Source organism: Microtus pennsylvanicus, chromosome 4 (assembly GCF_037038515.1).
Source record: "Microtus pennsylvanicus isolate mMicPen1 chromosome 4, mMicPen1.hap1, whole genome shotgun sequence".
NCBI lineage: Eukaryota > Metazoa > Chordata > Mammalia > Rodentia > Cricetidae > Microtus > Microtus pennsylvanicus.
The window spans coordinates 84089898-84161635 of record NC_134582.1 but is presented as its reverse complement, the minus strand read 5'-3'; the positions used below and the strand labels follow the sequence as shown (position 1 = coordinate 84161635).

General features: G+C 43.2%; 1 protein-coding gene across 2 annotated transcripts; it reads left to right on the top strand.

Moving 5' to 3' along the window:
• The first annotated feature begins 11659 nt into the window (after positions 1 to 11659).
• Ptpdc1 (protein tyrosine phosphatase domain containing 1) lies at positions 11660 to 69456 on the top strand. 2 transcript variants are annotated; one of them, XM_075969678.1, is made up of 11 exons: positions 11660 to 11793; positions 30204 to 30297; positions 49843 to 50014; positions 53122 to 53202; positions 53418 to 53536; positions 55431 to 55568; positions 58210 to 59459; positions 62604 to 62789; positions 66017 to 66127; positions 67508 to 67646; positions 68185 to 69456. In XM_075969678.1, the coding sequence occupies exons 2-10, from the start codon at positions 30213 to 30215 to the stop codon at positions 67625 to 67627; spliced, it is 2262 nt and encodes a 753-aa protein (XP_075825793.1). In that variant the 5' UTR covers positions 11660 to 11793; positions 30204 to 30212; the 3' UTR covers positions 67628 to 67646; positions 68185 to 69456. The 2 variants fall into 2 exon arrangements, with proteins under 2 accessions (XP_075825793.1, XP_075825792.1); XM_075969677.1 differs by lacking the exons at positions 11660 to 11793; positions 30204 to 30297 and adding an exon at positions 49097 to 49412.
• The last annotated feature ends 2282 nt before the right edge of the window (positions 69457 to 71738 follow it).

The following is a 71738-nucleotide window of genomic DNA, read 5'->3' as shown; positions in this document are numbered from 1 at the left end:
AGGCATACACACAGACAGAATATTGTATACATAATAAATAAATAAAATATTTTTTAAAATTATATTTGTGGAGCATGGAGGTGTAGGCCTTGTATGAGAGGTCCTAGGTTCAATCCCAGCAAATCGAAATACACACACCAAAGCACATACATAAATGAAATTAGGGATACCCACAGCAGTGCTTAGGAAGAAGCTTAGTGCATTGGATGACTTTCTAGGAAAAGATAAAAACATCTGAAACCAATGCTCCATGCTTTTATGAGCAGATTAGGAAAAAAAGAGAGAGGGAGAAAGAGAAAATGAAGTCTAAACAAAGTAAAGGAAGGAAACGAGAAAGAACAGAGCAAAGGGCTGGGGATGGAGTCAGCGGGAGAGTCCTTGCAGAGACCCAGGCTTGAGCCTGAGCCCTGGAGGAGGGGAATGAAGAGAGCAAAGCAACAAAACCTCAGAAGAGTGGACTCTAGTGCTGTAGTTATCCATTTGTGGACAGTGAAACAAGTCAGGCTTCAATTCTCCCTCAGTCAACTATAAGGAGCAGTACCACACGTCCAAAGGCCCGCGTGGGGGAGACAAGACAGCTGAGTGGTGGCTGGTATGGCAAAAGCCTAACTCACCTGCTTAAGCTACTTTGCCTTCCAGGATCGCCAGGCTGGCTTCCTGCACAGCACTAGAGTTGAGATCGCTGGTTTAATTGCCAGCTTGTTATCAATGGGGAATTGGTCTAGTTGCCGTAAGTGAAGATGCAGCCAGAAAATGGGCAGTGTCATTCCTTGGTTTGGGGCTTTGGACTGTATAAAAGTGGAGAAAGGTAGCTGAAATCTAAACGTGCATGTTTTTATTTCTTTTTGCTCTTGGCTGTGGATATGACTAGTTGATTTGGGGTTCTTGCCTTGACTTCCTGCGATGATACATAATGACCTGGAACTGAGAGCTAAAATTCAACCCTTTCTCCTCAAGACTGCTTTCCTTCATAAAGCTTGCATCTTTCCACAGCAATAAAAATGAAACTATGACATTATTTGATGAGAGATTGTTGCTACACCCACCCAACATTATGAGTAAGTTGGTAGACAGTGCCGTTTGGTGATAGGAAGCTTTGGTCACATGGCCACCTCACGTTTTATATTTAAGGCGTGCAGCCCCTATGGAGATCCAGCAGCAAGTCAAAAGAGTTTCCAAAAACTACGTGCTCCATAAGCCCATGATGAGGAGGGTCTATGTGTTACTTTCATTGGTTAGTAAAGAAACTGCCTTGGCCCTGATAGGACAGAAAATTAGGTAGGCAGAGTAGACAGAACAGAATGTTGGGAGAAAGAAGCACATTCAAGCAGTCACCATAGCTCTCCTCTCCGAGATGGAAGCAGGCTTAGAATCCTTCCCGGTAAACCACGACCTTGTGGTGTTACACAGAATAATAGAAATGGGTTAATCAAGATATGAGAGTTAGCCAAGAAGAGGCTAGATATAATGGGCCAAGCAGTGTTTAAAAGAATACAGTTTCTGTGTTGTTATTTCGGGGCATAAGCTAGCCAGGCAGCCGGGAGCCGGGTGGGATGAAAAGCAGGCCTGCCCGCAGCTCCTACTACAAGCCCAGGACAGTGACTGTCCTGTGAGTGTCCTGCTGAGTGTCTGAGGCTCACAATGGTTCCACTTGGCACCAACACATCAACCCCCACCATTTCTGCTGCATCACAGGCCCAGGGACAGGTGTGAGCTCTATTTTTGCTCTCCACGAGACCTCTTGCTGCCAGCTCAATCAGGGTTTCTGTTCTGAACGGCCCACACCCCCAGAGCCTGGAACACCAAGAAAGAGTTCTGCCCTGACTGCTCTTATCCAGGTCTTTCATCTGGCTATTTCAAAGTGTCCTTTCCACATTAATTAAGTGATGAATTAATCAACAAAGTCGTTGTCTAATTGGCTTTCATTTCTGGAAGCTCTTTCATAAATGTCAGGAAAAAATGACATTTTCAACATTTAAAAATACATTCTGCAGCCCCAAGTGCTGAACTACAGAAGGTGGCTTCCTGCTAGGCTAGATCAGAGTGAAGGGGTAGGGATGTGAGAGACAGAGGGATGGTTTCTGGACTTGTGGCAGAATGCCACTGTTTGGAGTGGGCACCGTCTGCTCTCTGATTTGGTTCCAATAGGTACAAAGATACCAAGGTTCTCCTCTTTGACATCCAGCCGACTGATCATGGAGGTCAGTTTCCCTGATCCTTATCTATGAAGTGGATGTACATCTAGCATTTTGGAAGAAACTAAATAATTATGAAGTAAAAACACATTATAAACTGCAAAGTGCAATATGATCCTTTCAGGATGGACATTTAACTCAGGCTAGGGAACAACTTCCTGGAAGAACCGGTAACTCTGGGACATCGTAAAGGGTGTACGAAGGAAAGGGGAGTCTAGACAAAAGAGGAGCCTGGCAAGGGCAAGAGAGGCCATGGTTTGTCTGGCAAAGTGACCAAAGTTTGCAGGACTAGGTTTAGGGACTGAGGGAAGTGGGGCTGGGAAGAGCTCATGAGCAAGACCATGAAGCCCCTGGATACCATTCTAAGGGATTTAGATTTGTTATGGAAAATAAGAAAAACCTTTGGAGGGTGTGTGGCATGATCAGCTTCATATTTAGAAAGTTTGCTTGTGTGTGAGATTAGACTAGATGCAATCAAGACCAGGCAGAGGGCTTGCACAGGCTGGTATAGTGACCTCAGCAGGGGCAGAGACAGGGCAGTTGGAACAAAACTGGGGAAGACCATGTTAACTCAAATGGCTCTGATGTGCAAGTCAGGTGGTCAGAAAGCAGAGAGGAAAACGACCCACAGGGTTTTAATGGCGTTAAGGGATCACCAGCAGTGGCTAAATGTACTCAGTTAGAAGAGGCAGTCTGGGGTTAAGGGACTGAGCTCCAGAATGTTAAAACAGTTTACACTCTGCCTTGGGAGGTACCTGTGGGATAGGTAGAAGCATCTAACAGGTTTGAATATAGAGTTCTGGAGTGCTAGAGACCTCAGGTGGATAAATATAAAAGTATTATATTATTGAGATCATTGATTTATCACTAGTGTGAAAGATACTCTATGTCCAAGGGCCAGGGAGATGGCTTAATCAGTGAACTGCTTGTCACACAAACATGCGGCCTGAGTTCAGATCCCCAGAACACATAAGAAGTATCTGTCATCCCAGCAACACTGGGATTTCCAGGTTTTGAATAGCTTCTGTTCTTTACTGTTTTCCCATGGCTGAGTAGGGATCAAGAGAGTTAACGTGGTCCAGCGGCCTTCATGACTTGGTGATGGAGACCTTAGCCTGCCTCTCTGCGTGGCTTTCTTCCTTGTGTCCACTCTTGTCTTCCATTTGGGGCTCCTTCCTGTGCCAAAAAGTACCCAGCTTTGTCTTTCTAATTGCTTCTTTATTATGACCACAAAATGTTGATATGCAAATTAACATCAAGGACAGAAAAGAGGTTGGCCCTTTCCCTTCTCTTGGGTCTTTCTTAGTCTATGTCTCTATGATATAAAGGTTGAACACGATTAGGGTTAGACTCCTTAGTCTAGCTTGGATTTGCATTGGATTCTCAAAGATATGAATGGGGGACCAGAGACTTTAATAAAGCTAGCTTTTTCTAATTAAAAGACAAAGCAAGGAATATTCTTTAAGTACCTACTTACCAGGCTCTTTCTTATCTATTTATTTTTGGTTTTTCAAGACAGGGCTTCTCTGTGTAGCTTTGGAGCCTGTCCTGGAGCTCGCTTTGTAGACCAGGTTGGCCTCAAATTCATTGAGAGCCACCTGACTCTGCCTCCCAATACTGGGATTAAAGGCATGTGCCACCACTGCCCAGTTACCAGGCTCGTTTTTAGAAGAGGAAATATGCCAGAAGCAATTACGCCTTTATAAAAGAGAAACTAAGGAGATTTACAAGGTTAACAGAAAACAATGCATTTCCTTTTAAACAAAACCATATCAGCTTATTAACCAAGATAATATAGTTATGAAAAAGAAAGTATAAATTTTGACATATGTTGTTCAAAATATGGGTCCCTAAGGATGCAGGGGATCAATGGTATTGACTGAATACTTCGCACTGCTGAGATAGCCTCTAAGGCCTGTTGGTGTAACATGTGCACTGGCAGACACAAGCCACAAGATGGTGCTGTTCTCAGAAAAGAATGCAGTTGATTTAAGAAGGAAATCATACAGCTCTGTGTTGTTCGGATAGAATATCTTTCTTTGAGGAACTCGGTCCTGGATTTCTCAAGTTCTTAAGAACATCCTACATTAATGTCGTTATTCCTTTGGGATCTTTCTCGCTCTTTCCTCCATCCATCCCCGTTCTAACCCACGATTACTTTATCACCTGGAATACCATTTCCCCCGAGAATCTCACCTCCCTGGATTAGGTTTATTCTCACAGTGTCCACTGCCAAAACACCTAGTCCTCAGCTATTATGTATACATATATATATGATATACACATACATAACATGTATATAGAGATACAGAGCCTCACTATTATGGCTCTGGCTGTCCTGGAACTCACTATGTAGACCAGGCTGACCTCAAACTCACAGAGATTCACCTGCCTCTGCCTCCCAAGTGCTGGGATCACGTGCATGTGCTACCACACCCAACCACTATGCTGTACTTTTTTTTTTTTTAAAGATTTATTTATTATGTACACAGTGTTCAGCCTCCATGTATGCCTGCAGGCCAGAAGAGGGCGCCAGATCTCATTACAGATGGCTGTGAGCCACCATGTGGGTTGCTGGGAATTGAACTCAGGACCTCTGGAAGAGCAGTCAGTGCTCTTAACCTCTGAGCCATCTCTCCAGCCCCACTATGCTGTACTTAAGAAACTTTTTTCATTAAAATATTTATATTTTATCTTATGCATATGGCTGTTTAACCTACATGTGTGTTTGTGCACAGCACTCTGCATGTCCTGTGCTCTCAGAGGTTACAAGAGGGTGTCAGATCCCCTGAAACTGGAGTTTCAGACAATTGTGAGCCACCAAGTGGGTGCTGGGAATCAAACCCAGGTCCTCTGGAAGAGTAGCCAGTGCTTTTAATCACTGAACCATCTGTCCAGCCCCTACTCACAGAATTTCTGGCTTCTCAACTCATAAAGAGCCACATTGGTAGTTTTTGTAGTTCAAATCTACCAACCAGCCCGAGTGTGATAACCTCTGATGATGTTTGCTCCCTCCTCTGGGCTTCAGAAGTCACTCTGCAACCCCTGTTTATAAGGACGCAGACCCTGCACCCACTCTAGCAGAGGCCTCAGTACGCCTAGGAGCCTCCTTCCCCACCTCACTGTCCCTTCCCTGGGAGAGCTGTTGATGTCCCTCAGGGAGTTAGGAATCAGAAATTCTTCATTCTCAACCTCCATAGCAGGGCGTCCTGAAAGATCTGGAACTACCGAACGAGAGTCTGTGAGGCCGTCTGCTGACACTATTCGGTTATATACCATCATTTGCATATTAATTTCAGGTGCATATTTTCTTTCAATCTCTGTAATTCTTTGAGATGTTCATATGATGCATGGTGATTATATTCACCTCACTTGCCCTATCCCTCCTCTCTGATCCGCTCCCACTTTCCTCTCTCCACCCAACTTCATGCTCTTCTTCTTTTTTTTTTTTAACACGTTAGCAAATCCAATCTGTGATGCCCATATACACTTGGATATGGAGACACCCACTGGAGCTTGGCCAACCAATCAGAGGTCAAGCCGTAAGACGGACTGCCCCTCCCCAGAAGCTGTCAGCTGTCGTAAGTCTTCAGTAAGATGTAGGGGCTCATGAACCCCGTCCTTCTCCATGCTGGCAGGTTCGCAGGCTTGAACTTGTGCAGGTGAGCACAGTTGTGAGTTCTATCACGTCCTGAAGACACTCCAGCTCTGCTCCTCCCCAGCCTCCTCTTCTGCTATGGTCCTGCGACTAAAACATGACGCCATTAAGAATCTTAGAACTGGGGAGATAGCTGAGCTGGTACAGTGCTTGCCTGCCAGCCTGAGGAACCTCAGTTCCATCCCTAGGGCTCTCATTAAAAGCAAGCAAACAAAAACAACCTGGTGGCGCACGCTGGTGAAACCAGCACTGGAGAAGTGGGGACAGGTGCAGCCCTGGGGCTCACTGGCCAGCCAGCCTGGTCTAATTGGCCGGCGAGAGATCTTGTCTTAAAACAACAGCAACAACATGGCAGATGGTGTCTGGGGAACAGTCGCTGAGGTTATCCTCTACCCTCCCCATGTGTGAGCACACACACGTGTGTACACACACACACACACACACATATACACACACAGACACATCTCAGTATCAACTGAGCTAGAAAGGACCTTGTGAAAACTAGAACCAGAGAAAGAGAAAGACTTGCTCCAGTCCTAAGATTTAACAAGAAAAGCAAGGAGTATTTATTGGTTTTCTGAGACTGCGTAAATTATTTCAAATTTAGAGGCTTAGAACAGTGATCACTCATTAGCGCATGGTTCTTCCATCAAGGTCTGACTTAGGCAAATCAAAATGTCAGGGAGGCTGTTTCCACCTGGAGGCTTCCAAGCTCATGCTGACTGCAGGATTCGCTTCCTTCCACTTGGAGGTTGAAGGTCCTGTTTTCTTGCTGGGTTTTAGGCAAGTATTGCTCTCAACTCCTCAGGGCCAGGGCAAAAACAGCAACAGACTCTCTTTTGTTCTTTGAACCCCTGATCCAGCCAGAGATCTCCCTACCTTTGAAAGTTTCAGATGATTATGTCAGGCTTGCCCTGATAATTTCTTCCTCCTTCCCTCCCTTCATTCCTTTCCTTCTTTCTTTTCAAAATATATCTTTACTTATTTTTTATATTTATTTATTTATTATGTATACAATATTCTGTCTGTGTGTATGTCTGCAGGCCAGAAGAGGGCACCAGACCTCATTACAGATGGTTGTGAGCCACCATGTGGTTGCTGAGAATTGAACTCAGGACCTTTGGAAGAGCAGGCGATGCTCTTAACCACTGAGCCATCTCTCCAGCCTATCTTTACTTATTTTTATTGTGTGAATGTTTTGCCTGTTTTGTCTATTTGCTGCTTGTGAGTCTGGTCCCTGTAGAGGTCAGTAAAGGGCACCAGATCCCCTGAACAGGACCTTACAAGTGAGTGTGAGCCACTATACGGGTGCTGGGGATCAAGTGTGGGTTCTCTGCAAGAGCAGTCAGGTCTCTTAACCACTGAGCCATCTCTCCAGTCCTCTAGTCTCCCTCTCCTCTTCTCTCCTCTCCCTCTCCCTCTCCCTCTCCCTCTCCCTCTCCCTCTCCCTCTCCCTCTCCCTCTCTCTCGGTTTTCCGAGACAGGGTTTCCAGGGTTTCTCTGCAGCTTTGGAGCCAGTCCTAGAACCACCTCTTGTAGACCAGGCTGGTCTCGAACTCACAGAGATCCACCTGCCTCTGCCTCCCGAGTGCTGGGATTAAAGGCGTGCACCACCACTGCCCGGCTTAGTTTCTCTTTCTTAACATTAATTGTGCCCTGTCACATTTACTGCCGTAGAAATGATAATGAAGTCAGTCAGATTCATAGTTCTGAGGATTATGTAGGATGTAAATGTGGAAGTGGTGGGTGGGACATCTCAGGAGACGGAACCCTGCCTACCACCCGAGGGCTCTGTGGATGTAGCATCAGCTTTATCAGAGAGCAGCTGGACGACTCATTAATCCCCGAGCTGATGTCTCATTTGTAGGATAAGAATAAATATCTCACGGGGTTTTGTAAGTGTCAACGAGAAGATGGGTAGGAACAGGATAAAATGCAGAAACAGCCGCACGGCTGAGGAAAAGAACAGCACTTCTGTCTGCTGCCTTTTTTCTCGGGGGTCGGAACTGACGGCAGTCAAGGAGGTTAATGCGCTCCCTCTGGCTCATGCCAGCTCACACGCTCTGTGGGTCTGGGTCTCGTCCACTTCAGAAGATAAACATCCACTTGAAAGGCCCTGAGTGTACTAATGATGATACAGTAACTAAAGATCTGCTAGGTGATCTGTGGACGTTTAAGAGGCCATAATGGAATATTGAGAATCGACTTGAACACCGTATTCACTCAGTTCAGGGTTTTAATCCTTCATTTCCCCCCTTATTAACCATGCCACTTTGGGTCCTTCTGTCGCTCTAAGCTTCTGCTCACGTGTAAAATGGACATGATAAGCATGGTGCTGCGTACAGTTCCAGCTGCTCCAGAAGCTGAGGCCGGGGGTCAAGTAAGCCCATGAGCTACATATTAGCCTAGGCAACACTGATGGGATGGGAGACAGAGAAGGGAGGGAGGAAGGGTGAGGATGAAAAGTTAACTAGAGAGAGCGCGGCAATTAAGAGATCTTGCTCTTGTAGAAGAGCAGACTGGAGTTTGGTTGCCAGGGCCCATGCCAGGCAGCCGCCAACTCCAGCTCAGGATCTGCGGCCCTCTTCCAGTGTACATATGAGTATATACACCCTGGCAGGCACACAGTAAGCCTTTTTTAGACAGGGTTCTCTTGTAGCCCCAGCTGTCCTAGAACTCACTCCGTAGACCAGGCTGGCCTCGAACTCAGAGTTCTACTTGCCTCTGCATCCTGTGTGCTGGGATTAAAACCATGTGCCACTACTGCCTGGCAAGAAAAATGTTTTAGGGGGCTGGAGAGATGGCTCAGAGGTTAAGAGCATCGCCTGCTCTTCCAAAGGTCCTGAGTTCAATTCCCAGCAACCACATGGTGGCTCACAACCATCTGTAATAAGGTCTGGTGCCCTCTTCTGGCCTGCAGGCATACACACAGATAGACTATTGTATACATAACAAATCAATAAATAAATATTTTTAAAAAAAGAATTTTCAGATATTTACTTTCTGGGTCTTTATAAACCTCCATCTAGGATGTTTCGATTTGTAAGAAAATTGCTGCTACACACAGCACATTTAAACACTTCTCATCTCCTATCCCACTGTTTTCTCTTATCCTTAGCAAATAACGTGATTGTCCGAACTGGTCATTTACCCATCTGTTGGCCGGGAGCACAGGGCATCATACTGCCACATAAGCCTGCACACAAAGATCCTCCCAAAAGCAAGGGAGAGAGAGAATGGATGCTAGTGGCCACAGAGTACAAACTCCGCAGGAGGACAATGTACAAACGCTGTGACAGCATACTGCCTGCCCCCTCGGTTTGCTCTCCTGTGCTTTTCCTTACATCCATGAGTCAGATATGCTATCCTTGTTAATACCTCAGGGGTATTGGACTACCATCTTCTTCCTAACTAGATCCTTTTAAATCTGCATGGAGATTTAGCTGTTATTGTTCCCTAGCAAGTCTTCTCCGACAAGTGTCTCTTCTTCCTCTCTCAAATAGATCCCTTCTCGTCTACACAACCCATATACAAATAATCTCTACATGTTCATATTATCTGTATACTTGTTGGTCTTCTCAAAGGCTAATTGTTGATTTTCTAATGTATCATAAGTATGTAACAGGCATTGTTTATTAAAGCATAAAACTAGTCCTGCTTCTTTTTTATTGTTTTTATTGAGCTATACTTATTTTCCCACTCCACTTCCTTCCTTCCCTCTCCCCTTTTACCCTCCCTGTCTCCCACACCCCTGTTTCTTCTTTAAAAACCCTAAACATAGGCACTATTTGTGACCTTGGATAGTAATAAGAAACACCAAGTCAATTTCAATTCTCACTTTCCATTTGACCAAAAATGTTTGTTTTTCCAAATACTGCATTGATAATTAAATGTGAAAAATCTTTTTTGTATTGTATGTTTATATAAGACCTGTTTCCTAGGCTACAAAGTGATACATTTATTTCCCTTATGCTGTTTGTTGATATTTTGTTTTGTTTTTCAAGACAGGGCTTCTCTGTGTAGTCTGGCTGTCCTAGAACTCACTCTGTAGACTGTAGTAATATGGACGGCGGGGTTGCGTCCCCAATACCCCAGCCGCCTGCTCGGCTAGCTTATGCCCCGAAATAACAACACACAAACTGTATTCATTTAAACACTGCTTTGGCCAATTCCTATCTAGCCTCTTCTAGGCTAATTCTCACATATTAATTTAGCCCATTTCTAATCATCTGTGTAGCGCCCCTAGGTGTGCTTACCGGGAAGATTCTAACCTACGTCCATCCTGGGTCGGAGCTTCATAGTGTGCATCTGCCTGGGAGCTGGGAGCATGGCGTCTCTCTCTGAGGTGTCTGCTCCCGAGAGGAGAGCTGTCAAGTCTGACCTCACTTCCTCTTCCTCTCAGCGTTTTGTTCTGTTTACTCCTCCCACCTATCTTCTAACCAATGAAATGGGCCAAGGCAGTTCCTTTATTAGCCAATGACCTTCCTCCATCAGTAGACCAGGCTGGCCTTGAACTGATGGGGATCTGCCTGTCTCTGCCTCCCAAGTGCTGGGACTAAAGGTGTGTTGCACTATCGCCTGGCGTTGTTGATTCTTGTTAACTTTAGACAGAGTGAACTTTGTTAACTGTATATACAGAATTATATTCCTTACGTTTATGTGTTTGCAATACTGTACAACTAATTCAAAGCAGACCAGTCATTTCGGACGCCTAAATCCCTCTACATTCTAGTTTATTACCATTCACATCCATCAGCGTCATGTGCTCCACAAACCCAGTGATGGCATGAAATAGGAAAATGTATGTAAAATGTCCCCAGCACAGGGCACCACGGAGCAAACACTTGCCAACAAACTGGTCTGCGCTGGAAAGACTTTTTTTCTACTGAGCTGTACGAGTTAATAGGACTTCTTGCAGAATTTGACACCAAAGATGGAGCAGAAGCTGCCAGATGCCTATTCAGATTCATCCCTCCCTCTTTGGGTATGGGATTTCCTTGAGCATAGTAAAGGGCCCAGCGAAGATATTTCTCAATTACACGAGGCCGTGATACTGAGTCGGAGTATATGAGATCTCTAATATGGTTAGGTTATTGGGTGGGCTTTTAGCAAGGTCCTTCTTTATTAAAACAAAGGCATCGTGTTTTATTTCCCTCACCTTTCCCCCCACCCCAATTTCCATCCACTCCTCAGAGAGGATAAGGGAAGACTAATTTTTTAAGGGTGACAAAGTAGAACGTTTGGATCCTTGGGTAGAGCCAATTCTCCTCTCTCTCTCATTCAACTTCCCCTATTAGTAGAGTACTAGAGCAGATATTTAAACTGTCATTATGCAAGACAATACTTCCACTATATTTATTTTGCACATTAAACACATCAGATGCATAATACAGGCTCTTCGCTGGGAGCTGCGAGGGAGCACGTGGCTCTGTCTGCGAAGCCCCAGGGCTGTCCTCGTTCCTCCTTCCTCACCTGCGACTTTGCATGGCGCTATGGGGAGTCGCTGCCCCTATTTTGCAGGCTGGCAGCTGCTCCCCCTTAAGGCCCTCCGCGCACAGGCCTAGGCGGACCGCGAGACCACACGGACCCAGACGGGCCTCCCAGCCGCGCGCGCCGGTTCGAAAGCCCTCGGAGCCATCCCGCGCGTCACGGGCCGCCTCGAGCCGCCATTGGCTGGCGAGTGTCACGTGCACAGAGTGGCTCCGGCTATTGGCTGGCGGGCCGGGCGCGCGCAAGGCAGCGCCGGCGACGCGGCGTCATCGGATGCCAGGCCGCCGAGTGGCCCGTGCGCGCGCCGGAGGGAGACGTTGTGTGGCGCGCCCGGCGGGGAGTCTGTCCCGCTTCTGGCGGCGCGGCGGGGAGGCCGGGCACGGCCTTAGACGTGCGAGACCGACCGGCCGGCTCCTGGGCTCCGAAGCCGGAGAGCGAGCGCGCCAAGAGGTTCGGAACCTGCAGCCAGTTAGGCGCCCGCCGAGCGGCCCCCAGACGGTTGTCCTAAGGCGGCGGGTGATGGAGGGAGGCGTGTAGTAGGCGCATCCCTAGGGGAGGGGCGGGGTCCAGGGAGCCCCTCCGTCCAGCTCAGAGGGGCGACGCTCCGAGGTCTCGTGAGCAGCGGGATGCCTGGGTGTTTTAGTTGAAAATCTCTTGATTAGCAAATATCCATAACTAATTTTTTCATTAAAAAAAATACACCAAGCAAGACAGTCACAAGCTGGTATCAGATGACCACTTTGTGATCCTTAATTCAGACCTAATTCTGCTAGTAAATGAGTCACTTGACCTTGTCCAAGTCACTTTTCTCTCTGACGTGCATTCTCAACATTGATAATGATGCCCCTGTTCGTGTGTGTGTGTGTGTGTGTGTGTGTGTGTGTGTGTGTGTGTGGTGTGAGTGCGTGAAATCTTATATAACCCAGGGTTTGTGGGCTTTCAGAGGACCACAGCATAGCACCTGTGGTATTAAATTTTAATGGAAAAGAAAATATAATAAAGAAAGGCTGGGGGGATTGAGAAACAGTACTTTAGGGACATAGCTGATCAAATATTCCGCAAGTGCTGTCTATGCTAATGATCACGAACTATCATTTATTGACTTAGAGCTGAAAGAACCTGAGAAGCCATTATCGTGGGCATTTTAGAATTTTGTGTCCATGTAGACATCCACGTATACCCACTCCTCACCCCCACCCTTCACTCAGCACAATCTTTAACAACAAAGTCATTCTAGTTTTTTTTTTTTCGTTTTTCCCTGAGAGAATGGAAGGCTTGGGTAACTTGCCACAATCCAAGCTAGTAACTAAAAGAAATGGGATTTAAACACGAATGTATGTCCCCAAACCGCTCACCCAGAATCATGTGGTTTCTAGATCCCCTGTGAGGCTGTAGCCAAGTACCTGTGACCTTTTAAAAAGCATGGATACCCAGGCATTGCTGAAAACCTAGGACCAGCATGGAATTTGCCTGAAATCTCATAGACAATTCCCGCTTGGTAACCCATAGTCCATTTTAGCAATAACTAATTACTCACCCGATCCCAATGCTTTCACATGGTTGTGTTCTGGAGACTCAAATTTCCCATCTCAAGCACTGCTTCTGTTTTCTCTTCAAGAGGATGGGTTTCTTCAGAAGAAAATCCTTCATTGGTGAAATCCAAGGGTTATGGTAGAGCACTGTTGAATAGCTCTCCTTTTGAAGAAAATCCTGACAATTTGAATTTGCTTTCTCACTTTTTACATGATCTCCCTTGAGTGCTACTCAATATATTTCTAAAAACAAACAACAAAAAACAAACAAAAAACCAGGCTCAAGGTGCTTATTGTAAAGTCACTGTGATTCACAGACCCTACGAAGAAGAGTTTGAAAACCACAGTTTACCCATAAGACCATGAGTCTAACAAGATGACGTCATGGTCTTTATATTGCTTTATCTTTGTTAGTGACGTCTCTCATACCACATAAGTTATTCAGGTCCAAAAAATTTAGAAAATTCTCAGAGATGAACTTGAACATCACAATTCCAAATGTGGAAAACAAATTGAAAATTATTCTGAGGATAAACTTCAAATCACTGTTCTCTTAAAAGCACATTTCAACCCTTTTTCCAAACCCAAACCTGCCCCCATGTCCAAAGTTCTCTGCCCCTCCCCCTCAGTTCTAAAGGAAGCAGTATGGAGGGAGGCTATTGCGAAGAGTGCTAGAGAGAGTTTGGGAGTGCAGATTACTCTTTGAAGGACTGATTTCAAACCCTTTGTGCAAGTACTCAGAGCACTGTGACCCAGGTGAATGGTATCTCAGAAAATGGTAGTTATGTTAGGTAAGGACTTTCTGAGTGGTACGTCTACACAGCCAGGTTCTGGCTGCTACAAAACACCGTCTCTGGTTTGGATTTTTCTGAAAATGGGTAAGCATGAGTCTCTAGACCAGCCTTCCCGTCTGAATGCTATAATGTTTATATAGCAAGGGGAGCTGACCACCACAGATGAAGAGAAAACCCACAATCACAGGGAGGAAATGATGTCATCTTTTAATGTCTGAGTTATTTCTGTTAATTATAGTTCAAGTAACATTGTTCTGCGTACACCTGTTCCACCTTGTGATTAGGACATTATCCCCGTCAACCAACTTGCCTCACATATATATATAAATTCAGAACATTCTTTCATCAAGAAATTTTGAGTACTTACTGCATACTAGATATGATAATGGTGTAAGTGTACCTACTGCAGAATTCCATAGTAAATTCCTGTGTATTTAAGAAGGACTCTGATGTTGTCTGCTTGTGGAAACAATTTGCATTTCAATTCATAGCTTTGCAAAGCCAGCCCTTGGTAGTTTTATTTATTTATTTATTTATATTTATTTTTAATACCTGGTTCTAGAGACTTTAGGGATTAATTGCCTGTTTTTTTTTTTTTTTAAATTGTGTTGTGGCTCTGTATTTTATTTTGTTTCCAATACTGCTTCCTAAGAAGTATGAAGTTTAATATAATCATGTTTTGTAAATAAGATGTTTTTCTTCAAAGATAAAATATATAGTTAAACTTAGAAAACATCAGTAATCAGAAAAGATCATAAAAAAATCTATAACCCATTCTTAATCTTTTGGTAGTACCTTTGCTTCCCAAGTGCCTCCTGAGTACTACTACCACCTGACCCACTCTTTCATCTATGTTATATGTAGAATTGAGAACATACTCTGTATTATATGTATTATATTAAACTGTGTTATTGTTATTGTGGTATGTATGTAGAAGTGTGGGTCCACACGTCATGGTGCACGTGTGAGATTAGAAAACAGCGTCTAGGAGTTGTTTCTCTCCTTCCCTGCTGGGATCCAGGGGTGGAACTTAGATTAGCAGGCTTCAGGGACAACCACTCTTATACCACTGCGCCATCTTGCCAGCCTGTGTGTTATGTTTTGTGACATATTTTTAGTCTGATGATACATGGTAAATAAGTATGTTCTTTGCTCACATGACTCCAGTGTTTTGTTGCTAGAACTGGGACTAGAAGAATCCTGTTAATAAGTTACTGCACAGGACAAATTCAGAAGCCTAAACTGCTGACCCAGGACCAAAAGCCTCTGCTGTTTTTCTTTCACTAATTTTTGTTCCATTTCCACTTTTCTAATCCCAGGACAGCGCGAGTCTGTTGGCAGTGTCCCTGAAGGAAGACTTAGAAGTGTAGTCAGCACCGGAGTGTTCTTGCAGATGTAGTTGGTTCTGCTAGACATTCTTGAAATGGAAGCATCCTGTTTATTTAAAAGGTGCTCCTATAGCTAAAGCTAGGAAGAGGTGGGCTTTATAAGTAGAAAAAGAAAAGCAAGGAGTGGAACCCAGATTGGTCGTTAGAGGTAGCTGCAGATTTAAGGTGGGATTTTCTGTGTATGTCATTTCAGACAAACCAAATGCCTTCTGATTAGCTGCTGTTAACCTCCTGTTTGGAAGACTGGTTCTTTACAAGTTTTTTTTTTTTTTTTTTTTTTTGGTAACCTAACCATTTGGGCTGGGCCTGGCCTAGTGGGCCTAGTACAAGAGCACACTCTAAAACATTGATTTCTTGCAGTTTTTAATCTACCACTCTCATTATGCGAATTGGATGTGTATACGTAGAATATATTATTATTTTCTTCAACCACACTTCCACGCTAAGAACCAAATCCAGGGCCTGGGGTTGTTAGACAAGTACTCTGTCAGTGAGCCATACTCCCAGCCACTAAATATTTTAACCTATCTAATGGATGGTTTTTGAATATCTACAGATATCCAGGCCATCATGAGCTTTTGAAGAAAGGGGACTAAACTAACTTTAATAAATTATTTCAATCATCTTAACAAAATAATAAAACTAAACAAATGATACCGTATAAAATGTAGAAACATAAGGAAAGGAGCTTTTTCCCCCCTCGTGTGTGTGTGTGTGTGTGTGTGTGTGTGTGTGTGTGATTTCCTGAGTGGTTTATTTATTTATTTTTGTTTGTTTTTTTGTTTTTTGTTTTTCAAGACAGGGTTTCTCTGTGGCTTTGGAGACTGTCCTGGAACTAGCTCTGTAGACCAGGCTGGTCTCGAACTCACAGAGATCCGCCTGCCTCTGCCTCCCGAGTGCTGGGATTAAAGGCGTACACCACCACCGCCCGGCCCTGAGTGGTTTATTAAGCATAGGTGTTGAGCATGGGGTAGTGTTAGACTGCCCCATTTCCATAGTAACCAACAGGCTTGGTTACAAGCTACAAGTTGTTCCTTCATCTTTGTGAATTAGTAATCTACATTTAAAAGGAGAACTGGCTTTTTCAAACATTAAGTATTTTTGTATCAGAGTCGTGACTTAAAAAACACAAAAGTTAAATTCACAGGTTAAAAACAGCAATCCTAGGGGCTGGAGAGATGGCTCAGTGGTTAAGAGCATTGCCTGCTCTTCCAAAGGTCCTGAGTTCAATTCCCGGCAACCACATGGTGGCTCACAACCATCTGTAATGAAGTCTGGTGCCCTCTTCTGGGCTGCAGACATATACACAGACAGACTATTGTATATATAATAAATAAATAAATATTAAAAAAAAACAGCAATCCTGACCGCTGCCCTGAGATGTCAGGTCTGAACCTCATCTGAATTATTTAAGCAGGCAGCACCCTTCTGGAGAGTAAAGGTAGGGGAGCCTGCCTGCTTCTATATAGGTATCCTCCATAGTGTCTTTGGCATTTGAGGGTTCAGTCCCAGACTGGGTACCATGACTTAGGAGGTGACACAGGGCAGGGCCAACCCCCACAGCCAGCGCAAATGAAGAAAAATGGCCCTACCTGCCATTTCCAAGCTTTGGCAGCTCTCAGGTGTTTCCAGCCCCAGCTGTGGCCAGATTGCAGGTCTTGGGCCTGAGTTTATGGTTACTGCAGACCGGCTGCTGCTCAGCTCCAAGCCCTTGTTCTCAGTCCTCAGTGACCTCAGTCTGGGGGTAGCAGGGAAGGAGGGTTAGCTCAGACCTCAGGATCAGTTGTTGCCCCTCAGCACACAGAAGAAGCCAGAGAGGTACAGACAGCATGGATGTGGTCTCCCTGGACAAAAGGCAGGCAGGGCACAAGTGAGGACTGTGTCCGGCTGCTAAAGCATGGACTGCTGCATGACAAGGCCCTTTCCTGTGCACATTTATGTTTACCTTCTATTGTACATTGATTTTTCATATTTTAGCATAATAGTATGCCTTAGTAATATAGTATTCTGCACTATAATATAATATAATACATATACTAAATACCAGCACATACCTTTCCCAACTCGTCTTACATGAGGTTTCCTATATGCTGATTTCCTAATTAGATAATTTATCATTACTGTTGTCATTTCCTGAATGCTTCTCCTTTTTCTGGTTCTTTGAGTCAGTGGCCTATTTGAATGCTACCTTCTCTACGTCCTATTGAACACTATTAATGGCTGCTGTGTCTTTCTGTCCAGTAGCTGAGTAAGTTTCAGTCATGAGAGTCTAGCTTGTAAAAGTCCTATCACGCCACCATCTTAGTCTGCCTGACTGTGCTAGGCAAGGACTGTACAGAGGCGCCGACTGTAGTTCAGTATTTGTTTTCCTGTGTGCAGAGGCTTTTTAAAAACAGACGCCAAGGGCCTCAGGGGAGGGTCTTGCTTCTGTGCTTTCCGTGCTTGTTCCTGATGCACAGGGGAAAAGTATTCTCATTTAGAGCCTTCTCTCTTACCTGATGCAAATGATTATGGGATTCAAACTATGGAAAGCAGAATGCTACTTACAATTTGTGGAATTTCAAAGGGTAATGCCCATAATGATTTAAATTGGTATAAACATATGAAGGATAATTCTACTTTTAGCCCATACCTCCCATTTCTGTATTCTTAGTGATTATTATTAAATCGTGTAGACCTTCTTGACAGATAAACTCCTCAAGTTAATGAACACAAAAATAAAATTGAACTATTTTTCTCTATATTAAAATTTAGACTTCTAAACGTTTACTTTTAGAAAATTAACTTTTCTAGGTGATATCAAATTGCAGGATAAAATATTCTTCAATTGTGTGAATTAAGATGAAAGATTGAGGAGATGGCTTTATTGTTGTAAGATTTTTTTATTCTTTTGACTTTTTTGGGGGGGTACCACCCAGCTCCCAAATAAATCACTCCTTTGGAGTCTTATTCTTTCTTAAAGTCTCCCAGCCTTAGCTTGGCTTGTTTCTAGCCAGTTTTTCTTAACTTAAATTAGCCCGTCTACCTTTTGCTTCTGTGTTTTTTCCTTTTCTTACTTCTGTGTATCTTACTTTCACTCTTACTCCGTGGCTGGCTGGCCTCTAATGTTCTCCTCTCCTTGTTCCCTTGCTCCTCTTTCTTTAGATTTCTCCTTCTGTTTATCCTCTCTAGCTGCCAGCCCTACCATCCTTGCTCCTGCTTTGCTTTTGGTCATTCAGCGCCTTATTAGACCATCAGGTGTTTTAAGGCAAAGAATCACAGCTTTACAGAGCCAAACAAATGCAGCATAAACAAAAGTCTCACATCTTAAAATTGTATTCCCCAACACTTTGTAGGTAAAGGACTTTAGTAATCTTGGTGCTCCTACAGCAGGAGGGGAGGTGGAGACAAACAAATCATGGTAGCTCACAGATTGGCTAATCTGGCATAATTTAGCAGTAAACAAAAGACTGTCTCAAACAAGGTAGAAGGCAAGGAACTTTACTTGAGTTCATCTTCTGACTTCCACTCATGATTTTTGTGGTGCCTATTAAGTATTTATAAGATTTATCAAGTATTTATAAGATTGAATTGGTTTATGTGTGCCTGTATTGTGGTCTTTTCTCTCTGAACATGTCCTAGTTTGTGTATGCCCCTTTTGATCTGTGGTTGTGTATGTGCTGTTCTCATACTTTGGAAAAATATGCCTGCACAATGACATAATTTTATGTTATCTAAAGTTGAAAAAGTGCAGAATGGCCTGCCTGCATTCCTGTGTGTGAGGGGTTGCGGCTGCTGTCCAGGGATGGCGGTGTTGCACTGTGTTCTGTCCCCGGCCTGTGCAGCCCAGCCATCAGGAGTGCTCTCATTGGGCCTCTGTTCCTTTGACATTCTTGTCTGCTAGAGTTTTGAGCCCTTCTCTTCTTTGTAGCACTACAAGATGATCTGGGATCATCCTCTGCTCTAGCCCTAAAACGAGTCATCTCAACAAGGGTCCCTTTGTTGGAGAATGGTATTAGGAACCAGGTTTGCTCTGATGTGCTCATCACGGTTTCACTGCTTTCAGGTAACTGTCTGCAGAGTTATAAAATACATGTATACGTACTAACTTGTATAAATGTAGATGCCTGTATAGTACTGATCGCCTCTTATTTGTGGTCTTGATTTCCATGCCTTCAGTTATCTAGTTAACCATAGTTTGAAAGTATGAAGTGGAAAATTCCAGAAATAAAATATTTGTAAGCTTTAAATTGCATGCCATTCTGAGTGATAAGCAGTCTTGCACCCTTCCACTCTCTCCTGCCCTGGACATGAGTCATCCCTTTGTCCAGTGTACCCATGCTGTGAATGCTACCCACTCATTAGTCACTATTCATAGGCTGTCACAATGCTTGTGTTCACTTATATAGCAATACTTGCGTACTTTGTGTAGCAGTCTAATGACTGTACCACAGTTCCTGTGTCCTTTACCTCACTTCATTCAATCATGTAGGCATTGTATCATCTCACATAGTAGATTGAATATAAGAAGATATTTTGAGACAGCTACTTAACTAAATATACTTAGCAGCATATCGTTAAATTATATTTTATTAGCTATTGCTAATCTTTTATTCTGCCTATTTTTTTTACAGTAGTCTATAGTAAATGTGTATGTATTAAAAAGAGCAGTGGGCATCGGTAGTTGTTACTGTGCATGGTTTCAGGCATTCACTGAGGAGCCTTGAGACACGTCCTTACAGTAAGGTGGGACTGTTCGATTAAGCTTACCAGGAATTCCCCACAGTGGGCCAGACTAATGCCAACATAGTCCACTTCTTCCTGTTTACCTGGAACTTCCTAGTCCATAGTCTCTGTTGCTGCTACATCTCTTCACCGATATTTCCTATCTCGGTATACATGAACCATATTATGACTGCTAACTTGACCTCCATAAGGAGCACAACCTCATGTGTGTGGCCAGTTCTTTTCCTCTCACAGTTTCCGTTCGTTTCCAGAGGATTTGTGACTTTCTCACCGTCTCCTTGCTGAGGCTCTGTCCTACTTTAGCACTGCAGGAAATTCTTTGTTGTAGCATGAGGTCTGTGCTGCAACCCATCCCCTTCTTGGTTGAATTCTTAAAAATCTTGGATTTTAAAAACCATTAGTAGATATTCTTTGTGTTTTGACAATCCATAGTTCTTGATAAGTAGATGACACAGATTTATAAGAGACAAAATAGTTTCCTGGTCCTGAAAATAATCCTGTGTTGTAACTCGGCTTCCGTCCTGAAAACTCTGGCAGAAACTGTCTACTTTTCTGTCCACGTAGTTTTTGTCTTTTCCAGAAAGTCTATAAATGTATTCATAGCCTCCTCAGACTAGAGTTTCCACTAGCACAATCCCAGAACACATGTAGAGATGAGAGACAGCTCTCTTGTAGGATCTACCCATATTGCTCAAATGAACAGCTCTTTCATTTTGGTCACAGAACAGCATTCCTAGTACGATGTGACATCACGGCTGCCCTGGCTTTGCGTCATCATAGGCAGTGACATAAGCAGTGACATCGCGGCTGCCCTGGCTTTGCGTCGTCATAGGCAGTGACATAAGCAGTGACATCGCGGCTGCCCTGGCTTTGCGTCGTCATAGGCAGTGACATAAGCAGTGACATCGCGGCTGCCCTGGCTTTGCGTCGTCATAGGCAGTGCTGCTGTGACGGCTCCAGGGCAGGTGCTGATGGAGTTTTCACATCAGCTGGGAACAGGGTTTCTGGACCATGCACAGCTCTGTTAGGCACTGCTGAACGCTCTTCATTTTATTTCACCATCAGTAAAGGAGTGTTCCAATTACTCTCAATATTTGCCAGCATTTGATGGAGTTATTGCTGGGCTGATTTGTACACTTTAACTTTTATATTGTCATTATAGTGTGTGCACATGTGCACACCATGGCATGTATGCAGAGGCAGAGGACAACTAGAAGTCCGTCTCCTTCCACACGTCAGTTCTGATTGGATGTGTTGTCAGGCTTATGCAGCATGTGCTTCTGTCTGCCAAGCCATGTCGACAGCCCAGGACCTTTTGTTTGTTTGTTTGTTTTTCATTTTTACCATGCTAATGTTTAGTGGTATATCATGACTTATTTTTCTCCTCCCCTATTTGGAGTGTACTACAAAATACTTGTCTAAATGTTCCTGATGTAAAAAATCATTATACTGCAACTTGATTTTACCTTTTAACTTGTTACAACCAAATTTCCAGGTCATTATGTATCAGTCTGATTAAAAATGTAACTTACTTGTATTCTGTGAGTATTGCATGCAATACTTTTAAAAAAAGTTTTTAAATTATTTTTTAAAACACAATCTTTTCTCGTTTTACATACCAATCCCAGTTCCTACTCCTCCCATCTTCTCCATACTCCTCCTCCCACCCCCCACATCCACTCCTCAGAGAGGGTAAGGCTTCCCATGGAGAATCAACAAAGTCTAGCATACTTTGAGGCAGGACCAGTGCCCTCCCCCCTGTATCTAGGCTAAGCAAGGTATCCCTCCAAAGAGAATAGACTTCAAAAAGCCAGTAGGGATAAATCCTGGTCCCACGGCCAGTGGCTGCACAGTCTACCCCAGCCATGTAACTGTCACCCATACTCAGAGGGCCTAGTTTGGTCCTGTGCTGGTTATCCTGCTGTTCCCACTAGCTCAGGTAAGCTGTTTCATTGGGTATCCCCATCATGATCTTGACTCCTTTGCTCATAATATTGCTCCTCCCTTTCTTCGACTGATCTTTGGGCTTTTCTGTGGGTCTCTGCATCTGCTTCCATCAGTTGCTGGAGAAAGGTTCTATGATGGTAAGGTAGTCATCAGTCTGACTACAGGGCAAGGCCAGTTTGGGCACTCTCTCCACTATTGCTTAGGGTCTTAGCTGGGGTCATCTTTGTGGATTCCTGGGAATTTCCCTAGTGCCAGATTTCTTGCTAGCCCCATTGTGGCTCCCTCAATCAAGATATCTCTTTCCTTGCTCTCCCTCTCTGCCCTTCCTCCATCTTGACCATCCCATTCCCTCATGTTCTCTTTTCTCCTCTCTTTCTCCCTTCCTCCTCCCATCTGCTCTCTCTTCTCCCCCCACCCCTACACTCCTAATTTTCTCAGGATATCTTGTCTATTTCCCCTCCCCAGGGGGATCCAGGTATGTTTCTCTTTAGGGTTCTCCTTGCTACCTAGCTTTTCTGGGGTTGTGGATTATAGGCTGGTTATCCTTTGCTTTACATCTAATATCCACTTAGAGTGAGTACATACCGTGTTTGTCTTTCTGGGTCTGGGTTATCTCACTCAAAATGTTTTTTTTTCTAGTTCCATCCATTTGCATCCAAATTTCAAGATGTTATTGTTTTGTTTTTTTACAGCTCCATTATGTAAATGTATCACGATTTCTTTATCCATTCTTCGGTTGAAGGGCATCTGTTTCCATGTTCTGGCCACTATAAATAATGCTGCTATGAACATAATTGAACAAATGTCCATGTGGTGTGATTGAGCATCTTTTGGGTATATGCCCAAGAGTGGTATTGCTGGGTCCTGAGGTAGGTTGATTCCCAGTTTTCTGAGAAACCACCATACTGATGTCTAAAGTAGCTGTTCAAGTTTGCACTCCCACAGCAATGGAGGTGTGTCCCTCTTACTCCACATCCTCTCAAGCATAAGCTGTCATTGGTGTTTTTGATCTTAGTCATTCTGACTGGTGTAAGATGGTTTCTAAGAGTCATTTTGACTTTTGTTTCCCTGATGGCTAAGGATGCTAAGCAGTTCCTTTAGTGTCTTTCAACCATTTGAGAGTCTTCTGTTGAGAATTCTCTGTTTAGATCTGTACCCCATTTTTAATTGGATTATTGCTGAGTTCTTTATATATTTTGTAGATCAGTCCTCTGTCTGATGTGGGGTTGGTGAAGATTTTCCCCATTCAGTAGGCTGCCGTTTTGTCTTATTGACTGTGTCCTTTGCCTTACAGAAGCTTATGGGACTCCTGAGCATGTGAAAGAGTGGGTCTCTGATTCTTGTGCCTGCTCTTGGCTCTCTTTTCTTCCTGTTGGGTTGCCTTGTCCAGTCTCAATGTGAAGTTTTTGTTTCATGTTACTATATTTTATTTTGTTATGTTTGGTTGTTATCCCCTAGAAGCCGATTTCTTTCAGATCAGATCTACCAGCAAAAATTTCTCGCAGGCTTTGTTTCAGCCTGAAAGTGTGTAGATTGCTTCTTTACATCAGAAAGAGTGTTTGGCTGGGTATAAAATTTTTAGTTGACTATCCATTTTTTTCAACACTGAAAAGTGGTCTTTCCATTTCATTTTGACTTAATCTTTTATTTATTCATTTTTATTTTATGATTTTTTTTGAGGTAGGGTTTCTCTGGGTAGCCCTGGCTGTCCTGGAACTTTCTCTGTAGACCAGGCTGGTCTTGAACTCAGAGGTTCACCTGCCTCTGCCTCCCAAGTGCTGGGATTAAAGGTGTGCACCATCACTGCCCAGCTTTGACTTCATCTTTTAAAAAATTATTATTCAGAGTCTGTACATATGAGTGAAATGGTGAGCAGGACAGGCACTTGTGCCATATTGTGCATGTGGAGATGAGAGGGCAACTTTATGGAGTCAGTTCTCTGTTTCAGCATTTATGTGGTTCCTGGGACCAAACTCAGTCACCAGGCCTGTGCAGCAAGCATCTTTCTTTACTCATGGAGCTATTTCACTGCCCTAACTTTCATCTTTTTTCTTTTCTTTCTTCCTTCCTCCCTTTTCTTTTTTCTTTTCTTTCTTCTCTCTCTCTCTCCCTCTCCCTCTTCCCTCCCTCCCTCCCTCCTTCCTTCCATCTCTCCCTTCTCTCTTCCCCTCCCTCCCTCTCTCTCTCTATCTCTATCTCTCTTTCTTTCTCTTAGAAAAGGTCACACTATGCAGTTCTACCTGACTTGGAAGTTAATATGTAGACCAGGCTGGCCTTGAACTCATAACTATCTGCCTGCCTTGCCCTTCCAAGTGCTGGGATTGAAGGTATGTGCCACTGCAGCTGGCTTGAGTACCATTTTTTTTTTATGAATCATAAGTCAGTAACTTCTTCATGGTTGCATTCTGGACTGAACTCCTCTGCTTGACATGTGTTGTCCCTTCATGTTCATATGCTTTTTGTCCTCCAGCTACCTTGGGAAGATAGTTGGCCTACTCCTGCTCCTTGTTCTGTGTGCTTACTTTTAAGAAAAGGTTTATATTTATCTTCCTGTGTGTGTGTGTGCACGTGTGTACCTGCCTGCCAGCCTGTCTGTGTCTTTTAGTTTGTCACATGTGTGCAGGTGCCTGTGGAAGCCAGAAGAGGGCATTGGATTCTCGGAAATTGTAACTGCAGGCAGTTGTGAGCTACTGATGGAGCAGGGAACTGAACTTGGGTTAGCGGGAAGAGCAGAAGGCTCTGTGGCCCCCAGAGTGTGCTTATTCTCTTGAAAATTTCTGCAACCCTTTGCCTTGTTCTGGAAGAAGGAAAGGCTGGTAAATGAGCTCAGCTTAAACCAGATGTCCTGTGTGTCCTGCTGTGGAAGGTCTAACTCAGTCTGGGAATCCCTAGGAGCACATTCCTGACATATTTTAAGTCACTTGAAATGCATTTCACATATTTCCTCGTCAGGAATTAAATGGGTAAAATGTCTTTGTATCCTTTCTAGTCTAGAAATGAGCAGTCATAAGAAAAGCAAATAACAAACCATGTTGAGCTTTTCATGATGAACAGTAGGTGATTGAAAAAAGCTTAAAAGTCACAATGTGTGTGAAGATATGCATATATAGATACATAATTAAGTGTTATAGTATCATATATCAATATATATTAAAAGGGATATCTGAATAATGAACATGATAGCAATTCACATAATGATGTTCAAAGAGACATGGTATCTGGTACTTGACCAAAAAGTAGCCCATGTTTTGAGCAGTCTGGTTTTATTGACATCGGCCTGATAGCAATTTCCTAATTTCAGGCAATTTGGTTTAAGATAGAAACTCAGTAAGAACATTAATATCCAAATCTCATCCAGGAAAATTAGCCAGCTTCCTGATTTAGTTGAAGATATGGGGCTTCTCAGTATAGTTCATGATATTATGGGAATTGGCTTAGAAACTGTAAAATATGTTTAATGTTGACAGCTGAAGAAAGCCAGGCAGCAGTCCTCCGTGACAAACTCTTTAAATGTAAATCTGCTGTTAGGTGTGTGTAGACTTCTTGCCTGCTATAGTGGTTCTGAATATGTGAGCACCACGGAAGCCAGTTAGAGGCTCTCAGTTCCTGACCTTCTGAGTCTGAAATGAGGGTGGAGGCAAGCATTGGGTTTTTATAACATTTAACCAGTTTCTTTTTACTTATGATACTAGAAACTGTGTAAGACAAATGCTGAACTATAGTCCCCAGCCCACCAGGTCATTCTGATGGGTGCTGAGCTGGGAGTTGTCTGTCTTGATGATCTTAGAAGTGTTTGTGCCTTAATTTGAGATTGGCTCCGACCTGGAGGATAACTTGCCAGGTGCAGATACTAGCAGGAAAAAGGGAGTGTGGAACAGCTTCAGCTATGGCTACCAGTTTACCTCATTTGTCTTGTCCTGAAGTATTGTCTGCAGAGTATGACTTGAGCAGCATAGTCTTTAAAGGGTGAAATAGGGTTCCTGGAGTGTTATTTTTCTGTGCTGTGACTTGCCGCCTGGGAGCCTTGCAGTCTTCCCTAAGGTGTAGTTAAAGTGTGAGATCACAGAAGCCAGTGAAGTTAGTAGTAAACTGCTAGACAGATTGTCTTTTTAAGATGGCCTTCAGCCCCCTCTCTGAGGACTGTAGATAGGGCTGTTTTCATAGTGCCTGAGCCTACCCAGACCTAGGTAAACCTTTACTCAGCCCTGAGTAAAATATGTAATTGGCATTTAGGGGGGTATCCTAGCAAGGAGGAAATATGGGCTGAAGCTGAGAGGAAAGCAGATCCAGTCCCTTGAGGAATTAGAACACAAATTTGTCAGATGAAAGATTTACAAGAAATTAGAAACTTGAATATGTTCAGGAAAGCATCATAAAACATCTTGTATTTGTATTGTTCTGCCACACAATTATATGCTTTCAGGGTCACTGAGACAAGTAAGGCATGGTTACAGTTCCTGATTTATAGATGGAAAATGGAGATTCAAATAGTGGTTGATGTTCACTGTGCACTCACCTAATCCTGAGTCCTTGTTATGTGCTAGGTTCCAGCGTAGGTTCTAGAAATTCGGATGTTGGCAAAGCAGATCCTCCTCAGAAAATGTATTTCTATGAGTTTACATTATAGAAGAGGAAAAACAGAAAATAAAAAGGATAAATTATTAGTATTCTAGAGTATTTTTGCCATGATCCTATTGAGAAATATTGTAATTTGGGATGATTTAAATTTTAAGGTGGGCTGTGTGAAGGGTTTTTGGAAATAGAGTGACATGCTAGGCATGATAGCATATGCTTGTGATACTAGTACTTGGGAGATGAAGCTAGAGGGTCAGGAGTTCAAGGTCACTGTCAGCTCTATGGGAGTTACAATTAGGAGTTGCCTTGGGTCTTGGAAGAGACTTTAGACTTAGATATTAAGCAGTGTTGAAACTATGAAAGATTATGGGGACTTTTGATGTTGGACTAAATATATTTTAAGTTATGATATGGCCAGCAACCTAGGGGGTGGAGCAGGGAGTGGACTATGATGGTTTGAATGAGAATGTCCTGCATAGACTCAGATGTTTGAATCTTGGGTCCCCAGCTGTTCTGTCTACTCCACCTGTCTAAATCCTGCCCTATCAAAAAGCCAAGGCAGTTTCTTTATTAACTAACGAAAGTAACAAATAGACAGATGAACCTCCTCCATCACTTCCATTTGAGCACCATAATATTTATGTGGCCTGGATAAATTCATTTACATTCTTGAGCATCTGTGATTATTGTCTAGAATCTTACCATACTGACTGACAGTGTAGCCCATAAGAGTGAACACAGACCTCACACATCAGAACAAGAGTATAAATTAGTAATTGTGCTCCTCCAGAACTCAGACACCTTGGAAGTGGGGACAAGGAGGGATCTGCCCTTCCTCGGGTACCCAGGGCCATCCTGATGCATTCTCAAGTGGAGTGCTTGAGCTGGAAGCATGAAGGAAAGGTTAGAGCACTTTCTCGATGCAAAGTCTCTCGAAGAAATATGCAAAACACCGTTGCCTCTACAGCACAGAAGAGAGAGCTGAGGTTCTTGAGTGTCTCCCAGCCTGGTCTCTGTGAAGTGAACTGATTATGAAGTAGAACATTACTTCCTGACTGTTGTGACCGTGTGAGTAATAGTTCGGTGCTGTACTCAAGTTTTAAGTAGTAGGTACTAATTAGTGAAATGTGTGACTAATTCCAACAGTTGAGTCATCTGGGGGACGGGTTAGGGATGAAAGAACTGTGGTACAGAGTGAGCAAAACCCTTGTCATTGAGTCAGGAAGTTACATAAGAGTGAAATGTCAGGATTAAAATCGAAACTCTCCTTGTCCTGCAGCTAGGCACACGAGTAGGTGAGTTGTGAATGGAGCTGGCGTGTTCTTAAGACTTCTTGGAAGCTCAGCTTCACTATTAGCATGACAATTAGACAGGTAATGCTGAGAGTCGCTGACAAACTATTTTAAGGAAGGAGCAAAATGACGATAGCCTTGGAAGGGAATGGAAAAAATTACAGTATTGATTTGCAAAGTGAAATACCAAGCATCTCCTTTGTGTCAGGCATTGCTTTAGACACGTTTACACATGCACGCATACACAGTCTTTCTCTTCCTTACAACCTCTGAAAGTACACATATAATCATTCTGCAACAGAAATCAAAGCTCAGACCAGTTCATATAGATGGCAATTGAATAACTAAGATTTAAACACAGAACTCTGACTCGACAATATATTTAAATCTTGATATTTTTGATCAGCAATTATGCATAACTATACTGTGTTTCTATGCAAAGAAGCATACAGTAGATAATATTTCAGAGATCTCAGATTTGAGTTTCAGAGATGAGTGGAGAGACTTCTGCTCCTAACACATAAATAAGGCAGAGGGGTATTCTTAACTAAAACATTAGACAACCTTATAAAAAATTATTGGAAAGCAGGCAGCCCATGGCTTTGGTCTCTTAGAGATGTAAACACGGTGACTTTAAGGTTGCACCAGCTGCCTCTCTGGGGACAGTTCCAGACTTGGGCTTAGAGAGGGACCAGGCCTTCCCAGAGATACATAGAGGGCTGAACTCAGTGGAGCCAAAGTAGCTAGGATTTGCATAGTTAAGGTCTCCCAGAGAGGGGAGGGACACCCCACCTGAGAAGGTCTTCAGCTTTGCTGAACTGCAGTTTGGTGAGTACTGATCTGTATAAACCATCTGAGACCAGGAAAATACAAGTCGGGGAACTTGCCCCAAGTAGTTCTGCTCTGTCAGCTAGAATGGGAAGGCCTCTGGACACCTAGGGCAAAACTATAGAAAAGGTTAGCCTTAGCAGTACATCTAAACTAGCCCAAAGTCAAGGCCTAGAAGGGGCAGCCCCAACAAACATTTCAAAGAAAAGTTCCTTTTTAGGAATAATAAATTCTTTAATAAGAAAAAGTCAAGAGCAGCCGGAAAACTAACCAGGATTTCTTTGAGGAAGGTGGATGAGAAGGGACTCAAAAAGGGAAAACAAGGAGGAAGATTACAGGTGTTTGGGCGGCGAGGAAAGCTTAAATTTCTAAAGCAGTGAAACTCAGGCACCAGATTCCCAGGTAAGGGCAGATTGACAACCACAGTTGAGAAAGGATTCTGCGTGGTGTACTGTGTAGGCTTAGCAGATACAAGCAGAACTGACTTTCTGTTGTCAGACATTGAAGGCCGTATACTCTGTTTCTCACATTGACTTATTATTACATAGCTCAGACCTGTGAGAATTGACAATATAACTTCTATAATTAGACAGGCTTTCTATTCTTGTACACTATTTGTTTTGTTCTGATGGAGGCTTTTTGCAGTGAGGGGGGTTGAACCCAGCCTCCAGCATGCTAGGCTAGTGCACTGACACCAAACTGTATCCCCAGCCTTGATCCCCTGTATCAAAAGAGCTGTGCGCTGCCAGAGCTCAGCTGGTAGTGCTGTACAGCAGGCAAGCGTGTTGGTTGGTTGGTTGGGGATTTTTGCTCATTTTGAGATAGTGCCTCACTTGATAGTCTCAAATTTGAGATCCTCCTCTCTGGCCTCCCTTTTGTGGTTGGGTCTTTTCGACACCACACATGTAATTGCGATGACACCAGAGACATGTAACCAGCACCCTGAATATATGGAGAATGGAGATTGTGCTTAAGAAGTCACTATGATGGAAAATAATTGCATTCTAAAAAACAAGAACACCCCCTTCTTCCTGCTAGAATATTTTCTCTTCCCAAGGAATCAAAATGTACCCAAGTGTGTGACTGTGAGTAAAAAAATTGGGCACAGAAATCAGATATGGGCAGTTTTGCATTTTCATTTTTGTGTGAATTTTCAGTATAAATTCAGGAACATAAAACATTAAGTCTAATTGTGACAAAGAAAAGCTTTCAGCAGTTTAACATAACAATTGTAAACAGAAATGTAAGAATTTCTGTACGATACCAGTATCTAGGTCTGTTTTAGTTGTTTTGGTATCTGTGTGATGTGTGTGCTCTGAGCGTGCAGACGTGTGCATGTCAGGGCACATGGGGAGGGCAGAGGACAACCTTGGCTAGAAAAAGTTATTACACTAGCCTTTTTTTTTTTTTTTGAGTCAGGGTCTACATACCCCTGGCTGTCCTGGAACTTACAGAATTCCAGAACTCAGACTGGCTTCAAACTCACAGAGATCTGCTTGCCTCTGCCTCCCCAGTACTGGAATTAAATGTGTGCACCACCACCCAACTTTAGTTTACCCTTCTTTGTACTAAGTTTTCAAATAGTGCATCTGGGGATGCGGGTCTGTAGTGGAGTACTGAGTTCAGTCACACAGAGAAGGAAGAAAAGAAGAAAGGGCCACATAGTTAATGGCTGCCACATCGGGCAGCAGGTGTCTGACATGATTAGTTTAGCAATAATCTTTTTTGAAAAAAATTTGATTAGTTCAGCAATAATCTTTTTTTTTTTCCATTTTCCAGCAGACAACTATGGCTGCAGGAGTCTTGCCACAGAATGAAAAGCCATATTCCACTTTGGTGAATAACAGTGGGCATGCCGCTGCAAACATGGATGGTAATAATCTCTTTAGTGTACTTTGTGTCTCTGTGGAAATTAATGCTTAATAAAAGTAATTATGTGAAAGTATCTGAAAGAAAAAGCTCTATTCTTCACTTGAAGCCCAGGTCCAGGTGTTTTCCGTGACCTTTTCTTCCTGTTTGGCCTGGTAGAGTTCCTTTACAAACCCTGGACAATGCTCTTGGCCTTTTGAAGTAGAGATGTTAGAAGCAGTGCGTGTCTGCCAATTGTTATCTTAAACCGAGGTTGCACGTTTGTTCCTAACCTCAAATGCCTACTGCGAGCCAGCCGTTTGTTTCTTCTCCCTCAGTGCACGCAAGAGCCACTTGCAAGGCATTCAGCAGTGCTCAGGCCCGCTCTGCTCAGGCCTGCTCTGCTCAGGCCCGCTCTGCCAGGGCTTTTGTGTGCATTTCCCTGTGCTGCCCAGGCGAGAAAGCCAAAACCTACATTCCTATTGCTGTACCTGCCTCTCGTCCGTCTGCAGGTCTGAGGCAGGAAATGGATGACGTGATTCCACTCTGGCCTTGTCAGTTGTGCTAGGCAGCTTTCCACCACTGTGGCAAAATACCCAGAAAAAAATCAGTTTGGGGGTCAGTGGGATGATGGCTCCCTAGGTAAAGGCACTTGCCACCAGGCCTGAGTACCTCAATTTGACCCCAGAACCAACTCCTGCAAATTTGAGCTCCATACTTCTGTACCCATGGAACATAAATAAATATTATATTAATAAAATTATAATTAATTCAAAAGAGAAAATGGTTATTTGGCTCATGGTTACAAAGGTTTCAGTCCATGGCCAGCTGGCCTATTCCATTTGAGCCTGTATGAGGTCAAACATCGTGACAGAAATATATGGCAGAGGAAGCTGCTTACTGGGTTGGGAACAAAGACAGGAGAGGTCAGAGTCCCAGTATTTCTGTTACAGGCATGCTCACAGTGACTGACCTCACTAGCACCCACCTCTTAAAGGTTCTACTGGCCTTCAGTAGCATCACAGACTGATGACCAAGTTTTGAGCATAGGAGCCTGTGAGGGGCATTTAAGATTTCAGCCACAATGTGGGCCTTGATGCCATCACAAGTGGTAGCCAGAAGAAATGTTGAGCATTTTCTTGGCAATATCTTGCAGGATATTCTAACCGTAAAAGTTCATTTTTATGCTGTTGAATAGTGGACTTTGCAGGATTTCTTCTCACAGTGTGGCTGAGATGAAAGGAAAGTAAAGGAGGAAGCTCTGGCTGCAGCTGTTGCCTTCAGTGCTTGCTGGGAACAGTCAGCTCTCAGTTATCTGTCCATCCTAGGAGGGCCCTCTCTCACATCGAGAGAAACAGTGTTTCCCATGGCTAAAGCCCAAAGCCTTGTAGGTCCTCCATCTGTCCGCTGTGTCTGGCTTTAGAGGAGCTAACCCTGGTCACTGCCGTTTGTGGACACTGTCTGTGCCAGTCCTCTTCTCTGCCAATTTCCTTGGCCCTTTAGTGACAACAGCGAACGCAGTGACAGTGTCTATGCCATGTCCCCTCCACATCACCTCAGGCAGCAAATGGAACAGTCACACAAGCCTCCTTCCTTCCTTCCCTCTTTCCTTCCTTCCCTCCTTCCTTCCCTCTTTCCTTCCTTCCCTCCTTCCTTCCTTCCCTCCTTCCTTCCTTCCCTCCTTCCTTCCCTCCTTCCTTCCCTCCTTCCCTCCTTCCTTCCTTCCCTCCTTCCTTCCTTCCCTCCTTCCTTCCCTCCTTCCCTCCTTCCTTCCCTCCTTCCTTCCCTCCTTCCTTCCCTCCTTCCCTCCTTCCTTCCTTCCCTCCTTCCTTCCTTCCTTCCTTCCCTCCTTCCTTCCTTCCCTCCTTCCTTCCCTCCTTCCCTCCTTCCTTCCCTCCTTCCTTCCCTCCTTCCTTCCCTCCTTCCCTCCTTCCTTCCTTCCCTCCTTCCTTCCTTCCCTCCTTCCATCCTTCCTTCCCTCCTTCCTCCCTTCCTTCCCTCCTTCCTTCCCTCCTTCCTTCCTTCCTTCCTTCCTTCCTTCCCTCCTTCCTTCCTTCCCTCCTTCCTTCCTTCCTTCCCTCCTTCCTCCCTTCCTTCCCTCCTTCCTTCCCTCCTTCCTCCCTTCCTTCCCTCCTTCCCTCCTTCCTTCCCTCCTTCCTTCCTTCCTTCCCTCCTTCCCTCCTTCCTTCCCTCCTTCCTCCCTTCCTTCCCTCCTTCCTTCCCTCCTTCCTCCCTTCCTTCCCTCCTTCCTTCCCTCCTTCCTTCCTTCCTTCCTTCCCTCTTTCCTTCCTTCCTTCCCTCCTTCCTTCCTTCCTTCCTTCCCTCCTTCCTCCCTTCCTTCCCTACTTCCTTCCCTCCTTCCTTCCTTCCTTCCTTCCCTCCTTCCTTCCTTCCTTCCCTCCTTCCTTCCTTCCTTCCTTCCCTCCTTCCTCCCCTCCTTCCCTCCTTCCTTCCCTCCTTCCTTCCTTCCTTCCCTCCTTCCCTCCTTCCTTCCTTCCTTCCCTCCTTCCTTCCTTCCTTCCTTCCCTCCTTCCTCCCCTCCTTCCCTCCTTCCTTCCCTCCTTCCTTCCTTCCTTCCCTCCTTCCCTCCTTCCTTCCCTCCTTCCTTCCCTCCTTCCTCCCTTCCTTCCCTCCTTCCTTCCCTCCTTCCTTCCCTCCTTCCCTCCTTCCTTCCCTCCTTCCTTCCCTCCTTCCCTCCTTCCTTCCCTCCTTCCTCCCTTCCTTCCCTCCTTCCTTCCCTCCTTCCTCCCTTCCTTCCCTCCTTCCTTCCCTCCTTCCTTCCTTCCTTCCTTCCCTCCTTCCTTCCTTCCCTCCTTCCCTCCTTCCCTCCTTCCTTCCCTCCTTCCTTCCCTCCTTCCCTCCTTCCTTCCCTCCTTCCTCCCTTCCTTCCTTCCTTTCTTTCTCACAGTTACCTTCTAGTGGATTTCTTTTCTGGAGGGGTTCTGTTAGCTTTGATAGGGTAAACTCATTACACGGAGAAAAGTAGGGCTCCACCTACTGAATCCAGTCATCCAGGTTTCAGGGACACCTGAACCCTCTGCACTTTCCCGAATGCCCCAGGGAGGGAGACCATTTTGATCAGTAAAGAAGCTGATTTTTTTTTAGCTTTTCAAATGTTTTAATTGAATAATTTATTAATATTTTTCTCATAAAAGTACAGCTAATTTTTAATTAGGAAGAAATCCAGAAAAATGTACTTAATATCTAACTTTTAAAAATTGCATCTCATTAAAGGTAGTCAGTTATACTTTATTATATTTTAGGGTGGAGAATAGTTTTTTGAATGTTGACTAATGAATCATTAGAAAATTTAATGTCAAGGTACATGAATAAAATACTTAATTTTTGACAGGCAGTGGTGATTCACGCCTTTAATCCCAGTACTCAGGAGACAGAGGCAGGCAGATTTCTGTGAGTTCAAGGCCAGCCTGGTCTACAGAGTGAGTTCCAGGACAAGCTTCAAAAAACTACAGAGAAACCCTGTCTTGAAAAACCAAAAACTAAATAAATAAATTAATAAATAAAATAAAAAAACAAACAAACTTAACATTTAGAGGGGAAAAAAACTAGCTTTCTGATGAGACAAACCTAGATTTAAGTCTTGGTTGTACCACTTATAAACAACAATTCTGAACAGTGCCACTCTCATTAGGGAGAACTCCTAAATCACAGAAGTACAAAGAGTAAGAGGAGTTCACATCCCCATGTCACCCCTCACATGCACAGTTACAGTTCCCAGCTGACAGCTGTGTCACCCACTTCCTCTGCACTCACAGTGGGTGCGTATCCCTTAGTGAATACCACACTGCCATAAGGAAAATTCTAACTCATGATATCATCAGCTTTCTAAATAGTGTTCAGAATTCTCACTATCTCATACCTATGTCTCATAAATGTATTTATGTATCATTTGTATCAGGATCCAAAAGGTGTCACTATGTTATCACTTTGTTAGGCATATTAAATCTGTTTTAATCTTGAATTTCACTCATGTATTTTTATTAATAGTCTATTGGTTAAGGAAATTGGGGTTTTGACTTTATAGAGTTTGCTACAATTTTGCCTATTGTGTCTATTAGATATTTCTTATTCTTATGAATACTACAGAGACAAATCAGAATGAGTTTTTAATTGACTAGAATATTACATGAATAGTGCAATAGTCCTCCTTTAGATTTCCATATTCTTCCTTCTTGTGATGCTTTGAAAAACAAAAGAACTATGTGAGTCTTAGAAGTTGGATGAAAAGCATATACGAAGAGGCTGGGGGGATGGCTCTGTTGGTAGAGTACTGCCGTGCAAGCATTGAGGACCTGAATTCAATCTCCAGTTCCCAAGTTTAAAAGAAAAAAAGCCAGATGTAGTGATTCAGAGTTGTAGTTCCAGCACCAGAGAGGAAGAGGCAGGGACATCCTGGCTCTCGTTGACTGGCTACCTAAGCCTAGCTTAGCTTAAATGGTGAGTTTCAGGCCAGGGAGGTAGATGACAGGCCTAAGAATGACACTTGAGGTGGTCCTCCAGCCTATATCGCATGAACAAACAGACAGATACACACACTCACGTGAGATATATGCATACACACAGTCTTCTGTTCACCTATAGATTCCATTCAAGTTTTGTCAGCGGTTCCTATAATATCCTTTAATACCTTTAATAGCAAAAGGTCTTTTTTTTTCTTCCTTTTTTCCCCCCCTTGAGACAAGGTCTTGCCATGTAGCCCTGGCTTGTCTCAAACTCTCTGTTTCTCAAGTTGCCCTTAAAACTCATGTTGACCCTCCTGCCTCAATCTCTCAAGTGCTTGATTACAGGCATTCTCCATAATATTCTGGCCTTGTAATGATTTTAAGTCTCTTTCAAAGACCTTAGGCCTTTTCTAATGACCTTATTTGTTTACTATCATGGCTAAATTATTTTGTATCATGCATCCAGGTCTGGAATGTCTGCTCTCTATTAATGGTACCTCTGAAGTTGTAGTTTTGTTTTGTACTAATATAACCAGTTTTGTTATATAACTAATATAATCAGGTCACCCAAGATGTCATTTTGTTCTATCACTGGGAGTTTTAAGTTTGATCATATCAGTAAACTGGTATCTGCCAAGATTTACCCAGTATAAATTATTGTCACTCCATTCATAGTTAATATTTCATAGAAAGACGCTTTGAAGTCGTGTAATGTCCTGTTCCTATCACCTTTGACTCAGTAGTGTTACAGCACCTACTGGTGTTTCTCCCTGAGTCATTACTGTGATAGATGACTGTTTGTGAAGGGTATTCTACGTAAGGAACAATCTTCGCTTCTTTGTGTGCTCAGTTATTTCAGTGTGGATTCGTATTTTGTTCATTAGAATCTGGTCCTGTTTGTCTTGATGTTTCAGCTTTTCTATATTCTCTGCCATTCCTGAGACACTAGCTCGTTTTCCTCCATTTCTGCTCTATCTTTGAAAGCTGATATTTCTCCAAGAAGTCCTACTTCATTTTAGTGGGTAATGGCCCTTTTTAAAAACCCAAATCTGGGGTGGGAGAGATAGCTCATCAGTTAAAAGCACTTGATACTCTTCCAGAGGACATGAATTGAGTTCCCAGAAGCCACATCAATAGGTTTTTAATGACCTGTAACTCCAGCTCAAAGGGATCTGATGCCCTCTTATGGCCTCTGTAGGCACTTGCACTTACATGTGCACACACACACACACACACACACACACACACATAATTTAAAACAAAATAAATCCGCCCCCCCCAAAATCTGGGTCTGCCCACTGCAGTTGCCCCATGTCGAGTTCCCAAACCACTTCAGGCAAAGTTAAGGAACACATACACTCAAAATCACAGTACACATACCAATTTTATATCATATTTAATTTGCTCTATGTATATGTGTGTGTATATATATATAACTATATATATGTAATATATATGTTTATATATAAACTTGGCATTGTTGCCTTCATGTCCAATCTAATATATGCTATCATTCTAGTTTTTTCCCATTTTTGTAATTCACTTCTCCAAGAATGAGAAACCTGCTCTTATCCTCACTGTGCTTGCTTATTCCTTCTTTTCTAAGTCTCCCAGCCCTGCCCACACCACCCGTCTCAGCTGATTTTCCTACACAGGGCTATAACCCCTCAGGTCATAATTTTCCCTACTGTGGGTCTGAACTCTGCTGGATAACTCTTGTTTAGGTCTACCTAGTAGATTTTCTCTTTGATGATATATTTTAAATTGAGATGTTAAGATTTGTATATCCACACACAACAGAACTAGTTTCCTTTAATAGTGGCATCATGGCACTATTGGTCAGGGTTCTGGCCTTGCTACCAGGTGCTGAGCAGTTCATCTACAAGGTGACGTCTCCATGTACTTCCCAAGACTTCTGGCGACAGCTTATTTTCCTGTTTCTATAACTCTGCCATCTGGGAGAAGTTATCAAAATGAAGGCTACATTCTGTGATACTTTTTTTCATCTAGCACAGCTCCCTTGAGTTTCATCCAGGCCATGTGTATTATAGTAGTATATTCCTTTTTATTTCTGAAACATGCCATAGTGTGTTTATTCATTGACTTCCAAAAAGGTTGTTTCAGTTTTGGGCTATTATAAACAAAGCTGCTCTGAATATACATGTGTAAGCTTTGTGTGAAGATGAGTCTCTATTACTGTGAGATAAATGCTTGAAGAACTTCCCTCTTAGGCCATCTGATAGTTCTATTTTAATTTTATATGTAATTAGTAAACTTTTTCCAAAATGGCTATATTATTTTACTTTTTAAAACTGTGTGTACATGCATATGTATATGAATATGATGTGTGTGATGTATGCACATGTGTGTGCTGGTGCACACAGAGGCCACAGGAGGAAGCCAGGGGTCCTGCACTATCATTCTGCCTTATTCCCCCGAGGTCTAATATCTTACTGAAAATGGAGCTAGGCTGATGAGGAGCAAGCCCCAGAAAGCTTCCTCTCTCTGCCACTTACCCCCATCACACTGCTGGGTTATAGGCTTTTAGGTTCTGTGGCTTTTAACTAAGTTCCTCATGTTTGCACCACAAGTACCCCAGACCCCATTTTACTTTCTTCTAAATAAATTATTATGGTTTATAATATTTTTGTTCTTTGGGGATTTCATTTATGCATACAATGTATTTTGGTCATGCTCTCCATTTCTCCCTCTGATTCCTCTCAATCAAAAGTGCTTAATATATTTGACAATTATTTGCTTTGTATGTATATGTATGTGCATGTATGTGCATCATGCCAATGCACATGTGTGGAGATCAGAGGACAACATGCTTAAGTCAGTTCTTTCTTCCTGTTCTGTGGTCCCAGGATGGTACTCAGTTTGTCAGGCATGGCAATGACTGTCTTTATGCACTGAGTTATCTTGGGGGCCCCATTTTACTTTTTTTTTTTTTTTTAGCAATGTATAAGAGTCCAAGTTCTGTTTCTTCATCAGTTTTAGGTATTGTCATTATTTAGCTGTTCTAGCCAGTGGGGAATGACATTTCTTTGTGGTATTTTGTTTTCACGGTGTTGGGGAACAAATGTAGGCTCTTGTGCATGCTATGTGAGCATTTCTCACTGGACTATAGCTCCAGTTCCTCTTGATTTGTATTTCTCTATTGCAAATTGCATTTAGCTTTGGGCCAGTAAAGAACCGAGGGAAACTAATCCATCTTGGCTAATGACTGTACCTATCATTTCTGTGCTTCTCTGTCACATGTACATTCTCCTTTGCTTAAGTCTGTGATGTCTTTTATCCCCTTCCTAACTCATTTGTTAGCTTAAAAGAAAACAGCTTAAGGGAAGAATGGTTCATTTTAATTGATGGTTTCAGAGGATTCTGTTCATGGTGGCTTGGTCCCAGGTACTTGGACAGAACATTGCATGGGGCGAATGTGTGGCAGAGGAGAGCTGTTCTTCTCTTACTGCACCAGAAGGCAGAGGAAGGAAGAGCAGACTAAGAGCCCAGTATTACAGAGGCACAGCTGAAGGACCTGCTTCCTCCAGATGGGCCAGCCTTCCAGCATTTTCACAACCTCCCAAGATATGGCCACCAGCTGCAGACCAAGTGTTGAAAACATGGCACCTCCCCTTGGCCCTTATACTGCGCTTGTCACGTGCTCATTTCCTGTAACCACAGCTCTAGTTCCTCATGCCCTGGTTTGTGTGTGCGTCGTCTCTCTTTTCTGTCTATTGATCTGTCTGTCTCACCTCTAAGCAGAGCCGTCCTGCTATGATCACTACAGAGGACTCTTTCCTCTTAATTTTCTTTTTAAATATTGTTGTAGCTATGACCTGTGACTCCCAGTAAATTTTAAGTAAGCTTGTATATGTCAACAACAACAACAACAACAACAAAACTGGCAGGAGTTTGTTAAGAATTAAATTATATAAATGAAATCAAGGAGATTGCCATCTTTACTATACTGATTCAGTACATAAGCATAATGTCTCTACATTGAGTTAATATTATTTTTATCAGAATTTTAAATCTTTCAACACATAGAATCCTACATTTTTAAAGAAGTTTATACTGAAGTGATTTTATCTGGAGCGTTTGTATATAACGTTATGTCACAGTGTCAGAAGGTTGGACACATGGACAGGTACCAGGTTAAAGTGATAGCTCATCCATTTGTGTGTGTCAGCTTCTCCAGAAGTTTATCAGTTACGTCAATCAATTTTTCCATAAAGCCAGTAGAAAGCTGCCACCGTTTTCCTGTTTTAAAGTTTGTTTGTTTGTTTTTAATTTCTGCCCTTGTTCTTACCCTTCCAATGCTTGCTCTGTGTTTTTGTTTCTCATACCTTTCTTGTGACTGTGGTTGGATTGATTGAGATCGTTCTTCTTTAAAGTGGAATAAATTTCCTTTATTACTGTCCCATGTAATTCAGTATGTTCCATTTTCATTTTGATTCAATTCTGTGTTATGTAATTTCCTTTGAGACATTCTCTTTAATCCATAAATTAATTTATAGCTTTTATATTTAATTTCTAAGTCTTTAGAAGTTTTTCCTGTTGTCTTTCTGTTAGTGATTTCTAGTTCAATTCCTTTTTTGTTGAGAGAACATTCAAAGCTTCCAGTTCTTTAAAAAATTAATGCCAAGGCATGTTATAATTATAGCTCTTATTGAATAATTTCAATGTTGTATATCTGTTGATCATTTCCTCTCATTCAAGTTGTGATTTTCTTAATTCTTGGTGTGACAAATGATTTGTTACGGATTTTTGGACCCTGCTTTTTGTTTTTTCTTACTTTTCAGCAGTCTCCGTATGGACAGTCAGATACAGCTTACTATGAGAGGTATCTGCTCGGCCTCCCATGGCATGTGGGTGGGGTGGAAGTGCAGCTTTCCTCTGCTCTGTTGACACCTTCATGGTAGAAGTGGGCAGTGCCTTGCATGGTCAGGTTGCCTTTGAATCCTGTAAGATTAGCTCCTTGAGAAATGAAGTCATGGTCTGGCCCCACTGCCATCTAGGGTAGATGGGAGGTGACTCATGCTTTGTTGAGTTGTGGTTGAACCTCATTTCCCTGCTGTGCCTTGTGAGTCACTTTCTCACCTTCCACCCTTCTTTTCTAATGGATGCCAAGTAGAACTGAGGGCTCAGCTCCCCCCTGGGCCCCACTAGCACCAGGTGATAGGAAAGGGAGTGTAGACCAGTTTCTATCACACCTTTCTTCTCATTGACGGAAAGTTAAGGTGGAGGAGGCTCAGGTTCCATGGGCTCCGCTCACACTGGAGACAACAGTGTGAACTAGTCCAGCCCTGCTTCATACTTCATTGTTCAGTCTTGTTTCTACCAGGAGAATGTATAGGTTTGTCTCCCTACTACGCCTCACCAAGACCAAAGTTTGGGCAAAGTAGAGTACTTACCAATCATAATTTGCACTGCTTTCTTTAGTCTCCTTGATCTGGGTGAAGATAGAGGCTCGGCTGAGGAACTGGTGATAAGGAGGGGATGGCAAGCCTGTTATTGACTAGCTGTGCATCAGGCTCCCATCAGGACTTGCTGCAGCGAAATGAGTGTAGACCGCAAGGCACTGCTTGCCAGAAGAATTGCCGCATTGTCTGCTTGTGCTTGATAAGGATGGGAAAACATCTCTATCCAGCCTATCACTTTAACCCCAGCAGGCAACTCAAAGTGCCGTATCCTTCTTTCAAACAGGATGCAGCACACTAGCTCTCTGATGAATCCTCTGTGCTACTCTGGTAGATTTGCTCTCCTTTGTCCTTCTGATACACCTGGTGGGGTTGAGTCCTTTTCTGCAGGATCAGGATGTTGGGGGGATAAGCAGCTTTCTGTTTGTTCCCTCTGAAACTGGAGTAAAAGAAACTATAGCAGTCATCACCCCCTCCACCGCTTTCTCTTTCTCCTTAGCAACCCTAAGAACTACTAGTCAACTTTCTGTTTCCACACATCTCCTCTTTTTGAACATTTTGTTTTAAACAGAATCATACAATGTGTGGTCTAGTGATTTACTAATATCACTTGACTTGATAGTTTTCAGAGTTCATTTGTTTTGCGTGTGTCAGTACGTATGCTCTCCAGTTGCATAGACAATAACTGTATTTTAAATGTACCAGATGATAAATGTTTGGGTTGCTGCATGCTTTGGCTGTTCTGAGTACTGATTGTACAGAGCTGTGTGTAGACTGTCTTCACTTACTTGGATTTCTAGCTAGGAGGAAAGCCTGGTTTATAAGGTCACTTCCTTTACTCACAGAAGGACCTGCTGGACTGTTTCCAGAGAGGTTGTTCAATCTTAAATTCCCATGGCAGTGAGAGAGGGCTCCTGTATGTCTGTTATCATAAACACTTGGAACTTATCTGACTGTCCAATTATAGCCATCCTGGAAGGTGTGAAGAAATATTTCGTTGTTGTTTTTATAAACATTCTCCTAATGACTGGTAGTGTTAAACATCTTTCCATCTATTTATTGATCATTTCTGTATCTGTTTGTGATGTCACTTGCTATTAAGAATAATTTCTGTAGAATTGACATATCAAGACTTCACCATTGTAAAGAAGGCATTGGAGGTTATTGGAAGCACAAGGTTGGGCAGTGTGCACCACTGTGTTAACCCAGAGCATTCGGTCAGACCACAAAGGAATCTCGTAGTGACCAGAAGCCGATTTCCAGTCTGCTGTCTCCCTGGTCCCTGGAATCACTTACTTTTCTACCCCTATAGATTTGCCAGTGGATTTTTTTATTTTAGCATAACTAAATGCAATGTCTTCAACCTCATTTAAGCAAAGTAGTACTTGATCCTTTTTATTGCTGGGTAATATTCTATTACATGGATAGAACAGTTTATTAATCCTTTTGAGTTGAAGGACACTGGGTTGTTTCTGCTTTGGCTTCTATGAATAAATGTTGTTATGAATATTTGTGTACATATTTTTCTGTGGGTATAATTTTTATTGTTCTTGAACACAAACCTTGGAGTGTAATTAACAGTTCATATGGTAGCTGTATGTTTAACATTTTGAAGAATTATAGCCACTAAATAAATGTTTTTGATTTGCATTTTCCTACTGGCTAATGATATTGAATGTCTTCTCTTCCTGGGAGAAATGCCTATTCAGATTCTTGGTCCATTTTGAAACTGGGTTGGTCTTTGTGTTGTTGAGTTGTATCTGTTGTAAGAGTTCTCTGGACTCCAGTTTATTAAATTCTCCTTCTGTTTTTGCTCTTTCTCATTTTTTTCCTTGTAAGTCTTCACTCACTTCAAGTTCTTCCGTGCTTGTTACATAAATCACATTTCTCTGTTTTATGACCAACAATAAATACAATTACATGCATGTTGTTTTATATAGTCCTTTTAAACTAACCAAAAAAAAGGGGGGGGGGAAGCAAACATTTATACTATGTGATGTGCTATGTCTTTTATGTCTTACTAACCTTTAATTTACCAGTGTCCCTTCTTATTACTGGCTTGGGTAACATGCTTTCAACACAAAGAACTTCGTCTGAACCCTCCTAAATGGGCCTGCCACACAACAACTTCTGTTTCTCTTGATCTGAGACTATCTATATTTCTACTTCATTTTGAAAGACGATTTTTTTTTTGAGACAGGGTTTCTCTGTGTAACAGCCCTAGCTGCCCTGGAACTCACATTTGTAGACCAGGCTAGCCTCGAACTCACACCTACCTCTGCCTCCCAAGTGCTGGGATTAAAGGCGTGCATCACCACCGCCCAGGTGAAAGATGATATTATAAGATTTTTAACTTAAGTGTTTTATTTTCAGCAATTTGAATATGTGTCCCTCTAATTGAGGCCTCCATTGTTTCTAGTAAGAAATTAGGTATTAGTTTTATCGGGGATTTTCTTGTAGGCGAGGAGTAAAATGTTTATCTTGAGAAGTCTTACAGACCCTGTCTGGATGTGGAGCCGTGGCTGAGCTCCTTCAGTGTGCTGTGTGTTTATTCACGCTGTCGTGGCACCTGGGATGTGTGAAGCCATCATTTCTCCATTCTTTTTTTTCTCTTCTCCTAGTTTTCTTAGTTTCTTGGTATATTCTTTGTATACATGTTGCTGACTGCATTTTATGAAGACTTTCTTCATTTTTCCTATTTCCTTATTTTCTCTGTTCTTCCATGTATATAATTTCTGTCTTCAAGTTCTCTAATTTCTGGGTTTATGTCTGCTGTTGAGTTTCACAGTATATATTTTGTCATTTCTCTACTTCTGCTCTTCTGAATTTTGATTGGCTTATTTTACTGCTTCCCCATGTGTGACTTTGATGCCTTTCCTGAGATAGGCCGACACTAGGAATGAAGTAGAGCGGGGCAGTCTGGCCTTGGTCCTCTCAGCATGCTCGCTGGGGAGAGAAAAGACTGACTGAGCTTATGAGTAGAGGACAGAATTGTCAGATGCTAGCGCAATCTAACCTGACCTGCAGATTCAGCACAATCCCTGTTAAAATCCCCTAGGCATAGAAATGAAAAGTCTACCCACATTTTAAGAAGAATCTCAAAGACCTCCAAAATAATATTGAAAAATAATGAAAAATAGTCATTTCCTAATTTTATATCTTTTATACAAGGCTACATTAATCAAAATAAAGACAACTATATAGTGTAATAGAATGAAGAGCTCAGAAAGAATCCCTGCGGGGCGTGTGTGATTATCTTTTTTTTTTTTTTTTTTTTTGGTTTTTCGAGACAGGGTTTCTCTGTGGTTTTGGAGCCTGTCCTGGAACTAGCTCTTGTAGACCAGGCTGGTCTCGAACTCACAGAGATCCGCCTGCCTCTGCTTCCCAAGTGCTGGGATTAAAGGCGTGCGCCACCACCGCCCGGCTGTGTGTGATTATCTTTGTGTCTGTGTATTCATACATGGAGGTCAGAGGCCAACTGACACGCCATCAGGCTTGGTGTGGCAAGTACTTTACCAGCTGAGCATCGCCCAGTCTGTTTTACTTGGTGTGGTGCGGATTAAACCCAGGACCTCAAGTATGTTAGGCAAATACTCTGCCACTCCCCAGTCCTTAAATGATTTTCAAAAAGTGTACTGAGACTGTTTAGCAGGGCAATGGCATCTTTTCAGCAAAGGGTAACAGAAACACAGGCTCATTCACTGCAAAGGAATGATGTTGGCCGTCCTTATGCCACATACAAGCATTAACCCAAAAGCCATGTTTTTACGTAACAGAATCAGAAAGCTATTTCAGTTTTTGTTCTTGAGATGGGTATTCTGTGTAGCCCTGGCTGTCCTGGAACTTACTCTGTAGAAAAGGCTGGCCTTGAACTCAGAGATTCATCGGCCTCTGCCTCCCAAATGCTGAGGTTAAAGGTGTACACCACCACCGCCCAGCTATATGGAAATATTTTAGTATGAGTAATTTTTTGAAAAACCATATTTTCCACAGACACTCAACAGATGAAGAGGTTTTTACATAACAAGCCCTGCTCCTTGAGGGTCCCTCTCCTTCATTGTGTACAGTCACAAGAACCAGTCTGCCTGTTGCATCTCACTCACCCCTAACAGCTATCCTGTTTTTCCTCCTCTGACAATACATGGTCTAAATAAGCACCCAGAAAAGATGTTCCATTTCCTTTTTCATTTTCTTCAAAATTACAGGAAACTGCCCTCAGTATCTGTCTTATTCCTCTCTCTACTTCCAAACATGCATTAGAAAAAGAAAACCTGAGGCCAGGTGTGGTAACACACACTTTTAATCCCAGTACTCAGGAGGCAAAGACAGGTGGATCGCTGTGAGTTTGAGGCCAGCCTGGTCAACAAAACAAGTTCCAAGACAGCCAGAGCTCCACAAAGAAAACCCAGTCTCCAAAAAGAAAAAGAAGATCCGCTTCAAGAAAATTCAGGGAAGCAATACTAGATACATATAATGTACAGGACCACTCGTGCCTCTGGGCTCCTCCCACAGCCTCTGCATGAGAGTGTGGAGAAATTGCTGTGCTGGGGCCTCAGCTAAGGGGCCGCTGCCTGTTTGCAGCTAGGCAGAACCAAGCTTAAGAGTAATAAGCAGTAAAATGAGCTATTTTATACAGAATGCAAAAGTACATATTCTCTTGATAAGCACAATGAGAGCAACAAGCTGAGTAAGTGCTACCAAGTGAGTACGGCCTTTTCTTCTTTAGCTGTTCCCGTAGGTGGTTCAAATCCCAAGCATCCAGTGCCAGGCCTGGTTCTCCGAGGACTGGTCATCTCCTTATGTTCAGGGTTTTAGACAAACCCCTAAGATGTTCAGGGGAAATGGTGGTTACCTGCTCACGTTCTTAGGTCCACAGGAGCACATCCAGGAGCGTGGCTGTGGTGCTGACTTCCCAGCTCTGTTCTCCTTTCTGAGACAGGCCCACTTCCTACAAAGCAGCCACTGTTGAGCTGTTAGTTCAGGATGTTTGCTGATGCTGGGTCGGATCTGTTTCTCAATAAGCGTTAATTCTAATTCATCCTCAACAACAGAACAAACAACAAACATTCCTTGAACTTCCAGAACTTCTCATATTCCTGCTGCATGTGATGGTTTCTAGACCTCTCGCTATAATTTGTCTGAGGCCCTTCTCTTCCTGTCACAGACAGATGCTGACGATAGCAGCTATCTCTGTCGCTTGTTCAAGTCTCAGGTCTGCTCTGCCGTCTGTCGCTGGTGTCCACTGAAATTGTGACTGAGGTCGCTGATGACCCATTTGAAGTAGGCTCTACAGTTCTCTTCTTTGCCGAGCAGTACATAACACACACCCTGAGTTTTAATTGTTTGGCATCTTTCAGAGATTTGTTTTCATTTTGAAGCAGTCTGAAACTTGGGAGGTGGGGGAGTTGTAGCATAAAGATGTTTTTCTTGAATTACTTGGGTGTGAACTGCAGACATGACTCTCCATTACCCTCACAAAGACATTCTCCCCACTCCGTACATCAGCAAATTAGACCGAGCTATCGCAGCCTCCCCTCCGCTCTCCAGCTTCACTCGAGCTTCACAGATTACCCCAGAAGGGTTGCTGGCAGTCCAAGGGCCAAGCTCTGGGTCCTGTCTCTTTCACATGTTTCATGGTAGGACACACTCCAAATTTCCTTGACTTTGATGACCTCATTATTTCTGAAGAAGACAGCAAGTTATGCTGCTAAATTCTCTCAATCTAAGTTTGTCTATTTCATCAGGATTACAGTCAACAAACCGTAGTGCTTATTGCTAGAAAAATTGAACTTGCAAACCAATGTCTGCTTGTCATATGTGTTCATTACTATCCTGTTACTTTCCACAAGGACTGCTTGGGCTGTCAGAGTTGAAGAATGGATATGTGGATAACCATAGCGACTATGTATCAACGCTTGTACTTACTTATGTTTGTATGTGTGTGTGTGTACATACACACCTACACACACACAAAATCCTAGTTCTGTTCATTCCAATCCAGCCTCAATCCCTGAATCCTGAGTGGAGTTGCTGAACAGGTTCCCTCTTTCTGTCAATTTATAGTTGATTTTTAAACATGTAAAGACTCAACTAAATAAAACTTTGCACTTTGAATATTAATTTTACTCATGAATCATATCTTCCCCAAAAGTTTACTAAAGCAAAATATCAAAATAAACGTCTTGGTCTTCAAAAGTTTAGTATCTTATTTTTAAAATAAGCTGTTGATAATGCCTTAATTGTCCAACACCTAAGGGATTCGAGAATTTTTTTATGGTGTATTAGCTAAATGAGCTTTCATAGTCATTGTGCTTCATTACATGCAAATTTAAGATGAAACCAAAATGGAAGATGTACCTGTCTTGATTGGAAAGAGCAGGAAAAATGTATGTGCACTGGGGCTGTAAATACTTAAAAGGCTGGGAGTGATGGTCTGCTTAATTCCAGTAGTCTGGAGCCAGACAGAGGAATCCTTGTGCATTCCAGTCCAGCCTGGTCTCCATAATGAGTTCTGTGTCAGGAAGGACTACACACAGTCTCTAAGTAAGAAAACAAATAAACCTAGAAAACCCATAAATACATGAACATATTGGAGAAGGAAACCAAGCTAGCATGTTGGATGGAGACTAAAGGTTGTATGCCAGTTGTAAAGCCCTCTATGATATAAATAAAACTTACATTCTTACTTAATTTTTTTGTGTTTTTGGCTATTTTGCCTGCATGTATGACTTTGCACTACATGCATGCCTGGTGCTCATGGATACCAGAAGAGGTCATCAGATCTCCTGGATTGTGAGTTACTATGTAGGTACTGAAAATTGAACCTGGGTCCTCTGGAAGAGCAGCCAGTCCTTTTTACTGCTGAGCCATGCCTCCATCCCTAAAGTTTATTTTCCAAAGAGGATTGGCTGTGAATTGAGCACTTGGCCAAGGTGTAGTTTTTGAGGATTCCTTCAAATGAGCAGAGAGGCAAAGGGTCGGGTGCCTGTCTCTTGTGGGGAGGTGAGTGCAGTTCCAGTTTGTCTGCCAGGTGGATGCAGGATGTATCCTTGGAGGCAGGTGGGGGAAGGGGGCTACATTTGCCTACCCAGTCCGTTTTTGCACCAGGCCACCCTCCCTTAGGCCCTGACACAGGCTTACTGCACTAACATGTCCAGTCAGCTCAGCCGTGTGCTTTCTTTGTGTTTGAGGTTAGCCCAGTTCTCAGGATTTTACAGCAGAAATCACTTAAACCATCCCTTTCTTAGTCCCACATCAGATGACTTTGGGGTTTTAGTACAGTCAGGAGCAGAGCCACTTTTGAGGTCCCCCCCCCCGCCCGTAGACATCCTTCAGTGCAACCTCCATTTTCTGGACGCACTCACTGACTGGCACCTCCTCCCTGTTGCCTTAAATATCTGCGCCTGCCTCAGAGCTTGCAGGCTTCTCTTACCACCTGTGCATGGGTTCTGTGTGAGCCAGCGGAAAGATGTGCTGGCCACTTGAGCTGGACTCCCAGCACCACATTGGTGCCACAGCAGTCCACCCCTTGGCATGTCCCCATCCACAGCTGCTGTCTTCATGAGGCCACAGTGAGCTTCCCGTGCTGGTCTCTTTCGGACTCTCCATGTGCTGCCAACCTGAAGTCTTCTCAGGCTCTGTCACCAGAGTAGCTAACACACAGCTCAAAGGGCCTCCTGCTTTTAGGTCCCTCCTTGCTCTCTTGCAGTATCCCTCTCCTGAAAACCCTTGTGGATCTGCCCTGCAGCATTCTAAGGGTCCAGTGAGCTTTGTCTAGAATATTTCTCAGGCCATTCTTCCAGGCAGAGTAACTGCTTTCTGAATTGGTGTGTGTGTAGGGGGACCTTTTCCGTTTCTGTATGATACTACAGATAAAGTAGCAATTGAAACGTCGAACTAGACTTCTCTGTCCCCGTCTTATTTCACAAAAGTACATGATGCCAGGGATATGACGGTGGAAACTTAACAGCATAGATTAGAGCCTGATCTATAGCAGTACTTATGTTTCCGTCCGCACACCCCTGAAATACCATTTGTGCAGAGAGCGCAGGAGAGAAAGTGCGGGCACAGCCTGACATTAGTGAGGGAGGAGGCGGACAATAAGTGCTTTGCAGTTGTTGAGTTTCTGTTTTCTTTATAGCCTTTATTCTCAAACTGCCACCTCCCCCTCAGCCAGTTCCTTTAAAAATGTGATACTTTAGAGAATTTTATTCAAATGCCTCCGCTGAGACTTAGAAGCTGTTTTCCTCCCATAGCAACGGAAGGCAGAGGATTGATTGCAGTTGTGAACTTTGGGAAGGCATGGCTGCTCATAGTTAACCTTGCTTACAGCTAAGTTGTTCCCAACAGCGTATAACCAAGATTGGGGCTTCATTTCTGAAAGTCAAAATACAAAGCTGTCTTCTTAGCTATAGAATGTCTTTATTTGTTCCATTCAAGTGTTTCTTTGGTTCTGTCAAGAAAATATAAGAAGGTACTTGGTTCTGACAAATTGAAAAATCTAATGTTGTAGGATCTAGCATATACTGCTGAATTACAATAAACTTTTTTTTCCTGTCCTGTTCCAAAGAAAAGTAGAATTTTCTTTTAAAATACCTGGAGACCAGCTATGAAAGGCATAACAAAAATTAAGCTTTTAATTTTTGTGTGTAGAAGGCAATGTCATAAAAGCATTTAAAAACTCATAACGATATTTTGGAAGTAATTCTTTGAGAAGTCAGATCTTAAGTGTATTTGAGAAACAAAATAATCTAGATGTAAGAACAATCTACTTTAAATGCATAGTATTCTTCCCTGTATTTGAACAATTTGTCCAAAACACAATTGGTTCGTGTAGGATTTTTGCCTGTTCACATGTAAGTGGGAATCAGTAGTTTCTTTGTTGGTCGCTATGGAAACCAATCAGCCTATCCTGAAAAGCTCTTAGATCATACAGAGCGATGCCTGTGTCTCAGTGTAGCTCCTCACTGAGCAAGCCAGAGCTGGCTTCTGCCTGCCTCCAGCTCTTGCTTGCCCGGAGCCAGTGAGTGCCATGCAGGTGCAGGACCCATCCCGGAGGCCCTCGGCTGTGCACTTCCTCAGTGCCTTCCTGCAGGGCCGCCGGCACTCCACTTCTGACCCGGTCCTGAGGCTACAGCAAGCCCGGCGTGGCTCTGGCTCTGCCACCAAGCTGCTGTCCTCATCTTCTGTCCAAGTGATGGTGGCTGTGTCTTCTGTCAGCCGTACGGAGGGGAATCCAACTTTTCCCGAGAGAAAAAGTAAAACTCTTTCTTATAATTTTCTACCCTTTGTATCTAAGTGTAAGGAGTGGGAATAGGCTCCTGTTGTGTCTGTACTTTTAGAGTGTTGACAGGTGATTCTGGGTATGCTTTTGACTCTGCTCAGGCTAAGACCAAATGGATGTATAAGAGGAGATAAAATGATGGCATGATGTGTGGTGGTTTTGTTGTTGTTACAAGTATAGTTTTAGACAAAATTCACCCTCTTGAAAAAGATGAGCTTTTGCTTTTTCTTCTCTTTACCAGTATATTATATAGAAATTATTGCATGCGAAAGCTTTTTAATACTACATGAAGGGATTTAAACTGGTTCCCATCTACAATCCTGAGGCAAAATGCAACTGTTTCCCATGTTACTATTCTACTGGGAGGATAGAAGTTTGAACCTTACTTTCCTTGTATATTCTAGAAAATTCTGAACGCCCAACACCAAAGTACACAAAGGTGGGAGAACGTTTACGGCATGTCATCCCTGGACACATGGCATGTTCCATGGCATGTGGTGGGAGAGCATGTAAGTATGAGAACCCTGCACGCTGGAGTGAGCAGGAGCAAGCCATAAAGGGAGTGTACTCCTCCTGGTAAGTATGGCTCTGGGTCTTGCACATCTCTGTAGGATGAAGGAAGCAGGAATGCATGTGAGGATGCATGCTACAGGCAGGCAATATGAAGGATTCAGGGGACCCTGCAACCATCCTTGGGTTTATCAGTAGGTTGCCTGTGGGATACTGACCTACTCAACCTTAGTTTCTCATCTGCAAAATGGAAATAATTAAATTCAAAGCCTTTATATTAAATGAAATGATACTAAAAAATTTCCTTTTTATTTATTGATTTTTATTGAGCTCTACATGCTTCTCTGCTCCTCTCCCTGCCTCTCCCTTCTCCCCTTCAACCCTCCCTCCCCCGAGGTCCCCATGCTCCCAATTTACTCAGGAGATCTTGTCTTTTTCTTAAATTAATAGATAATTAGATAGTTCTTAAATTTCAGAAATTGGTGAAAACAGTAAAAATGTTCAGCTATACATTTGAGAAAATCACATGTGTAGTCTTCGGGTTTGTGCAGTTCAGCATTCACATCTGAATGTGAATTTATCTCTTATTATGAAATATACTCTAGTGTTCCTTGAAGAAGAGGCACAGGCTGCCAGTTCAGCAGGCAGCCCATAAGATGCTGGCGTGGTTTCTTGTGTTTAAGCACAGTTAATTCTACACTTAAGTCATCCTGCCTTTCTTGGTAGCAATGAGCTAGTCAGGTATGCACTGTGGTCTCAAAAATATGGATAATCAGATCATATCTGAGCTGGGCATAGTGGTGACTGCCTTTATTCCCAGTACACAGGGAGCAGAGGTAGACAGATCTCTGTGGGTTCAAGGCTAGCTTGGTTTACATAGTAAGTTCCAGGATAGCCAGGGCTCTACAGAGAGACATTGTCTCAAAAAACTCAAAAAACAAAATCATATTTGGAACACTCTTAGAATTTACTGTTTAAAAAGAGTTTTGCTCATGAATTATTTTATACACAAGAACCAATTTTATTTATTTATTTATTTTTATTGAAAAAAAAATTCCTGCCTCCTCCCAGCCTCCCATTTCCCTCCCCCTCCTCCCACTCCTCTCCCCCTCCCCCCACTCCTCTCTTCCTCCCTCTCCAGTCCGAAGAGCAGTCAGGGTTCCCTGCCCTGTGGAAAGTCCAAGGTCCTCCCCCCTCCATCCAGGTCTAGGAGGGCGAGCATCCAAACTGGCTAGGCTCCCTCAAAGCCAGAACATGAAGTAGGATCAAAACCCAGTGCCATTGTCCTTGGCTTCTCATCAGCCCTCATTGTCTGCCATGTTCAGAGAGTCTGGTTTTATCCCATGCTTTTTCAGTCACAGTCCAGCTGGCCTTGGTGAGCTCCCAATAGATCAACCCCACTGTCTCAGTGGGTGGGTGCACCCCTCATGGTCCTGACTTCCTTGCTCATGTTCTCCCTCCTTCTGCTCCTCATTGGGACCTTGGGAGCTCAGTCTGGTGCTCCAGTGTGGGTCTCTGTCTCTATCTCCATCCATCGCCAGATGAAGGTTCTATGGTGATATGCAAGATATTCGTCAGTATGGCTATAGGATAGGGCCATTTCAGGTTCCCTATCCTCAGCTGCCCAAGGAACTAACTGGGGACATCGCCCTGGGCACCTGGGAGTCCCTCTAGGTTCAAGTCTCTTGCCAACCCTAAGATGGCTCCCTTAATTAAGATATATGCTTCCCTGCTCCCATATCCACCCTTCCTTTATCCCAATCATCCCATTTCCCCAAGTTCCCCCCATCCTCCCCTTCTCACTTTTCTCTCCCCATCTCCCCTTACCCCCATCCCACCCCACCCCCAAGATCCCAATTTTTTGCCTGGCAATCTTGTCTACTTCCCATATCCAGGAGGATAGCTATATGTTTTTCTTTGGGTTCACCTTATTTAGCTTCTACAAGAACCCACTTTTAAGATCAGATGTTGTAGACTGCTTATTTGACTTGCTGTCTCTACTTTTTTATGTTGAATTTCTGGTACACCTGTGGTGACACAGCCTGAGGCACTGTTGTAAGTGTTCTGTATGAGTCATGTGCAGCCTGATGACAGTAATGGCCATGAGGACACCCTCCTGAGTCAGAGTCAGGCGAGCAAATGTCCGGCAGAGCACAGCTCACACGAACACTTTGCTCACGTGTCAGCTCTCCACGTGAGCCTGTCCTGTCCCTGCCCTCTCACACCAGGTTCCATCTTAGTCTTTGGGAGTCCATGTGAGGCTCTACACATTGCTCCAGGAGGGGGAGTTGTCTTTCAGATACTGACCTGCCGGTTTCGTGTCTCTGCTTCTCCTCTGAGATTCATGAGTCACAACTTGCAATGGACTACTTTACACATCTTTCGCCTTCTACTTGATGACAAATTTGAATAAAACAGTAAAGCTGGAGGTCTAATAAGAGCGACAGGCTTTTTATGGCCCTTTTTATGGCCAGCTGTTCATTGACTCAGTCTGCTTTGTTCATAGATACATTCATAAGCATTTAATTGTAGGACAAGGCACTTTGCTACTAGATGCTTTCAAATTATCACTAATATTCATAAAACCTTATGAGTTGTTAATGCCATTTTATAGATAGCCCAGAGAGATGAATTAATTTGCTTCACAGATAGAAAGCAGAAAAGCAAAAGAGCATTTGAAGTCAGGCCCAACTGACTCTGAACCGCCACCTTCCTTCTTTGCTAAATTACAGCATCTCAGTATTTATTTATAGCCACAGGCCAGGACTTGTGCTCTATTTGTACATCTACATCATCCTGAATTCTCACCCCAACCCTGTGTGTGTCTGGCCTTATTACCCCGTTTCACACCTCAGGTAACAGCCTCCTAGTTGTCCTCCATTTAGCTGACTGACCACTGTATCGCAAGGTGAAGTGCCCTTCCTGTCCACTAGAATCTCTCTAGAGTCCTTGGAGACCTTTTGTCAGAATCCATAGATGACTTAGGTCTTGAAACCCACCCCTCCAGGGGGTTTAAGGAGCTACAAGGTTTCTCAGAGTTCTAATTGTGATGCAGAATTGAAGACAGATTTGTGTAAGAATATAGAAGTTGCTGTGATAGGGAAAAAGTTGTTGATCCTGTCAGGTAGAATGATCTGAGTTTTGCGCATCTCAGCAGTCCATACTATCTTCAGGGTCACCGACAGTATCCTGGCCATGGCTCGCCCGTCCTCTGAGCTGCTGGAGAAGTATCACATCATCGAGCAGTTCCTCGGGTAAGTACTGCAGCCTTCACAGCTGTAGTGAATACGCTAGGCATGCTTTTCTTCCATTGGTTATGGCATCAAGGGAAAAGGACTTCGCTTAAAAAACAGGCCATGAAGAGCTGATTTTAAGAAAAGTTTGAGAACAATTAATAATGTCTTACTAATGCTGAAATCATTTCTCATGACTCCAGGTCCTTATAACTGATTTCTCGTTTTCTTTGAAGTCACGGCATAAAAACAATCATCAACCTTCAGCGCCCTGGTGAGCATGCCAGCTGTGGGAACTCGCTGGAACAAGAGAGTGGTTTCACGTACCTTCCTGAAGCCTTCATGGAGGCCGGCAGTAAGTCCCTTTCCACCCTTGTCAAGGACAATACTTAGAGACTTTTGTCTCCCGGGCTCTTAGGTTAAAGAGGTAATGATTATCAATAGAATCTGCACAGTGGTGGGCTTCTGATTTTACTCTAAATGATGCTACTGTTCTTTGATGTTGCAGTTGTGAGTAGTACAGGGTTTCTTTTTCCTCTAGGAGGGGTTGGGAGGAAATGCTGCAGTAAAAGGCTTCTGTTTAGTTAGAGCCTGTACCTGTCAGACATGATGGCCTCATTATCTCTTTACAGTAGTTGTGTGACTCCACTTAGGCTTAGAGAGTTATCTGCTTGTCTGAGATCACATAGCTTAGAAAGTCCAGTGAGGATTAGAAGTTGACTAATTTTTGGCCCCATAAGAATATGTCCTTGTGGCCAGCCCAGAGCTCCTCACAGGAGCTTTGGAGGAGAGTCCACTCAGCAGGGTTGTTGAAAGCAGGCTGATCCAGATGAGCATGTGGGCCGGGAACGTATACTTATGAGGCTTATGTCTAGCCAGCTCTAGATAGAGATAGAGATAAAGAGGTAGAGGTAGAGATATACAACCATTTATTAACCTTTTATAGAATTTATATTCTTAAACAAGAATACATGTTATTTACCTCCACCTTAATTTTTAATTCTATTCTAATTCTTTCCATCTGCACTAAAGCAGAAAATATATTAGATAATAAAGAATGTACTTTTAAGAAAAGTTAAACTTACTGGAAATATAAAAATCCTGTTATATGGGCATGGTGGCTCACACCTTTAATCCCAGCACTCAGGAAGCACAGAGGCAGATGCGTTCAAGACTATCCCAGTTTTCATATCAAGCTCCAGGAGAGCCAGGGCTACACTGCGAGTCCCTGCCTCAAGAAATAAAAACAAATAAAAAAGGCTATTATTGTAAGCCTGCTTCTTTTTGTTGTTGTTGTTTGTTTTGTTTTGTTTTATTTTGATGTTCTCATTTATTAGGGTTTCCTTTCTTTCCTTGAATTTGGTTTTTTAAATTAATTAATTTTTTACATACCAATCCCATTTCCCCCTCCTCCTGCTGCCTCCCTCCCACCACCCCACCTTCAATCCACTCCTCAGAGAGGTTAAGGCCTCCCCTGGGAAGTCAACTAAGTACAGTCCCCTCTTTGAGACAGGACCAAGATCCTCCCCCCATGCCTAGGCTGAGCAAGGTATATCTCCATAGAGAATGGGCTCTGCAAAGGCAGTTCATGCATTGGAATTAGATCCTGGTCCCACTGCCAGTGGCCCTATAGACTGCCCAAGCCACACCACTGTCACCCGTATTCAGGGGGCCTATTTGGTCCTATACAAGCTCTCCATTTGTCAGCCGTAAGTTTGGGTCAGCTGATTCTGTGGGTTTCCCCATCATGGTCTTGACCCCTTTGTTTATATTATCGCTCTTTGTCTGGAGCTCGGCCCAGTGGTTAGTTGTGGATCTCTGTATCTGCTTCCATCTGTTTCTGAAAGACATTCTAGCTTCTTTGGGGTTGTGGACTGTGGACTGGTTATCCTTTGCTTTATGTCTGGTATCCACCTATGAGTGAATACACACTATATTTGTCTTTCTGGGTCTGGTTAACCTCATTTGGAATGTTTTTTTCTAGTTCTGCTCATTTGCATGCAAATTTCAAGCTGCCATTGTGTTTTGCTGCTGAATAGTACTCCATTGTGTAAATGGACCACATTTTCTGTGTCCATTCTTAGGTTGAGGGGCATCTAGGTTGTTTTCAGGTTCTGGCTTTTACAAATAATGTAAGCCTACTTCTTGAGTGAAATCTCGGCACCTTGTAACTCATTTTCTTCAACTGTCCTTGCAAGTATTTTTAATGTATATTAATTTTGTTTTTCTTTTTCTCTTCCATTGTCTAGTTTATTTCTACAACTTCGGATGGAAGGATTATGGCGTAGCATCCCTCACTGCCATCTTAGACATGGTAAAAGTGATGACATTTGCATTACAGGAAGGAAAAGTAGCTGTCCACTGCCACGCAGGGCTTGGGCGAACAGGTGAATTCTAGAGAATCAAATTACTGGTGTGTGGGCATATTTAGATATGTAGGAATGAGATTTCCTAATTCTAAAGATAAATAGTTTTTAGAATTATAACAAAGATTTTGAATTAAATTAAAGAAATAAAAGATATTTGAAGCGTCTTAAGCCTATATAATAACCATGAATTGAAGCCAAGTGGTAGTGACGCACGCCTTTAATCCCAGCACTCAGGGAGGCAGAGGCAGGCAGATCTCTGTGAGTTCGAGGCCAGGCTGGTCTACAGAGTGAGTTTCAGGACAGCCAGGGCTACACAGAGAAAGCCTGTCTCAAAAACCCTAATAGTAGTAGTAGTAATAGTAGTAGTAATCATAATATTGAATCAATAAGAGTATTCTCAATAATTTAGAGTTGAAAACTCATGTTTTCATGTTTCTAAAACTGCTTCATTGATCTGCTTATTGAAATGGAGCACCTCATGTTAATAGTGTTTTTAAATACTGTTTTCTCTCCTTTTTTAAAAAAAGATTTATTTATTTATTATGTATACAGTGTTCTGTCTGTCTGTATGTTTGCTGGCCCAAAGAGGGTACTAGATCTCATTACAGATGGTTGTAAGCCACCATGTGGTTGCTGGGAATTGAACTCAGGACCTCAGGAAGAGTAGTCAGTGCTCTTAACCTCTGAGCCATCTCTCCAGCCCCCTTTTCTCTCCTTTTTTGTTTTGTTTTTTGAGACAAGATTTTTTTTGTGTGTGTGTGTAAACTTGTCTGACCCGGCTAGTCTTGAACTCACAGATATCCACCTGCCTCTGCTTGTCGAGTACTGGGATTAAAGGCGTGCACCACCACCACCAGGCAGAAAGACTTTTTTCTTAAAGACTTTTATGTCCGTGCATGTTTACCTGCATGTGTGACTGTGCACCACATGCAGGCTGGTGCCCATGGAGGTCAAAGGAGGGTGTCTGATTCCCCTGGGACTGGAGCCACAGACCCTTGTGAATACCATGTAAGCTGTTAGGAACCAAACCGGCATCTTCCAAGAGCAATAAGTACTCTTAACCACCCAGCCATCTCTCCAGCCCCCAAAATATTTTTCTTAGCTAAAGAGCAACTAGAAAAGCAAGTCCTATTCACCTGCCATGCTCCGAGTATTTTGTATTTGCTCTCCTGTGAAGTTGTTAGCAACAGATGGGGTTGGAAAAATTAAGTCATCTGCTACATTTAGTGAGTGGCAGGCTCATTGTTCCACTCATGCCTGTCTGGCTCCATCTTTCGTGTCTTCTCTACTTTGGGATTCATAAGAATTGTGTACTTGAAGAAGACTATTTGTATGTAAAGTTCTATGTGAAAGTCAGTGGCTTTATACAAACACTCAGCAAACTTTATTAACTGCTGGTCTGATAGTAAAAATAAAAGGTATGGGGTCAATAGTTTGATTGTCATGTGATTTAGTCAGACAAAACCATCCCAGTGTATATGGGATTCCCTACCTACCTAGGAGCACCCAGGTTAGAATTGAACTCATGTAAATATTAGCAACTCTTAGGATAAAGCCAAAATATCTTTGTTCCTGGACATTGCATGGTATAACTCTGCAGATATTCATCTTTATACCAAAGATCTGCTGTATCCCCATGAGAAACCTATATTGTATTCACTGCAAACTAGAGGACATGCAGTTCTCAGAGGTTCTGATTTTCATATGTAACTAGATGTTCACAAATCTAGGACTTGTGTGGGTGTCTTTGATTTGCCTTTATTTGTTAGCTATTGTATTATAATTAATTGACTATGAATTCTTACCAATAAGTAACTAATGAAAATTAGTCATTATACTATTACAGCTGACATCCTTTATAGTATTTGCTTACGTAACAGAGTTATAGCCTGGTGTGGAGAAAAACACATATTAGTGTAGACATGGTTTGGAAGAATTGTCGGGCAGAGAAGTGAATCTGTGAACGTAGATAATCCCAAAGCAAAACCTTCCCAATCTGGGGGAAGGCTCAACAAGACTATCTTGTCAGTGGATGCCAGAGATATCAGAGCAGGAAGTTCAAGGGTAGAGTGGGTGGTGGATTGGATGTAAACGTCAAGAACTGTTGCCCCTGAATGCAGAAGCACAGTTTGGCTTCCTTCCATGCCAGAATTAGCCAGGAGGAGACTGTGCCAGACCCTTAGCTTTCTTCTGAAGCCCTTCTCACTTGAGCACTCTGTCACCTGCCAGCTGTGTGCTAGCTCCTCTCTGGGGTGCAAAGCTGACTCAGTCACAGGAAGGAACTGCCACAGAGATGAGGAGAAGTCTTTGCAGTAACAAATGCTGGAGGGGTTGGGATTTAGCTCAGGTGGCAGAGTGCTTGCCTAGATTACAGGAGGTCCTGGGTCTGATACCCAGTACTTCATAACACCAGCCTGGTGGTGTACACTTGTAATACTAGCATTTGGATGGTGGAGGCCAGAGAGTCATTCTTGCCTATATACAGAGTTCCAGGCCAGCCTACATGAGTCCCTGTATTAAAAAAAAAAAGCAATAAAAAACTGGCAGATGTCATTACTATCTTTCTTAACATATGATTTATATGATTCTTAAGTTTTAAATCATCAAAGACTGATACATAAACGAGCCTTTTCTCATACTAATTTTCTTTACTGTGTAGGTGTTCTAATAGCATGTTACTTAGTTTTTGCAACAAGAATGACTGCTGACCAAGCAATTATATTTGTGCGAGCAAAACGCCCCAATTCCATACAAACCAGAGGGCAGCTGCTTTGTGTACGGGAATTCACTCAGTTTCTGGCTCCACTCCGAAATATTTTCTCTTGCTGTGATCCCAAAGCACATGCCGTTACCCTAGCCCAGTACCTGATTCGCCAGCGTCATCTGCTTCATGGTTACGAGGCCCGACTTCTAAAACATGTGCCAAAGATCATCCACCTGGTCTGCAAGCTCCTGCTCGACCTGGCTGAGAACAGGCCAGTTGTCATGAAGAGCATGATAGAAGGACCTGGACTCTCTGCTGAAATTGAAAAGACTGTGTCGGAGATGGTTACGATGCAACTGGATCAAGAGTTACTGAGGCAGAGCAGTGATGCACCTGATCCGTTTCACCCCACTGCAGTGGCGGCCGAGTTCGAGGACCAGGATGTGAGCCTTTCTAATGAGCATGACCTTGACCCCCTCTGGAAGAGGAGGAATGCTGAGAGTCTTCAGCCCCTGACACATCTGAAAAGGCAGCTCAGCTACAGTGACTCAGACTTAAAAAGGGCCAAAGCTATCCTGGAGCAAGGGGAGACACCTTGGACAGTACCTGCCCAGGACTTGCTAGACCACAGCCTCCAGCATCAGAAGCATATCAGCCATTGTTACATGTCACCGACTCCAGAGCTACGTTTAAATAAGGAAGCATTGGTTCACAGTACATTTTCTTTCTGGACTCATTCAAAGTGTGGAGGCTTAGAAGGACTCAAGGATGAGGGATCACCACTTTTCTGTAGGAAGGACATTCCAAAGGAAGTACAGCGGAGCAGAACCTTCTCTGTGGGTGTTTCCTGTTCACACAATCCTGGAGAACCAGTGCCACCCAACTTTGCAAGTATCCCTAGGGGTCCAGAGCAAGTCACTCACTGTCGGGGTGAAGCTCCTGGTGGTTGGGTTCCAGGCTCTGTTCAGGGGGAAGGGAGGACTCCCTGCAGCCCTCTAAACTGTGGCTCCTCCAGTCCTAAGGCACAGTTCCCACATGGACAGAAAATCCAAGACAGCACATACCTGTCAGAAGCAATGCCACATGCTGGTTTGCAGTCTGAACTGAGCGCTGAAGCAAGGAGAATATTGGCAGCCAAAGCCCTTGCAAATTTAAATGAGTTTGTGGAAAAGGAGGAAGTGAAAAGGAAAGTGGAAATGTGGCAGGTATTTGTATTTCATTTAAATATATATGTACTTATATATTTATATGGAGTGTATGCATATATATATGTATATATATATATTCTACACACACACACACACAGAAATGGTTTTGTCAGACCAAAAGTATGTGACACATTTTTCCAAACTTCTTTATTACAGAAATGAGAAGCTAGGAACTTGAGGTTTCCCAAGTATGATGTGAAGCTGATGTAGAAATGACCCAGGGTGTTTGTGTAGTTCCAGTTAGATTCTGTGTTCAAGAATATATCTAGTGTGATGCTTGCTCCATACATGATGTTAATGTTGGTAGCTTTCTCCCAGGGACAGTCAAGTCCACAGAAGATGATGTTAGGACCTGGTCTGCAGTGTTTTTCTGACTGAGGGCCTGGAACAGGGAACCACATTTGGGAACCACTGGTCGAGTGATAAAAATAAAGTTACTTCCCAAAGCTTCTTGGTACAAGTGGTGAGTCAGGCCTGCCTTCCTGGCCTGCTCTCTCACAGATTTGCTGGCCTCATCCCAACGATGTCACTTGAGGCTTAGAGATAGTAAATGAGAATGAGCCCAGTGATCTGTTATATCTGAGAGGAGGACTCGAAAACCCATTTCTCGGCTCTAATTTAGAATGTGAAGTTTTATATTTTAACTCCTTTGTGTGTGTGTGTGTGTGTGTGTGTGTGTTTTACTCTTCGTAGGAAAGCAGTCTTCGGTTGTACTTCCTCTCCTGGGATGAGCACCTTGTCTAGAAGAAAAGATGGGTTCCTAGAAACTCAGTTAAGAGAAACAGGAAACCAGCCCCAACATGGAACTGACCTGGGCTTTTTGATTCAGAGAAATCCTGAATTGGCAGCCATACTCTTCTGTGGATTACTTGAAAGATTTCATTTTATATTATAATTGTGTGTATTAGGAGGTTGTGTACAGTGGCATGGAGGTGCCCTCAGAGCAGAAGAGACTGTCTGATATCCCTGGAGCTGATGATGTGAATGCTGGGAACTGAACTCAGGTCCTCTGGAAGCACACACTCTTAGCTGTGAGCCATCTCTTCAGGTCGTGCTATTAAAGTAATTGCTACTCTTCCATGTGCCACGATGTATAGAACCAAGGACCTGAAACTTCTATAAGCTAGGATATCTTCAGAGGTCGGAACTTATGTTTGGAGCTCTTAACAACTTACAGTGTGCAACAGAAGAGAGAACTGAATTAGAGTATTTACCTAATTAAAAACTCAAATATTGTTTTCCTTTGAAATAAATTTTCTTTATTCTCCACTATAAACCGAAAAAAAAAAAAACCCTGTCATTTAGACAGCAGATATTTCTCATGCAGTATTCTATGCTGAGAGCTAACAAGTAAGAGGACCCTAGTGCTAAGAATGTCACGGTGCCACTCCCAGGTCAGCCCTGCACGTCCCTCAGCCAATTACCCACACGAGCTGAGAAAATGCAGGTTTGGGTCAGGTGCTGTCAGCTATACTTTTAATCAAGCACTCAAGCCAAGAGAGATCAAATCTTACAAATTCAAGGCCAGCCTGGTCTACATAGGGAGTTTCAGAACAGCCAGGGCTACAGAGAGAGCTTGCCTTAGACAACAACAAAAATGGGCAGGTTTCATTTGAGGTAGGCTATTTCAACATGTAACATGTATAAAGAACATTTTCTGGAACCACAAACCATTTACTTCTTAGTTTTATTTTAGGTCTGTGAGCAAGACTGTACTCTGGAAAAAGAAGTGCAGTGCTGTGTGTGCCTATACTAAGCTGTTTTGTGAGCATGCCTTGTGCTTTTCACAGAGCTCCTAGATGCAGGTGGTCTGTTTAGGAACTCAGAGTCACAGGTGAGGGTTAAGAACTCCAGAGGTCAAGTGGCTACTCAAGGCTGTGGTTCATGCGGCAGTACGTATAGGCAAGCTCTCCTCACAGCTCTGCCTCACTGGGAAGCTTCCTGGTGCAATGCTCATTTCACTAAGACAGTTTTTGTTTTGCCCAGTTATCTCCTCATATAGCCCTGAGATGAAATAAAAGCTCTCCTTTTCTGTACACAATATGTGAGATAGGCAGGAATATAGACAATTCCAAGTATGAGCTTATTTATATGATAAAGAGAAGCTAGCACTGGAGGGTTCCTAGGCCATGGCCCATGCAGTAAGGCAAGTTAGTGGAATGCCTCCCTGCCAGTTGCTAGCGTTGAGCTCTGCACAAGTTACTCTATCCATCTTACTGGAAATAAGTCTTGTATTCTAAGTCTTCTGTTACCATTTCTACCACTTTGTGGTACAGGCTACAAGATTTACTGAGTAACCAAATGGATATTAACAACTACTGTGTTTTTGACTATTGAAAAGTTTTATTTGATTTACCAAAACATAAATCTGATCCCTGTCAGAAATTTCTTAACTCTTCTTTGTAAGGTGAAGTCTTAAATTCTCGTGTGAGGCTGGCAGTTTGAGTCATTAGAGATGACTCCTCCAAGTCCCTAGACTCACATGATAAATGGAGAAGAGCAGCTGCACAGAGCTGCTTCTGACCTCCGTGCACACACATGCGCAGGCACATACACGAATACACTGACCTGTCTGCAGATCTTTGGGTGTGTTCACAAGGCTTCCCACTTGTTTTTACCCTCCCAGATCTCAGGCTGCCAGGCTTATTACTTCATCTGTAGGATTCTCTGTAGGATTCTAAAAGGCACTTTCAGAAAAACACTCCACATTTGCCAACTTTCATGCAATTTTCTGTGTGTGCGTGTGCGTGTGTGTGTTTAAAGGCTTAGCTGAGGCCCCAGGCTAACTTATAATTGCTCCCCTAGTTTTAATCTACGATTTTACTTCATTTGCAGCCTGAATTTCTGTTTTGTTTATCAGATGCCTGAGAAAGAAGACTGCCTCTCGAACTGCATCTCTGGCCTCTGAATCGGAGTCAGGGCTGCACGCTTCAGTGGCTCTTCTCTCAGTGGTTAGCCTGCTCTGTTTGTGACAGGGATGCGATTAGCCAGGCACCCCCACCTAGAGGTGCAGGCCCTGAAGAAGGTCCACGTTGCACACCAGAGCCCAGCCTTCACTCTTAAGTCACTTGTGGATCCTCCAGTAAGGCTCCATACACCTCTCTTTCCCCTGTCCATCTCTCTCTTTCTCTTCCTTTGCAGAAAGAATTGAATTCCCGGGAGGGAGCCTGGGAAAGAATATGTGGTGAGAGAGACCCTTTCATCTTGTGCAGTTTGATGTGGTCTTGGGTGGAGCAACTGAAAGAGCCTGTAATCACCAAAGAGGATGTGGAAATGTTGGTTGACAGACAAGCAGATGCTGGTGATGCCCTGTTTTTACTAGAGAAGGTAAAGAAGCTATCGGGCCAGCTAATAAGTTAATTAAGGCCCTCACACATGTGCAAAAAAAAGAATGAAAATATTATTTTGTCTATTTTAGTGTTTTTTTTTCTTTTTTCCCCTTAATTTTGTATAAACGTCTGGCTTTTGTGTGTTTATGTGAATGCAATGCTTGCAAAGGACACAAGAGGGCATCCCATCCCCCTTGAACTGAAGTCACAGACCCTTGCAGAGGACACAAGAGGGCATCCCATCCTCCTTGAACTGAAGTCACAGACCCTTGCAGAGGACACAAGAGGGCATCCCATCCCCCTTGAACTGAAGTCACAGACCCTTGCAGAGGACACAGAGGGCATCCCATCCCCCTTGAACTGAAGTCACAGACCCTTGCAGAAGACACAAGAGGGCATCCCATCCCCCTTGAACTGAAGTTACAGACCCTTGCAGAGGACACAAGAGGGCATCCCATTCCCCCTTGAACTGAAGTCACAGACCCTTGCAGAGGACACAAGAGGGCATCCCATCCCCCTTGAACTGAAGTCACAGACCCTTGCAGAGGACACAAGAGGGCATCCCATCCCCCTTGAACTGAAGTCACAGACCCTTGCAGAGGACACAAGAGGGCATCCCATCCCCCTTGAACTGAAGTCACAGACCCTTGCAGAGGACACAAGAGGGCATCCCATCCCCCTTGAACTGAAGTCACAGACCCTTGCAGAGGACACAAGAGGGCATCCCATCCCCCTTGAACTGAAGTCACAGACCCTTGCAGAGGACACAAGAGGGCATCCCATCCCCCTTGAACTGAAGTCACAGACCCTTGCAGAGGACACAAGAGGGCATCCCATCCCCCTTGAACTGAAGTCACAGACCCTTGCAGAGGACACAAGAGGGCATCCCATCCCCCTTGAACTGAAGTCACAGACCCTTGTGAACTACCTGCTGTGGGTTCTAGGAACTGAACTCAGGTCCTCTGCAAGAGGAGCACATGTTCCTAACCACTGAGCCATCGCTCCAGTTCCCCATTTTTTTAGTAGTTTTTCTAAAATAAGAGAAATTGGGGCTGGAGATGTAGCTCAGTGATAGAGAAATAGCCTAGTGTGTACAAGCCCTGTGTTTGATCTACAACATTGTAGACACAGAGACATTGATACACAACATAGACGTTTAGAAAATACAGAAATGGCAGCGAGTACTTGTAATCCCAGCATTCAGGAGTCACATCTCTCCGAGTCTGACGACAGCCTGCTCTACATAGTGAGTTCTAGGCCATCCAGGGCTACATAGTGGGACTCTGTCCCAACAAACAAACCAAAACAAACTATGATTTTTTCATGAATGGGTGACCATCTATAATGGGTGACTATAATGAGCTTGTTTGGCTCTTACGTGGGTTACATTATAACTAAATACCTCTTCAAAGTGTCTGTTTCTGCTTACTGTATGTGTCTATAAAAACTAAAATGGAGATTGAAATATATACTCCTTGCTATTTTTAAAGATGTATGTGTGCATATGTCTATATAGCTTATATATGTATAAAATAGAAAAGAGTATCAGGAGGCTATACACTGGTTCTGATGTTTGCCATCAGGGATGTAGGAAGAGAGGGAAACTGCTTTTCATTGTAGCTCCTACCATACAATTTAGCATTTTTAACCACATAAAAATAGAAGTGTTTTAGTTCAAAATAGGCTTTGCTTTTGTTTTGGGGAACAATGCTGGCTGTTAGCCCACCATGCTACAGCGTAAGCATCTCATTGCCTCCAAGTCTTCAGAAAATATGTGACTGTGTCTGCTCACACAAGCTACTGTCACGGTATGTCCACAAACACACATGAAGGTATATCCCCTCACACATGGATATCAAGATATAAAACAGAGACAGACGCTGTGTGGTGTAACTGCTTGCTTGCTTACATGTGTGGGCACACATTTGTGTATGTGAAGGCCTAAGATTGATGTCAGCTGTCTTCCTCCATCTCTCTACCTTCCTGGTAGCCAGCATGTTCTCGGAATCCTATCTCGGCCTCCCTGACTGTTTACACCAGGCCTGTCATGCCCACTAGGCTTTCTACATGGGTTCTAGTCGGCAGGCTTTCCCAGCAAGCACTTTACCTGACCCATCTTCCCAGCCCTGTGTACACCTTTTAAGATAAGATTTTTTCCCCAGTGTCTAGAATTCTTAGGATATTTTCTCTGTTGTTACATTTCAGCGATCAAATAGGAAGTGATAGGAAAGAGATTAGCCTTGTTTGGCAGCTGTGGACAACCCTGTCAGGAAGTAGTGGCTACTTTCACCCTGTTCATCTTGACAGTGCTTAGAACGAAGGCCCCTTTTATAGACAAGGCAAGGTAGACCAGCTTGCCCCAAGTTTACGGCAGGTGTTCTCGCAGGGTTCCAACTTGGATCCTACTGGGCGAGGCTCACACACTGAGGCGCATCAAGTCCCGTCTGCTTTACTACACCCATCCCAACTCCTGGGTACAATTATTTTGCACCAAGGATTTTTACTTTTATAAACATCTTTGTAACAATAATCTGTCTTCACAGGCTTTTCTGTATTTCAGATTTATTCCCTTAGAATAAATTTCTAGAGGAGATGTTGGTGGTTGGCCTCAGTGAGTCCCATCTACATACATACATACATGCATGCATGCATATATATATACATACATACATACATACATACATGGTGATGGGGTTTTTTCCTTTGCTAGGGTAGAAGATCCCTAGCATTCTAGTCAGCAGACCCTTCCTACAGCATCTACCCTACAGCTGCCTCCTTACATCTCTGCTGCCACTGGGGGGCTCCGTCTGCCCACCTCCCCAGACAGTGTCTGCAGGGAGCTGGGCGCACGCATGGTACTGACTGTCTGGTACCCAAGTGAGCTGTGCACTCAACTGCAGCATCAGCTGACCAAGCTGAAGTGATTATAGCCAGAAACAGTAGGAAAGAAAGGTCTATTCTGAGCACTGCAGGAGAAGCATGTGGTTTAAAACCATACCAAACTTGAGATAAATCAACTAGCTCTGACCCATTTCATGAAGTTTCCGTGCCATATTAATATATACAGTAAACACCTGGCTGAGTGCTTGATGAACAACCTTTAAAACTGAGTGCTAAGTCATAGAGCTGCATAGCCAGAAGCTCCCTCTATAATTATTTGAGCTGATTTCTTGAGATATTTTCAAATTAATTTTTTATTTTTTATATCTGGAAAAAATGAAACAGGGTCAGTACCAGACCATCCTCTGTGTGTTGCATTGTATAGTGAGCCTGCAGACACTTCCTGTGGAGGTGGAGGAAGCGTGCCTTTCACATGCCGTCAAAGCTTTCACCAAGGTGAGTCCCTGTGTCCCCACGCTGGTCACACCAGCTTTGTAAGCCAGGACTTCTCAGCTAAGACTCCGAGCTCTTGCGCATGTGTTTTATGAGAAGTCAGGGAGTTTCCTAACAGTGGTGTCAGGACAAAGCTGAACTGCCAGGTAGTTGAAGGGCAGTGTCGGAACAAAGAGCTTTTATAGAGCCAAAGAGAGAAACAGCTGAGTATTCAGCAAGTATTTTAAATCTTGTTCCTCATAGGAGTCAGGGGTATTTGTTTGTCAGTTCCCCCTTGTGTTTAAACAAGAATCGTCTAAGCAGAATAGTCAGGTCAATACCCACAAAAACATTAATGCATGGTTCCAGGAGTTTAATTCTGACCCGTGAGCCTTGGGAATGCCGCACCCGGACACTGAAAATCAAGTAGCGCAGTGTCCTGGATCCCTCTTTGTGTAAAGACGAGCAATTTGTGGTGGTGAGATGCTGCGCCCAAGATGTTGGCTCCTTTTCAGTAGGACCCACCTTACTCTGGAGACAGTGCAGGGACTGACTGCTCTAGTTCCCTGTCTGTCAGCATCACTCCTCGGCAGAGCATGACAGGCATGGCGGAGGCCCCAGGTGTGCACACAGTGCGTTTCCAGGAGAGAGGGGACCCTCGATCTCACTGAGGTTTTTTGTGTACACAACACTTGCAGGTGCCAGATTTCATTTAAACTCACAGAGATCTTAAGGCGGTAGGTTTTGGGTTTTATATTTTCACATAAGGAAATTGAAGCCCATGTACCAGTGGCTCTCAGTCTGACCCCTTTGGGGGTCCCATAGCAGATGGGACACTATGACTCATAACAGTGGCCAAATTACAGTTATGAAGTAGCAATGAAGTAATGTCATGGTGGTGGTCACCACAACATGAGGAGCTGAAATAAAGGGTCTCAGCATTAGGAAGGTTGAGAACCGCCACCACAGACACTACATGAAAGGTGGAGATACACAGGGACAGGTGGAAAGCCAGACAGTGAGGTCTTCAGACTGCAGTCCAGAGTGGCCCAGGGCTTCTGAACACCATACAGAGCAGCCGGTGTGCTTCCTTTGGATAAGAGACTTCTGTTGTAACATGAATGACTCTGAGCTCCTGCTCACTGCTCACTGGCCAGCTGTGTGGATTGTAATCTCAGCACTGAAGTGCAGGTTTGAGTTCTCACTCTCAAATTTGATGGATGAGATCGATAGCTCTAACATAGCCCTTCGGGGAAAGAAACCCATCCTGTGCGGTTTTAACTGCATGCATTTCTCTCTAAGTCAATTGCTGCATTTGCTGAGTCCTTCCTTCCTTCCTTTGCAAACAGAAACTGGTTAAATTGTTGCCACAGTGTCTTAAATAGAAATGTTCTTTGTCACTAGGTTAATTTTGACTCTGAAAATGGACCAATAGTTTACAACACCCTGAAGAAGATATTTAAGCACACATTGGAAGAGAAAAGAAAAATGGCAAAAGACAGCCCTAGGCCTGGCCTCGCCTGAAGCTTCCTTCTCTGGACAAGTATGCATCCTAAGGGTGGCGCCTCTGCTCCCATGTGGACGTGGCATGCTGGCACTGCCCTTCCTTGCCACACTTCGTTGTCAACGCTGTGTCTCTTGTGCTGAGAATAGTGGTTCCTTTTTAGAGTAGTTATTTATTTTAAAATATCCTTGAGCTGTGTCTTGAAAATTTGCCATAAAGTTGGTGCCACTTTATTTATTTACTGAATTAATATAGTTGTACTGACATTTTATGTATATTTGTGTCCTTACTCTTTTTGACATTTTGAAGGAAAAAAAATAACTCTTCCTTCCAAAACAGTTATTTTCTTAACAGAACTCTTCCTGGAGTTTCTATCAAATAGATCATTTTAGCAGTAAAACCTTACTATATATCCCCCCCACAAGGCATATATGTGTCCGCTTCATCAGAACTGTGACCTAAGAAAGTCACCAAGTGTCTTAAAATGTTTTATATTTGTTACTAAGAAGGCTATTAATACATTTTAAAGAACTTTAAAAAACTTTGAAGTTTTTTGTTTTCTTTTCTCTTTTTACAGATGTGGCAAAGCCTTTCAAAGTCTGTTATTTTTCAATGATCCAACGATTCAGTTTTCTTTAATAGACTGACTGGAGAGGTTGGGACTTGGTACTTGTGGAAAGTAGCCCTGCTCTTTGTCAGGCGTCCAGACACCTTCTCCCTTGGCTGTCCGAGGAGGGAGCCGCTCTCAACCCAGAAGCCTTATTTCATTTCCCCAGCCTGCTGCTTAGCCAGTTCACTTCTTTTCAGAGAAGTGGGATCAGAAGCGACCACTGGGGGCAGTTGCTAAGGAGCAGAACTGGCCTTTGTCCTTCCAGGGACTGTGCAGAAGGGACTGCAGCTCTGGGAGAAGGCTCCTCGCCAACCCTGCGCTCTTGTGGCACTGTGACCATTCTGACAGGGAGCTCAGACCTGGAGTAGTGGAATTGCTGGCTGTCCCCCCCCCCCCAGCCCACTGTCTGCCCCAGGAGTGGTGGCATTGCTGCCTGTCCCCCCCCCCCGCCCTTTTATAAGCCCATTTGCCTTGGCCTCTGATACTAGCTGCAGTTTTGCTGTGAGGATTATAATTTTTAAATTGAATTTGACCCCAGGTTGAATTCACCTTAACTGGCTTCAAATGAGAACAGGTGACTGTTTAAACTTGTTCCTTTAATCTATTAATCAGCAATTGAAGCCTAACTTATTTAAATTAATATACAGGAACTGCAAAACCCGTACCATAAAGAGAATCAGACCAATTCAAGCTAAAGAAGTAACTCTTGGCATCTCAGAATTTTAGGAAAGACATAAGACTGAATTAGAACAACTGAAATTTCCCTAATTTGTGCCTTGCTGAATTACACTCTAGTATATCAGAAACTGTTTTAATCATTATTCTTACAACTCTGATGGCAAAGGCTAAGTGCAGGCCTCTTCACCCTGAAGTGTCTTCAGGGGAAATAAAATATAATAGTTGTTAATAAACTGGCTCACCCAGTGTAGAGATCCTTTTCAAGTGCCTAGCTAGCAGCAGGAAATACCTTCATTCTTGGTACATTCTCAAATCTGGAGTTCAAAGAGTGTTTGTCCTCATCTATGTCAGCCTCGAATGGGCAAGCGACACCATGGAACTTCAGCACCCTCCCTTCTCAAAGCCAGCTGCGCCTGTACATCTGGAGCGCTTGTTGTAAGTTCTAGAACAGTCATGTGATCACGCCACTGCATGTCAGAGAATGAAATACACCAGCCTGAGAAGACACAATCAGGCTCTGTACGGGTGTTGTGTTTATTTGAATAAAGATGAAAAGAACAACTGCTACCCTGTCCTGTGCTTCTTCACTGTAGTGGCCCTGGCGTTGTGCACACTCCAGCGATGCTGGTAAGCCTTTGCTGGGAGCTGAGTTAGTAGCTGAGTTAGCTAGCCACGCTCACCTTCTGTTGGAGAGACCAGGTTGGAGAGTGGCTTCTATAAGGAATGGTTTAAATCAAAACCAGGTGGACAAGATTCTAGCCTTCCTCTTCTTTCTTTTTTTTAAATTGTTTTTATTGAGCTATATATTTTTTCCCTCTCTCTTCTCCTCCCCTCCTACTCTCCCCCATGGTTCCCATGCTCCCAATTTACTCAGGAGATCTTGTCTTTTTCTACTTCCCATGTACATTAGATCCATGTATGTCTCTCTTAGGGTTCTCTTTGTTGTCTAGGTTCTCTGGGACTGTGAATTGTAGGATTTTTTTCCTTTATGTCTAAAAGCCACTTATGAGTGCATACATGTGATATTTGTCTTTCTGAATCTGGGTTAACTCATTCAATATGATTTTTCTAGATCCATCTACTTGCCCAAAAGTTTCAAGATGTCATTGTCTTTTATTGCTGTGTAGTACTCCATTGTGTAAATGTACCACATTTTCCTTATCCATTCTTCAGTCAAGGGGCATTTAGGTTGTTTCCAGGTTTTGGCTATGACAAACAATACTGCTGTGAACATAGTTGAGCACATGTCCTTGTGGTACGATTGAGCATCTTTTGGGTATATACCCAAAAATGGTATTACTGGGTCTCGAGATAAGTTATTTCCTAATTTTCTGAGAAATTGCCATACTGAAATCCAAAGGGGCTGTACCAGTTTGCACTCCCACCAGCAATGCAGAAATGTTCCGTTTATCCCACATCCTCTCCAGCATAAGTTGGCATCAGTGTTTTTGATCTTGGCCATTCTTACAGGTTTAAGATGGAATCTCAGAGTTGTTTTGATTTGCATTTTTCTGATGGTTAAAGATGTTGAGCATTTCTTTAAATGTCTTTCAGTCATTTTAGATTACTCTGTTGAGAGTTCTCTGTTTAGGTCTGTACCCCAATTTTTTATTGGATTATTTGTTTTTTTGATAACCAATTTTTTGAGTTCTTTGTATATTTTGGAGATCAGACCTCTGTCTGATGTGGGGTTGGTGAAGCTCTTGTCCCATTCTATAGGCTGTCATTTTGTCTTGTTGACCATGTCCTTTGCTTAACAGAAGATTCTCAGTTTTACGAGGTTCCACTTATTAATTGTTGCTCTCAGTGTTTTGTGCTACTGGGGTTATATTTAGGAAGTGGTCTCCTGTGCCAATGCTTTCAAGTGTACTTCCCACTTTCTCTTCTATGAGATTCACTGTGGTCGGTTTTATGTTGAGGTCTTTGATCCATTTAGACTTGAGTTTTGTGCATGGTGGTAGATATGGATCTATTTTCATTCTTTTACATATTAATACGCAGTTATGCCAGCACTATTTGTTGAATATATTTTCTTTTTTCCATTTGATATTTTTTGCTTCTTTGTCGAAAATCAGGTGTTCATAGGTGTGTGAATTGTTATCTGGGTCTTTGTTTCAGTTCCATTGGTCCTTCTGCCTGTTTTTATGCCAATACCAGGCTGTTTTCAGTACTGTAGCTCTGTAATAGAGTTTGAAATCAGGGATTGTGATGCCTCCAGAAGTTCCTTTATTGTACAGGATTGTTTTGGCTATCCTGGGCTTTTTGTTTTTCCATATGAAGTTGAATATTGTTCTTTCGAGGTCTGTGAAAATTTTTACTGAGATTTTGATGGGCATTGCATTGAATTGGTAAATTACTTTTGGTAAGATTGCCATCTTTACTATGTTAATTCTACCTACCCAAGAGCATGGGAGATCTTTCCACTTTCTGGTGTCTTCTTCAATTTCTTTCTTCAAAGATTTAAAGTTCTTCTCATATAGGTCTTCCACTTGTTTGGTTAGAATTACTGCAAGATATTTTATGCCATTCATGGCTATTGTGAAGGGTGATGTTTCTCTGATTTCTTTCTCAGCCCATTTATCATCTGTGTAAAGGAAGGATACTGATATTTTCAAGTTAATCTTGTATCCTGATACATTACTGAAGGTGTTTATGAGTTGTAGAAGTTTCTTGGTAGAATTTTTTAGGATCACTTATGTAAACTATCATATCATCAACAAATAATGAGAGTCTGACTTCTTCTTTTCTGATTTGTATTCCCTTGTTCTCCTTCTGTTGTCTTATTGCTTTAGCCAGAACCTCAAGTACTATATTGAATAGATATGGAGAGAGTGGACAACCTT

What these genes read in the sequence shown, in the direction of transcription:
- Ptpdc1 (XM_075969677.1), top strand. Translation starts at nt 49,187, where the DNA reads ATGCAGGTGCAGGACCCATCCCGGAGGCCCTCGGCTGTGCACTTCCTC. An exon ending in AACTTTTCCCGAGAGAAAAA is followed by an intron (nt 49,413 to 49,842) that starts GTAAAACTCTTT and finishes TGTATATTCTAG; the next exon opens with AAAATTCTGAACGCCCAACA. An exon ending in GGAAAGTGGAAATGTGGCAG is followed by an intron (nt 59,460 to 62,603) that starts GTATTTGTATTT and finishes CTTCCTTTGCAG; the next exon opens with AAAGAATTGAATTCCCGGGA.